A 69,946-nucleotide genomic window follows, 5' to 3' on the forward strand; every position below is an offset into this window, starting at 1 on the left:
TCTGTTTGAGTGTGTGTGTGTGTGTGTGTGTGTGTGTGTGTGTGTGTGTGTGTGTGTGTGTGTGTGTGTGTGTGTGTGTGTGTGTGTGTGTGTGTGTGTGTGTGTGTGTGTGTGTGTGTGTGTGTGTGTGTGTGTGTGTGTGTGTGTGTGTGTGTGTGTGTGTGTGTGTGTGTGTGTGTGTGTGTCCTTCTCTGAGAGAGCAGATTGGCTCTCTGAGAGGAGACTCCTCTTGACAAAAGCAGCGCTGGCTCAGACAGAATCAACAAACCACCTGCATCTGACCTGAACCAGTTCTGTTTGTATGTCCTAACTTTCCACAAATGTTCAACAGTCATGGAGATTAAGTTCAATAAGTCACAAAAACAGTTGTGGTGGATCAAAACTGTAAGAAAGAATGCCAACACGCACTGAGAGTGTTCACATTGGCAACGCTTTTCTTACATTTTGAACTATTTTCTATGTATGACCTTAAAGTAGTCACTTTATACTCTAAAAATCCAATAAATATTTATACTGATGGAATAAATGTTTAGGTACCAATTAGTTTGGTTAAAGTTTCTTTCTAGGGTCTTTGTCTTCTCTTGGGTTAGTCTGGTGTTTAGTTTGTAAATGTTAGTGTTTATTACTTGCAATTTTCCAAATATACACAATGTGTTTCTTATATTAAATATTCTAGCCCACTTTCTTTTCTCTTACTTCAAAAGTCTTACCGGTTCCCCATTTCACATATCTCCAATATTTATGATGACCTGTATTTTAAATATGTTTTAATTAACCAAAACTAAACCAATAAAACGATGTCATGTACAAAATTATGAAATAATTTAATTTGTCTTGAATACATTTTAAATGTGGAAGCTTGACACTTGGCTGGATAAAAACATATTTCATAACATCATTTTGTATTTTGTTTATGTGTCTCCCAGCCTGAACTAAAGGGCAGGGTTTGCTGTGAGGGGAGGCACACCGCCCCTTGGCCAACAGGTCAAATACCTGTTTGTTTTAAATATGTACCTAAAACTCCTGGTCAGGTTCATTCCCTCAGTCACTCGGGGTAGGCTCTCAGGAACCAGCAGCAGTCATGCAGCGGGCTTTGTTCAGCCGGAGCGCGCTGCTCGCTCAGCAGGCAGCAGCGGCCCTCGATGGTCCGTTGGCCGCCAGGAGCGCGCCTCTGCTGCTCAGACTAGATCGCTCCATGTCCTCCGTTTCCATCCCACCGCCGGCATGCATGCTCAGGCCGCTGGAGACTCCACTGCGTTACCTGTTCGGACCTGGACCATCAAACGTTCCTCCACGTATTTTAGCGGCACAGGGCAGGCCGATTATCGGTCACCTGCATCCAGAAATGTATGAGGTAAAGGCTTTGTTTGAACATCTCAATAGTATACAGAATTCATTTAGTATTGTTACATTTTAAAATTGTGCACACTTGCTCATTAATTAGGGTAAAGGACAACTTGTGAAATATTTTCTTAACCACGGAAATATTAGTTTTCTTAGAATACATTAAAGTTGAAGGTTTGTTGTGGTGCAACACATATGTTAATATACATTCTTCAGATTTTATTATAAAAGTTATCAAATAAATATTTGCATATTATCCCAAATCAATGGCAATTGCACTGAAATAACTTCAAGTGATTGGTAACAATAACTGACTAATGAAATGCTAAACGAGATTTCAAACTTTGTATTGTCTCCGCCAGATCATGAATGACATCAAGCGAGGGATCCAATACATCTTTCAGACAGAGAACAACATGACTATAGCTATGAGTGGCTCCGGGCACGCGGCCATGGAGTGTGCAGTGTTCAACACGGTGGAGCCGGGGGAGAGCGTGCTCGTTGGCGTCAACGGTATCTGGGGAGAGCGCGTCGCAGAAATTGCAGAAAGAATGGGTACGTCTTTACGCAAGGTTTTACGCACGCGTCAATTGGGTCTCCAAAGAAGACACACATACGTTTACACGGATTGTGCACTCTAGCATTATACCATGCATTCCTCTACCTATCTCTCTTTCTATTGGTGGAAAGTAACAAAGTAGATTTACTCAAGTACTGTGATTAAGTTAGGTTTTAAAGTACTTTAATCTAATAATATCCATGTTCTGATTATCTGATTACTTCTTTCACCTTTCTTTCATTCTATCCATTACAGATGATGACATTTGTTTTTACACTTTTAGGTGCCAATGTACATAGAATGGTAAAAGCACCTGGAGGATATTTCAGCAATAAGGAAATTGAACAGGTAGGCACTATCATTTACTAAAGCTAGAATAAACCACTACACAAATGTCTACCTCAACCAGAACTTGTATGTGACTTGTACAAGTAACAAGAACACATGCGATTAAACTCACTTCTACATCTTTCTGTAGGCTGTAGAAAAACACAAGCCCGTCCTGTTTTTCCTCACACATGGAGAGTCCTCCGCTGGCCTCTGTCACCCAGTAGACGGCATTGGAGACATTTGCAGAAAGTAAGCCTCCTAATGCATCTGCCTGAACGTACACTTTCATAAAATGACCACATCAAATATAATATTTCCCCTATACTGTCCTCTCTCCCCCAGACATAACTGCCTCTTCCTGGTTGACACAGTCGCATCTCTTGGTGCAGCACCAATTTTTATGGACAAGCAAAGTAAGACTATAAAATAAATAAAACAATGAATAACATCAGATCACATTCTGTCAGCTGCTACAATGTGCTTGTGCGTGATGTAATCTGCCTCTTGTGCTTCCAGATATTGACATCCTGTACACTGGTTCTCAGAAGGCTCTGAACGCGCCTCCTGGCACAGCACCCATCTCCTTTAATGACAGAGCATGGTGAGGGGGAGCTTTCTGTATGCATCTGTCCATTTGAGAGATACATTTCTGCCACTGCAAGGATTATTAGAGTTAGACCATTCATGTATCTATTTGTCTCCCTGTTACCCCTCAAAGCCACAAGATGTTTAACAGGAAAACAAAACCAGTATCCTACCTCTTCGACATGACATATCTGTCCAACTACTGGGGTTGTGATGGCCAACCAGCCAGACTGTAAGTCCACAACGATTTCATGTCACCTAAAACCATATTTTAACTTAAAGTATTATTATGAAACGTTTTTTGGTTGGCTCTGGGTTTTAGATACCACCACACCGGTCCAGTGTCTGGATTCTTTGCCCTGAGAGAGAGTCTGGCCATTGTTGCTGAGAAGGTAAAGGGAAATTAAATACATATTAGTATCTTTGTTTATGTGATCTAAAATGTATTTACGTAGGCCTACACTATATTTGTCTTAAGGCAGTTTGTTACAGATACAAATTCCGGGCTGTAATAGGGGCATACCATGCTCTTTATTTATTTTTTATTAAAAAAATAAAACTATAAGTGAGATAATACAACTATAATACCTAGCAAAAGCATAGAGCAAACTATCAATAAAAAAGGATATTCTTCATGTCTGAAAAAAGGAGTAGAATAAAAGGTAGTTTTTATCAAATCCTGCCTTTTTTAATGTATTGTAAAATGTGATATAGAAGTTGTGTTTTCATTTAGCTAGAAAAAGCACACAACCTCTATTACTGCAGCAGTAGTCTGGCCTTGTAATGGCAGTGTCTCTAACTTCTGGTCTGATTCTCACGTACCTCCATTGATCTTTGTCTCCCTCTAGGGGCTGGAGGAGTCCTGGAAGAAGCACAAGGAGGTGGCAGCCTACCTTTACAGGGGATTGGAGGACCTGGGCCTTAAACTCTTCATCCCTGATATGGTGATACAGACAACAACAAAACGAAACGCTAGATATAAAACGCTAAAGAATATACGAAAAAAGTATCAGTTTGGAGCTCTGTATATCACTGCACTACAACTGACAGTTATGTTGTATCCTGCAGGACCTGAGGCTTCCCTCTGTCACCACCATCGCCATCCCTGAAGGCTACAACTGGAGGGAGCTGCTGGCCTACATCATGAAACACCACCAGATGGAGATGACTGGGGGCCTGGGTCCTTCAATGGACATGGTGGGTGCTTGCTGTCAATATGATAACCCTGTACAGTTGACAGACACATGTATGCCTTTGACATTGTAGTCATTATCAGCTGACCTGTAGATTGTAGATGTGAACAATAATCTCAGCATCTTTGCATAAGGTTGCTCTAAAAAGATAACAATGTCTCCCCAAATAAACATAACCAGGGAAATAGTCTCATTAAGAATATTCTAATCAAGTAAACATTAAGATCAAACCACATCAGTTATAGCAAGAGCAATGTTGTCCGTTTGTAGCCTTTACAGCTTTCTGAGTCATGCTGCTGAGTCATTTTAATGCATTTTCCACCTCTCGTTTTATTAGGTGATGAGGATTGGATTGATGGGATACAACTGCGAGAAGACCAATGCTGACATGGCACTGCGTGCCCTGGCAGACGCTCTGAAGAACTGCAAAAAGAGCAAGGCTTAAGAGAACGTTCTCCACTCACCCTGTACTCATTCATTAAGGAATAAAACATTAAGTGTCCCGAAAACGCTAGAAACCTGGAACAGCGCATCGGTTCTGCATGTGTCTGTGCTTTGACGGTAGAGATTGTATGAAACCTAAGGCAATGGGCCTTGTGTAAGTACACTAGTTTAGAAATAAAGGAGCAGATGTTTCCATTTATGTTCCACTCTCAGTGCACTGAAAGCTGTCAATAAAGTGTGCTTTAATTTATCAAACACTCATTTTCCTGCCTTAATGTGTGATAACAGTACTGATGTCGAAAGTATGGTCAAAAGTCCATACATGTGCTTAACCTGAATCAGAACTACATTACCCAGGATTCCCTTCTGTGATAGCCGTATATAAAATTGATTCACAACACTGTCGCAGTGTATTACGTGACATAATAGAGCAGGTGTGTTAGTGCTTCTTCATGATTTATACTCGCTTTAGAGTCTATTGACTGCAATTTGGATTATAAAATGGCGTGTCCTGCAAATCAGACAGGTAGGACAATGGTTAACATTTATAATATTATATTATACACATATTAGAATCAATGTCAAATGTAGGTTCTCGCTGCAATGTCGCAGGGATTAAATGATACCTTGCAGTAAGGTTACTAAAAAATAATTCGGCAGCTTTTTAGAGCAATAATTTACAAAAAATTATCAAAGTGCAAACGTTACATTTGTCCTGAGGTTTGTGAGTTTTTACATCAAGCTTATCTTTGAAATTAGGATATCAGTGAGCTTTAACAACCGAAAGTAGCGTACTTCCGTGACAGTAAACCAACCAGGGACAGGTGGAGATGTTGTTTTAGTTCTCTGACTTTTAAATGGGTTATGTTGTGGTCTGCGAATCAAAACGTCGCCAAATGTTGCTGTGATAAATGCGTGTTATTTGCAAAGTGTTACTTATATTATTGATATGAGTTTTGAACAAAACATCCACCTTCCTCTGAATTTACTGAAGAGTCTTCTTCTGGTTTCTGGTTTCTGCCAAATGTCCTTCGCTCCATCGCCACCTACCGTTAGAATGGGAGAGCTGCAGCACAGTGTATACAGTGCATTTTTATTAGGACTCTTCCTTGCATCTAATTCACATTTTCTTCCCTCCCTGTTGCAGGAATATACGTTTAGGGGGCTCTTTTATTTCACATTCTCCAGTTACTTAAAAGCTCTGCCATGAAGGTTAACTTAACAATTTTACTGTTCAATACTATTCAGATTCTGGTGACATTGTCAGCAAAATGTGTAAATCAAAGACATTGGGATTAAACCATTTAAATAATATTAAAAACCTACCTGAATAGGATGCAGTCCAGGCAATATTGTTATAACTATAGCAAGAGTTCTCGTTTCTATTCTGCATTTCCAACATAAAATGCAACAGTTGTTTTATGCTTTACATAAAAGTGAATGACAAGGAGAGATAGCCTACACTTTGATCAGAAGACAATGAGATACATTTAAACAAAAGCAAAAAATAGAATTAATGGGAAAATAAACGCTTTAAGGAGAAATTATTAAGAGTATTTTGATTTGTTATCTTGGTGTTTTAAAGGTGTTACTCTGGTCGGTTTTTTTACTCCCAATTGTATAACATTGTGTTTGTTTGTTTGATTAAGAGATCATTCAAAATTAATGACATGCTGAGTTACAGTATATTAGTGTATTCTTATTTGTGGCATCACCCATCACCACCTGATATTGATTGAATTTGTTCTCTGTTTTCATGATAATGGAGCGTTTGATGATATTATTTCATGATTATTATGTTTTTTTACCATCAGTGGAGTTAAACCAAGCCCTCCTCGCCCTCGACTGGCTTCTGGGTACCTGGGAGTCGGATGAACCTGGTGAGGGCAATTTTCCCACCATAAAACCTTTCCACTACACAGAGACACTGAACTTCAGCCATGTGGGACAACCAGTCATCAACTTCACGTAGGTAACTCTGGGAGAATTTAGAAATGTAACACTAAGCTGAAAAATGTTGTGGTTTATTTTCTCAACTCTTTGTTTACTTAGGAAATGTGCATCCTGTAAACAGACTTTATGTTTTATTCATTTCTCGTTCTTATTTTGTTTGACAGGTTTAACGCCTTCCATGCAGAGACCAAAAGGCCCATGCACAGGGAGTGCGGTTTCATTCGAATGCAGCCGGGAACTAACAGAGTGGCGTTCATTATTGCACAGAACTCAGGTGGTTACATTCATGTTGCTGGATGTACCCTTGTTTTGTATGTACTTGTATTTCTGTTATATGTGGTAATCACTCAGATGTGCAAAGGCCTGATATGTAGTGTTATCTGAGGTAATTGTAAGGTTAAATTGAATATATAAATATAAGAGATGCATTAGTGAAGGGATATATTCCAGACATGACATAGAGAGATACATTTTTCTCATAAACTAAACTTAAAAATTGTGCATATAGTGAATTTCTAAGCGCTAACTTCCTGTGACTTCACACATGTTTTGAGACCAGTGTGTCTTTATGTGCAGGTCTGGTGGAGATTGAGGAGGGGGATCTGACCGGGCAGCAGCTGAACCTTCAGAGCCAGGCGGTGGCCCGGACCTCCTTCGCCAGAGAGCCGCATGTGCAGAAGGTAAAACCGGTTCTCTGATCCTGCATCATTAAAAATTCATATTAACTACTGCCCACACACAGTCCAAAAAGCATCAACAAAACATAACTTGTTTTATTCAATAAATTATTTACGCTTCCTTTTGTGCCGATGTCCTTGCCCGCACTCTTCAGATTTCTCGAGTGATTCAGCTCCGATCAGATGGGAGGCTGGAGCAGAGCGTTTCCATGGCAACAGACAACCAGCCTCTGATGCAGCACTTGCACATCACCTACCGTCGGTCATCATAACCCAACAGGCTGCTGGGCTTCTTATAATAGCAGTATTTTGGTCAGGAAAGACAAATGTTGCTGAAATGATGAAAAATAACTGTTAAGTCAATGAATCATTTAAAACAGCTTGGGGTAGGGGGTGTATTATTGCATTACAGTGAGAAACTTGTAGAGATATATTCAAAAATGTAAAAAGCCCTGTGGAGTTTTCTCATGAACAAACACACATTATGATTACATTCAGTTTCAAACACCGTGTGTGTGTGTTCATGAGGTTTAACACACATTTAACACATTTCCTTCCTCATAGAACAAGCTATTTCAAATACTCCATTATTTACAGCCATGGTAAAGAGCAACCTGTCTTCTTCTTCCCTGCATTTGCTGGCATTCTGCTGTATATCTCAGTACATTACCATCACCTGTAGATTACTGAAATAGAGTTAAACCAGAAACTACAGGTATATAACTCCACGGGGACAATTTATTAAAAAAGAAATGTATTATTATTTGCACTTAATGGCCTTGGCTAAGTACGGGTGCTTCCGGTATATTTATATATATTGTCTGGATATTTATTCTTGGAGCTGGTCAGCTTATGAAGCTCTGAACTAATGTTGTGCTGTGTTCTCATGTCTTGAACTTTCATTACACTAAGTTACAATTGAAAGGTAAAATAACTGCTATCCTGCTGGAGTGAATGAAAAGGGTTTTGTGTGTAAAAGGTCAGTTATTCTTATGAGTGTTATTGTGGTTATGGTAAAGAGTGTCATTTATGTGCTTGTTTGGTTTATGTCTGTCAGTGGACAGTTCATAAATATAGATGTTCTCACACAGGTTGCATTAAAAAGAAAAGTGATTTGACTTATTTCATTTGACTTCGTCTTCATTTATTTTAATAACTTAATGTTTTTATTCCTCTTGATCGCTTCTTGGACTTTTTTGGAACATTTTATAGCCTTCAGTAAACGAGGGGGGGAATGTTGTGCTATGACTGACATGCAACAAGAACCCACCTTTAAACCCCTGTGTCAAATCAGTGGGTAGTAGCATCAAAGAATAAGCAAAAGTGTTTAGATTTGTTAAGTTTATTATAGCTTTTTAGAAAAAACATTCAGACACACATTTATAAATTAACACTGAAAGTTACAATCATCAAGCATACCACACAATCGTCCTGGAGAGCCGTGGTCTTTATACTGCAGTGGCTTCAAGTCACATTCAATATAGAAAATAAAAATCATAGATACAACTTTATACAGATTTAAAAAAGGAATCAAGTTCACCAAAATATATGCATACAGTTCATACCATTCCTGTGTCCTTAAGTTCTTTGGCCAAAATGAGACCCAACATTTCTTGGTCAACGATGTGTGGAAGTGCAGCAGCAGGTTTGTAGTATTTGGGAAGAGACACTGTGTGCTTTGGTGAAGTACAATAGTGTAAATCAAAGAAGTGATTGCTGTTGAAACACCTTAGCTTCATGTGATAGCAGGCCTTTTCACACTCGGAAAACTCACGAGACCCAGCCAGCTGAGCACAGATTTTCGTTTCAAATGAGGCTTTCACCTCAAAATATTCATTCAGGTTAATTCTCTGAGACAAACACCAAATCAAAGCATTGAACGTTTTATCTCAGGAGTGCAAAATACCTCACATTAAACCTGAACACCATCACACTTTACAGTTACAACACTGGAGGTGTCTACCGCACCAGTGTAAGCAATGTGAAAGTATGCAGAAGACGTGGAGTGACACAAACTTAATTCAATGCCATTTATGCTCTTGAGTGACAACTCTTTGGATGAGGAGAAATCACTGAGATGACACAAACACGATGCTGATGAAACATTTGTCGATGGTCATTCAGCAGACTGACATCTGCACGCAGGCACGAACCATCGCCGACCCACCCATTATGATTGAGTCTGAGATTTTGAATGTCATTTAAAACAATGATGATTACTCCTGTGCTGATTCATGGTTCCTTCATGATGTACACGTACATTGTAGTGAGGAAATATTTCAGGGACTCGATGGCAGACGACAGCCAGTGGTGCTTAGGGGTGAGATCCTTCTTCACCACACATTTCGTCATCTCCGCCTGATGAAAGGAAATTCATACTTTTAAAAAATGGACTACAAATACCTACACATATTTACTGTGTTTAAAACATTTTTTAAATTCAAATATCATTTCCAGGAACCAGGTGAACTATCAGGGGAAAACCCTTCCCCAAATCACATGAACAAGGCAGCCCTCGTGAAGATAAAGGCAAGACTTGGCTAACATGTTTTTATTATAACTATTCTCACAAAGTAAAGCTGAGGCTGATGAAAACGGTGTAAGTTGTGCAGCTATTAGTAAATTATCTGGTGAATTCCATTTTTATTTTTGAGTGACAGGTACATCACAAATTGTTCAGAGGTGAACTGACTTATTTCCATATTTTTGTAATCATTGGGTTGCTGCCTTTTGTTTTAGTTTGCTTATAGAAAACAAATGATTTACAGTATATCTGATCTTATTTGAGCACATCTTTGTACTCCTTTTTACCAAAAGAGGGCAATAGAAACAAATTAACTGCAAGTATTAGTATCAGATCAGCCAACAGGAAGCAACAGTATGTATGAAAAAGCTACACATTCAAACCCATAACTGGGCCTTTCTGAGCGAGCTTCTCATTTTATGCAACTCCCCTCTGACTCAGAGCTTGTGAAAGCAAAGTGAGCTCTGATCCATGAACAAGATAACATTATCAGTCATCTAGCTTCAACAAACGTTTTTGCCAATTTAAACCCCAAAAACAAGATGTAAACAGTGCATTTCCCTCTTACTTTCTCAGATGTTAACTTGTTTGATTTAAATGAAATATTTCCACCAAAAGTCTCAGTAACATCCTAATACAGCAGCATTCATCATATAAAGGTGAGGGGGAAAGCTAGTGCACAAACAGGAACATTCCTGAAAATTGCACCTACCCATCCTCCCCGTCTCTTCAGCCAGGGAGCCAGGAACTTGCGGACGAACTGTCCCAGACTGTCCACTATGATTTGCACGGTGGTGGGGTAACCGTTTCGGACACAATCCACTGCCAGGGCTCCGGCTACTGCAAACATGGCCACCACCTTACCCCATGTTATACCTGCAGCAGAACAGAACACACATCACCCGGTTATGTTTTATGTCTTTTTTTTTTACATCTATGAATAGAGAAGCTTTTCTGATAGGCATCTTTTTTTGCTTCAGATATTCAAACAGTGATTTTGTCTTGCGGTCACACAGCAGTGGTTTGATAAGTAAGAAGCAAAAATATCTCACTACAGTATCGTGAAGCCCTGAGCGTCTATCCTCCAGTGTCCAGTGTTCCAGTGTTTCCTGACTGTTATCAATAAACTGCTTTATTTACACCAACATAAACACTTTGTTTTCCTGTTCTTTTGGGTGCAAATCCTAGTCAACACCCATCTACTCTAGCCTCATGTGAACAAAAAAATAGGTTTGATAATTTAGATATTTTATTCAATTTGCTTTTCTTATTTATTGGCTTAATTTCAGTTAACTGTAAACTTAAATTGCATGACATTATGTTTACTGTAATAAATAACCTAATCTCTTTCATTTTTTCTTCCATCATCTGTTTTATTGCTATTAAAACATATGTTTTTTAATTGCCCAAATGCAAGTAAAACACATTTGCAATTTTGACCATTTAACTCCTGCTAATTTGAAATGAAACAACGTGTAATGTTGGTCACACCCCCATGTTTGTTACATTACTAAAACGCCCAGGAAGTGTTTTTCACGGTACATTAGCACTGCAATAAACTGCCTGTAATGGTGGTTGAAATAATGGCCTCAGTGTCACGTCTCCAAAAGAGGACAAAAATGAATGGCCCGATCTTAGGAAGGTTACATATTCTGTGACCTGACATGAAGCATGGGAGGCAGTTGGTGTACTTTGTACTGAAACAGACTGTAAATACGAGGTTTAAGTCAACAAACCAGTGCATTTGCGTTAATGTAGCTGATAAGACGTCTTTCCAGCCAGTTATAAATTAAAAAGTGTGAGATTGTGTTGCCTTTGCATGGATGTGGTCGAACACTGACGCAGTTTCTGCTATGGGGAGGTGGACGGGTTCAGAAACGATTTCGCATTCACCACTGGGAAAAGTCATGAAGCTGAAAAATGAACATTCTTTGTCCCTCTTTCTACCTAAACAATCTGATAATTAATGGCATTGAGCCATTTCTGGGCTCAGTTTCCGTGGCAGCTGGGATGTTATAACGACTTCCAGTGATGCAGTGCAGGGCCTAATGGCATTAGTCTCCTGAGGCCAGCATGCATTGTCATGGCTGACCTACAGTGTCAGGGGTTAGAGCGAGCTCTGGCCAAGATTAAATGAGATAACTGTCCATGAAAGCTGTCAGAGGACGTCACATAACGCTCCCTACTGAGAAACAGGCCAAGAATAGAGACAAGATAGTCAGGGATAAACCTGGAGGAGGGCGGAAAGCGGAAGAACAGAAGTGGGAGGCAGGCGAAGATAGATGGATGAGAGACAAGCAGTGTTGATTTTACTGAGGGACACCACAGTGCAGATGGCCGCTTAACCACCTCTATAAAGAAACATGTGGTTTGATATGTAGATTCACTGGTTTATCCTTTATTGTGGTCATGTTAAGCACTTTCACAGTGAAGAATGACAGAGACACTTTATAGAGCAAATTCCGTACAGCGGGAGAAACAAGATGCATTTTTCTATTTATATTCAGGTTCCAACCCTTCCCAGAAGGCTGGAGCAGCCTGGGTTCACTAGTTTGTTATTCTTCAGGAGGAATCCCACGCTTTTTCCAAAAATGTCATCCTTGTGACGTCTAAACAAGGATAAGTTTAGCAATGCATGACAATTATAAAAAGAGGATCAATTTTGTATCTTTCCTGGAAACATGACTATTTACACAGCGGCCAGACCCTCTAATCTCTCCCAAAGGCCCATACTGAGGACAGAAGGTCACTCTTTATTTGAATACTTCAAAATGTCAGTGGTACTTTATTTAGTGAACAAAGCAGATCTGTTGTCAAGACAACTTGAAACAAGTCCAAGAGCCAACACACACAAGTCGAGACGTAACTAGACCAACCAAACCGAAGGCATCTCTCAAGACCAAGACTGAGGAAAGATCAGAACAATGGGACATGAAGAGGAAATAACAGGGTGTAGTTTAGTAAAGAAAAAATACATTATGGTTACTCTACCAAGTGACAGACGGTAGACTGCCGGATATCCGATCAACAACCAATTTCAGCGAGTTTAGATGCACTTTCCATCAACTTTTATAGGCTGTGGTATATTTGGATGATACTTCAACATGCTCACCTCCCATCTTTGTCAAAATACTCATATGTATCAAAATATAACTTGATCCCTAGGACTGTAAGAAATATATATATATATTGATAAAAGTAGGGTAAACTGACTGCCTAAAATATAACATGTAATTATTGTATTCATTTTAAAACCCTGCAAGCACATTTTATTGTACCGATTCAAGCAAATGTAAAAGCTTTTGCGCCGATTGCACCAAAAGTAAACCTATGATGTTGGATGTTAAGGACTGTGATAGAACGCAGATTCCACCCTTTCAATTGCATAAAAGTATACATATGGTGGTGTGTTCTTTATATTATGATGCATATCAGATAATTAGACCCGATTCAGGACCAAAAGTGAGCAGTTTTGTGTAAAGAACAATATCTTAATGTTCTCAAAATAAGGCAGAATACTTTAATTCATGAAACTCCATAACCACAAACAAATCAGTGTCTAAACTTAGAGATCCCAAAAATCAGTGGGAGCTATTATGTGCTTTTAAATGAAGTCTCACTCCACCTACTTATGATTCACAGCCACTCACTCCCACTAAAAGCACCTCGCAGCCAAAAGAGGCTGATGGAAACTGCAGAGTCACACCTGTTAAATCACAGTAACGGCCCTAATCAACAGTCACAGACTCTGTGGAAGTGTAAACCACTTCCTGTGCTGGCTGAAGACTACAGCTCTGTATCCAAATAACATACCGACATACTAGTTATGATGCTTAAGACGGAAAATTGAGTATGTAATACATTCCAACTGCGCTTGGTGTTTGGATTTTGTGTATGTGTGAAATGCTCCGATTTATACCACATAAGCTATAATGCGTGAGCAGGAGACGTGAGCTTAATTAAGATACTAAACAAACCCCAAAATGCATTGCATCTAATATGCAATGGCTGCGAGGCAGGCGGTTGAAAATCAATAGTAATCATTACGAATAATGGCAAGTATGTCCGGGTAAAGTTACATATAAAAATTAACTGGAGCCTACTAATTTAACACTAAGCCTGCATATATGCATTTGTGATAAAGGACAAAACTTGGATCACAATGTTGTGTCAGGATGGCCGAGCGGTCCAAGGTGCCACGCTCGAGGACAGACAAATGGAGGCATCGGTTCAAAACCTACTTCTGACGACGGCAGTAGCTCAGTCTGCAGGGACTTGGCTCTGGAAATTAGTTCAAGTCCTGATCGGACCAAAAGAATACAGTGTGAACTGATAGCTGGAGAGGGGCCAGTTCGCCATCTGGGTACTGCTTGAGCAAGGCATCAAACCCCTTAATGCTCCCGGATGCTCTGCCACACTAATGCATGTGGTCCTGTTTTTATATTTGTTCATTTGTATAAAACTATGCGTGTAATATAACACCCTGAATTGTATTAAACAAATGATGTCTTTCTTTCTTTCCTCATAAGGCGCATTGATTGATACTTCCGTGTGAACAGTCTGTTGGTAATGGCATACTTAATCTTTAGTTTAGTATGCAGTACATGCAGATTGAGGGTGTGCTATGCAGTAAGTTAGAATTTGATGTTGAGCACAGCCTCCATGTTTAGTTTGGATAACGTACAGTCTGCTACATCATCATCACCTTCAGCAACAGCCGTGTACCTGTTGAGAAGATCTCTGTCGCCACTCCGATGAAGGCATCTGAAACCATGTTCTCCATGGCAACAGAGATGTTGAGCTGCCGCGCTACGTTCCTGTACAAACTGGGCTGTATACACTCCAGCTCGTCGCCTAGGTAACAGAGAGGGAGCACATACACACAATAAGAGAGAGAAGCATTAAAAGGCTGTGTAAATCGATTGTTTAAATGTCTGGGTTAAACAAGCTTTTAAACAACCTTTAGACTGATTCAAAGCTATTTGACTTGTCTGATAGTGGAGTGACTCTGATGTTAGGATGTTCAAAGTAAGACTTTTATATCTCACCAAAATTGGACTCTGGGCACTTTAGCTGCTGTGTTAACTGATTCAAGTCCTCCACATGTAATCAATTTGTTCTAGATATCCATACACACAAAGACATCTCTTTCTCTCATCCTCTGAACCAAGCTTATCAGAGTTTGAAAATGATCAACAGTGCAGTGAAAACTAGGAGTGAATAATCTGGATAAACAAATCTATATATATATTGCAATTATTATGACCGATTGTGCATTTGTGATATGATTCACAATATTGGAGGTGAATGTGAATCATTATTCTAATTTTCATTGAAAAATATATACAAAAATAATCATGATGTGACTTATTGCTAGGATCTGTACAAACGAGAGATTATTTCTTTAGAATAATATGTGCACCATAGCATTTCATTTGGTAGAGCATTTTGACACATATGTTCCCTTAAACAGATTGTGATTCCTGGGATGTAGATACAATGAACTTGTCCGATTTGAGATTTCAATAACATTCAGAATAATTGTTCAGCACTAGTGGAAATCATTTAAAGTAATATCTAAAGAGTTATTTTCCTTCTACTTGTTCATATTTTATGTTGTGAATGGTGTATTCCAGCTCTGTTGAGTCATCGCAGCTCTCAGCCTACTTTAATCTAAAAGTAGATTAGCATCTCTGCTTTTCACCCAAGAGCAGTGATCATATCACCGTCACACTGGCTTCCGGCTGAGATCTCACTATATAAGGGTACAAAACATCAAAGTCTATCATTTTGAAGCCAACTTATAATGCTCTAAGAAAAAAATTGTAAAGCCCTGTTTTTTTTCCAAGAGCACACTCAAACTAACTTTTGCAAAGTCGTAAATCCAAAACGTTCATGTTTATTTTATTTCATGTTGCAACAGTTCGCTGCACAAAAAAGGGATCTCTCACTTTATCCTGTTGGTTAATGTTTTTAAAACCAGCAGGCATATTTCAATGCGGATCCATCGGATTAAAAGAATGTCGTAATATTATAAAAATAAATAAAAACACATTTTCAATCTTAATCGTTCTATTAAAAAAATATGTGGTCTGTGGTTAAGACATTGACAATAAACCAGAATTTCCTCTGACCGCTCTCCCTAATTTGTTGTGATCCTTCTACTTTCAACCCTAGGTATAAATACAAAAGTTTAAATAGCTTAAGACTATCTGTCATTTTTGACTCGCTGACAAACGCTTGGACTTTATTGTTAGGTGTTAGAAGGCTGTGCCGTTACAAGGGAGTGTCTAGGGAGTTTTCTGGTGAGTTTTAGTGTGCAGTGTTTGCTGTGCTGCGCTTTTCTAATCTAGTTAAAAGAATTATGACCAAACCACTTTGTCTTATTTTAACTATATCCTGGGTGTTGGAGGTTCAGAGTACACAAAGAAATAACAACCAAGGCCTTGAATGTGCACACATGTTGCTCTAAGATATCTTGGAATTCACTTTTTTCACATATCTTTAGGTTTCTCTTACCGAGGCAGAGAAGCACCAAAGAAACCTCAGCAAGCGTTGCGTTTGAGGGAGAGAGGTTGAGTTCAGTTTTGGACCATCCCAGTCCGTTCTGGTTGAGTCTGGACACTATGTAGTCTCTGCACAAGGCTTTGGACTGGGACACCAGCTCCTTCTCAGACAACGATCGGTCAAACACATCCAGGACTTCTGCAGCAAACACAGAGGACCGGCGCAGGACTTCCATATCCTCCTGCGGGGGGATTCTGGGTCAGAGAGTGTCTGACCTCTAGGGATCAGCTGTGTCTCAGCGTGATGTCTCTTAATCCCAGAGGAACAACGTTTAACGAGGTGGACAATATGGCAGCTGTGAGGAGAGAAAAACATGACTAAGAAAGAGACAACTGGTTGAATGCATGATTCACATATCTTAATCTTGAAATGTTTCTGTCAGAATGGGTGTGAGACAAAGACACTTTTATTCAACCCACTAGTGCAAAAATGATAGCATCTAGATTGATCCTGCTATACAGACTTTTTCTACATTAACAAGGGTGGATACAGACACTGATAATCTAAATCAGAAGAGAACCTTACATAAGAATATGATGGAGGCGTTATTGTTGTGAGTCACATTGTGGGATAGTCAAGATATTGCTAAATTTCTTGGGTTATGCAATACTGATACCACAAGATGACAAGGGAAATATGTTTGAGTATGACAGTAACAGCCCTCTAAAATGAGCTTAACAACACGTTTTTAAAAAATGCATATTGCAGGCGTTTTTCAGTGCAACATAATGAAAGGAAAACATCTAATATAAAAACACGGTAGATTTATCAATATTTAGAGCTGTTGAACGCAATATCATACTTACATTCAACGTTGTGTCCACATTGAGATGTCCCCGCTTATGATGTAATAAATGTGGTTTGCCAATTTGCCTAATTATTTAGAAAACATTTAACAGCTATCTGGTCAAGTGTATCCCAGCTAAAAGAACCAAACAGTCATGGGAAAACAGCTCGACAACTCTGAAAAGAAGCAGTTTCGGATATTTAGGAAGCAGCGGGATCAATTTAGCCTCAGGTCTTATTCCTCAAAGAGCTCATGTTGTGTTCGGTCCACTTGTTTCGCCGGAAAGCAACGACTGATCGCAGGGACGCAGTGAGAGGACGCCTACCTGTAGATCCACCTTCCTATTGGCGCTCAAAAGGAGCGTTTGATTCAAAGTCAGGAAGAGCCCGGAGGAGGAGTTTGACGCCTGCTTTCTTGCCTCCCAGCAAATAAACAGTCGAACCTGACTACGGCGGGCAGAGAGGGAGGTAAATCATCTGCATCTGTATTTTCATTCACAAATCTGTGAAAACTGCTCAGAAAGAACCTATTATGTGTCACTTTTGTATTGTTATTTTACTTACTGATTATCCTGTTTCTATTGTTATTGTAACATAGCATTCCTTGGTGCATGTGCAGTCTGCAGGTGTACGATATGATCTCCTTCCTGAGCAACGTGTTCTTTACCGCAGCCAACATTGTCTCACCTTAATCCCGTGCAGGGCAGATATATATAGATCTGCACATAAAGTAGCCTACGAAGACACACTTAATTGGGGTTTTACATGCTCTTTGTATAAAGCTGTTGTTTTGTAATTTTCTTATTAAATCAAAAATAAAATGAAGCTTTTGTTTTGAAAGGTGATGTCAAAATATTTGATCATGTATTCTACAACGTCATAAAAAGGAAAAATAAGGTCAGTCTAAAGAGAAAAACTGTTATAAACAATGTTTAAGGACTCATTCAGACGTTTGATTTCCCTCTATTTCAGGTGTGTTTTATTATCAATATGTCAATCCAAAACAATACTAATTCTGATATGTGATTATGCAAAAAATATCACAGTTATTATGCATATTATTGGAGGAAGTTATTTAACTAATTAATATCGATAGGTTTAAACTAGTTGTTAGTTCAGTGTTTGGCCGCTGAGTGTCGCTGTTGCTCCCTTCACTGTTCAGCTCAAAATTGTTTCCAATGGTCTCAGGGGTTCATTCATTCAGAAAACATAAAGCAATATTACATTCTCTAAACTAATTTGATGAATAAATCATAACTAGTTTGTGTCTTGGAACATAGTTAGCTTCTTATTGGTACATTAATATAACACCCTAACATTTGCACGTTTGACTTTTTGTATCAGACTGATCCTTGTGCTCAATATGGCAATGACATGTTTCATATAGATCATGGCAAACAGAGACAAATATAAACCTTTCCTTTTTGATATTTCTTTCTGCCGGTAGAAGAGTCTCCACAAGCTCAGCTGGACCAGAAATGCTCTGCATAAATACTTTAATTCATTCAGTTTAAAAATCACTAATAATATGTCTGACTACACTGACAGGTTATGTTCAGCCAGGTTGGTGATTGACACATTATTGTGGGACCGGTTTACCTTTGACACAGTGGTAATCGTACTTCTAGTGGAGCTTTAGCACTAGAAAAAGCAACATAAAGTAGAATTATTATTATAATTATAGTAAACCTCAATTGACTTGCCAAACTTGTGTGAACCATGGTCCCTTCTACTAAAAATAATACCATATCATTATCATGTTAAACTGCAATCTCAGTTTTTTTTTAATAGTCCATACATTAATACGTTGGTTCCTGTTGATATTTCTTTATAAAACAAAACCTGTGTCCGGAGAGATTGAGTTTTCAGTGTTCAGCATGTTGATGGGTGAGTTTCTAAGTGATCCTGTGAAAAGAAAAGAGTGACTTTATAAGAAAACCTCGCCCCAGTTTGAGTCAGTATTCACAATCATTTGTCCTGATGAGAAACCTACACTTTCAAATAGACTTACAACTCACCCATCCCTAGTTTGTATAACAGGTTGTACAGAGTATTATTGTATAGTAAGTTGAAGTCATTGTTTCAATGTATTTGGTCAATTTAAGTTATCCAGTTTATTATAGGTTGGTTTAGTTTAAGCTAGTTTAGTTTGGTTTAGTTTAGTTCAGTTAAGCTTAGTTTAGTTTAGACGTTTTGAACTTATTCAACTCAAAATCAAAAATCAAAATGTATTAAATCAGTGACACGTCTTTTATTTTGTAGTATTGACAAACCAAAACAAATGTATACTGACCTGAAAAGGTTTAGAAGCCTTAGCTTATTTCACCAACATAACTTTTTTGTGTAAAATGATCCTTAAATGTATCATATGTTTTTTTTAATTGAGTAATTAAAACAAAAATAAATAAAATATATATAATTTTTATTTTAAATACCTCAGAAGTCCCGAACCAAAATGAATTACACATTGTTCAGTTTTATAATTGTTATTTTGTATTTTATTATATATATTTTACTTTGAATTGATTTGAAATGTATTGCAATGAATGAAACACAGCTACAGTTGCAAACCATATTACCATATTGTGAAACAACAAATTCTCTACATAAGACACCTTGAATGGAATCTAGTTATGTCTCATTACACATAACCACACATTGCAGCTCTAGGAGAACATATCACCGACAGGTGGATTTACAAGCTTCTGTGACTCTTTTGTTTAACAATTTCCCCTGCTATTTAAAAAAATACTGCATTGCCTGTCCACATTCATGATCACTGACTTAGTTCATTCAAGTGAAGCAGCTGAGCTCAGCCTTTAACTTCCTGAGGAATCTTTTCTGTTACATTTTTCACAATTAGCTCATTGATTATGAGCTGGTATGTTTCAAGGCCGCTGTCTATCCTCTGGCTGTGCAATTAGACAGAGAACTATGTGCTACGGATGTTATGCTGTTTTGTTATTTGTTAGTTTCTGATGAATTCTATTTGGCCAAACCTTGTCTTACATATTAACTCAATGTGAAACAGTCATAAGACCTACAGGAACAGGGAGTGTGTTGTAGTGTGTAGTGTGATGCCGGCTTTGAAAAACAGCTGACCAAGTGGTAAGAGACAACAGCTCCTATTCTCCCATTCAATCTTGGTGAAAAACATACAAGAGTGCAAAACATGGAAATGTTTCTGCCGTGCTTTGCTTTCCGTTCATCTTTAACGTGGACAAAGGGGGCTATATACATTTTTCATTATTATATCTATAGAGTTCAGTTAAAAACATCGACAAAATGCAACAACCCTTATTTAAACCAACACATTTTGTTATTACCTGAGCTGCACACAAACAAAAGAAAATGACTTATCAAAAGTAAGAAACAAGTTATCTGCATGAATCCTTCACTTGATGTGACTGTATTAACTTGTTTAAAATGAAAAGTCTTTAGGTTGACTTACAGAATCTGTCTAGGGACTACAGATGAAAAATAGCCTCTTGGCCAACTCTGGCACATTTACAGAAATGATGATTAATGTGCACTGTCCCTGTTAAATAAAGACATTAGTTAATTAATTAACTTGAATACAACAATGCTTTATCATATTGACAAATAATTCCCAATCCTTGACTGCAGGCAGCTCTGCAAGAAATTATATAGTGCAGCTTCTCCTTTGCAGAAACCCTTGTTGTGTAAACAGTATACATCGCCCTCTTGAGAGATCAATGAGTGAAACTGAACAGGTGAACATGTTAAAAAAGCTCAGTTTCTCTTCCATTTGATATGTTGCTGACCTGAGGCAATTGAGACTGAGTGCCACACCTTCAAGTGGCCATTCAGTAGCCACTGATCAAGACTTCTCTGGAAAAAATAATACCAAGAAATGTTGTCTACCTGAAAAACGAACAAACATTGAACTTAACATCTTAAAACTGTAGTGACATTCTTGGAGCAAAGAACTAGAAGAGTATACTGGAGTGGAATGGATGTCAGATACTGAAGATTTATTGGAAGGAGAATTTACACTTTCTGAGAGTAGTGACACATCCTCCTTCCCAACTTTGAAGTCCTCCTCCCCTTGTGCCTGCCACTTCACCATTCCTAAGAGCAGAATTCACATTAAACTACAAGACGCTGCAAATCCTGTCCCTGTCAGGGTCAAACTGTCCTCAGGGAGGTTCGACCTGATAAGATGGACTCCCAGATGTCTCTCCGGCTCTTCTCCGTCAACTTTGTTCTGTTATTGTCTGAAGAAGAGATTGTTTTGTATTCATATCTAATACACAGCTACAGCTGAAGCCTTTATTTGATCAATCACACAGAGAGAATGCTGAAGCCCAAGGCCGTTTGCCTGCCTATGAAAGAGGAGTGAGAGAAGAAGTAAAAGCTAAGAACTAAGCGACCTCTGAACAATCAAATCAAAAACCACATCAGCATGTTATATTTGTGCATAATCGAAACACTTATCGATTTAATGTCTGTGGTTTTCATGCATGTATTTAATTGAAGAGCCACCATGTGTTAAACTGTCATTCAATATGTAAACAGTCAGTGATGACTCTTTCCCCGCCCTCCCTTCTGTCCCTCTTCCTCTCGTGTAGAGATTCTTTTCATTCCAGTCAGCCTTTTATCTATCGTACGACTTGGGGAGTACATTTCCAACTTTACGCAGGCCTCACGCCCATGCCTGATGAAACAGGTTAAACCAGAAGCTCTGGAGGACTCGTCATGGCGGCAAGGATTGGACGGGTACCCAACCTCTGCGACAGGGATGGGCAACTTTAAAAGTGACGTTAGGTTAGTTAACATAGGAAATCTCACCTTTAGCCTAAATCCTGTTTGAGGGACAGGAATGAAGTTGAAATATAAAAACCTTCCTTATTTCCTTTTAAACTATTCAGATAATTCACAAAAAAGAAACCCTGTGACCTCGTAGGTTAATTATTGTGCAACCTTTATCAAAATGTTGTTGTTTTAGCCTAGTTTGCTAATTAACTGAAGCATCTTCCTTTTGATACTGTTTATTTTTTAACCTGTAACTTTGTTTGTCAATAAGTGTCATATTTTGCCCCAGAGTGTGGATTTTTTTAACCAAGGCATGTAACTCCATGACCCCATCCCCTTTACCACCATTGATGAGGCAGGACCAATCGCAGAGAGGCTAAGTGAGGATATGAAGGTGGGGCTAAGCACTGAAACAGGGTGTGGTCCTGAAACTAGCAAGATTTGTAGTAGTGCCCCGGGGTTTAAATGGACTGCCTGCCTGACTGACATTCCCATAGTTATCTTAGTTTGCTCTGTCTCTTGCTTCTTTTCCATTTCTTACCTGTGAAGCCTGTGTTGGATTTCCAACATTTGAGGACATCTGGAGGCTTCCACCCACAGGATATCTCTGCATGTGTCTGGTTTCCACCTGATCACCTCTCACTGCTGCTGCTGATCTGTTTGATTCTCTGGATTGAGTGCTGCCTGCTGTGGCTTTGCAGCTGCTTTCCTCACACACAGGAGTAAGGACTCAGCCGGTGAGTCACAACTGCAAGTATTTTAGCTTTTTCAGAAATGTGAGATTTGTACCTGTGTTTCTCCTGTGGAAGTGTTGATTGAATGTTTGTTTTAAACTTTTCATGGTTTAAAATGGCAGACACATCTCCCATTTAACAGTTCATTATAGTTTATCTGGAATAGGACAGCAAAACGTTGATACTGTTGCTTTAAATAGAGTAAACTGTAGTTTCCCTCCCTGGAAATCCCTGATCAGCTTGTATCTTGGGAGTTTAGGAGGTTGGCTACGCTGGCTATAAGGGCCAAGTTCGTTGCCTCACCTGTTTGACTTGCTCTGTTAGTCAGCAAGAGAGTATTTCATTGTCTTCACATTGACTGAAGGGCTCAGATGTTTCACAATCCTTATTTTAACGGTCATAGTTTTTTTTTTTTAACGGTCTTAATTTTTTTTTTTTGAGTCATTGTTTTCTTTTTCAGTTGCTGAATTAAATAAATAAAGCTTTTCGTTTTTTAATCGAGGCACACATGGTGCTAAAACAGTAAGGATATGTAGTTTAAACGCTACATTTTTGATTAGGCAGTGAAATTAGCTCCTAGTACAGATTTGTCATTATTATTTTTTTAACACAAGGGCACTCAGGGGAGTTTGAGCTTGTGCAGCTGTCTCCTGTTTGTTCAGTCAGTGAGGAAGCAGGTGGACAGGTTGCTTTGTCACTTACCTGCCCAACCAAACTCACTCAGCTCGGCTTCATCTCCTGGTTCCTGACTGTTTGTCTTTTCTTTTCTTTCAGTTGTGATTATAGGACAAGAAACAAGGAGTCATCATGTCGCAAACAGCTGTATCGATCATTTCAAAATTCTACAGTTTTGTAGAATTGAGGACTGGTAAGTGTCTTTGTCACTTTAACAGTTTTTACCCCACTGCTTTGTTAAGATATGAATGAATGACTGCTGATCTCATTGAATAATGATACAATTTATGGTTTGTAAAGGGTAGTTTCCTAAACTACTTCATGAATCTGGCAAAACTGTGTATAAACTGCATTTAGTTTTAACCAGATATCTGTGTGTGTATCCATTACTGACATGCCTTTTTTTAAGATGAGAAATGTGTATTTTTGTGCTCCCCAGATGAACGAATCAAAAGTTATCCCCTCATGCAGAGACCTGTAGGGATGAACCTCATCCTGTTGACCTATGTAATCTTCTCAAAGTACATTGGACCTCGCCTGATGGCAAACAGGAAGCCCTTTCATCTCAACACAGCCATGATTGTCTACAACCTCAGCATGGTTTTACTAAATGCCTTCATTGTCTATGAGGTAAACTAGAAGATTAAGCAATTTTGTTGACTAAAATGTATTCCCAAACCTGAGATGTTAATAAGTTGTTTTATTTACATCTAGTTCCTGATGGCCGGATGGGCAACCACCTACACGTGGAAATGTGACCTTGTTGACACCTCAACCACCCCTCAGGCTTATCGGGTAAGCCAGTCCACTGTTTTTCATTTGCCTCAGAGCAAAGAAGCTCTTAGGCCTACTACTAAAATTATTCTGACTATTAAAAGTGTGTATGGAAGGCTATTACTGGCAGAAATGAGGGGAAACTAATTTTGTTTTGCATTTCAATAATACAGTTGAAATGTCGAATCCTATAGCTTTTGAGATTAACCAATATTTATTTGGAAAATTTGACTTTATTTTCAAAGTTCAAAATAAAGATTTTCCTTTTGGCCTGGCCATAATACTCTTTTGTGGTTTGTAACTTTTCTGAAGGCAGAGAAAACTAAGATTATTGTCTGGTTAAGATGGATATATGAATCTTTGACATTAATTAATTTTCTTATTTTTCTTTCCCCAGATGATTCGAGCGTGTTACATGTTTTATATGTCAAAATATTTCGAACTCCTTGACACGGTAAGGACATTCTCATCTCAAACATTTTCCTTATTTGATTATCTGACCTTCTAGAGACAAGGCTTTTGTGCGTGTAAACTTATGCTTATCCTACTTTCTTTTAATTTTTAGGTATTCTTTGTGCTGAGGAAGAAACAAAGCCAGATCACATTTCTGCACGTTTTCCATCACTCCTTCATGCCCTGGACGTGGTGGTGGGGCATCACCCTGACTCCTGGTAAGGTTTACTCTGCATCACATCAAAGTAATCCATTTCACACACATAATATGCATAAACAAACTATTTTAGCTCTAGAAATGGCTTAAAATGTCCTTAAATTATATATTTCGAGTGTGCTACTATGAATCCAAAAGAATGAAAGTTCAACGCCCAAACAATATTTGAAGAGATCCCTGTACAGTTTTAAAAAAAATGTTTAATCAAATAATTTCCTGTTTTCCCCCTTTCAAGCTGGAGGAATGGGCTGCTTCCATGCCATGGTGAATGCAGTTGTCCACGTTATCATGTACTTCTACTACCTACTCTCTGCTTCAGGACCTCGCTTCCAGAAATACCTTTGGTGGAAAAAATACATGACCGCCATCCAGCTTGTATGTCCTAAAATATTACTGGCATATATTTTGATTTTTACATTGGATCGAGCGTAGAATAAGATTTTCAATAACAATTTCTCCTTTCTCTGTTTTTTCACAGATACAGTTTGTCATCGTCTCAGCTCACATCAGCCAGTACTACTTCCTGGAAAAGTGTGACTACCAGATTCCCATGTATATCCACTTGATTTGGATGTATGGCACCTTCTTCTTCCTCCTCTTCTCTAATTTCTGGATTCAGGCCTACATTAAGGGAAAGCGGCTTCCTTCTGTGGAGGAAATGCCAAAACAGAACGGCTCAGCTAGTAAACCTATCGCTGTGTTGGCCAACGGGAAACACATGGAGAATGGAAATGGGCACCACCACACCAACGGCCATTTCGTCATGAGCAACCTCGTCATTGGCAAAGTAAAGGATATCTAACTTTGTGACTTTGGAAATCAGGAGGGGACATACAAGAAGTCGATATAGAGCTACCTTGAAAGTCTCATCCAGCATTCAGACCTTGTAGCATATTGGATTGGCACAATTTCAATATGTTACTTCTAAACTTTACATGTTCTATATACATTTAGTCTTATGCACACTTGTTTTTGATGGGTGTTTTGGTGAAGATCTCTTCTTACCACATTGTGTTTGTTAGTTGTTGTGAAAACGATTAACTGTGATGAACACTGTATGAAGATTGGTGCTCACTTTGTCACTGATGGTATCTTCAACTCAGGCTTGGTCCGCACCAGCCTGACTTACTGTCTAGCGGCAGGACTATTGTTCCCTGGGTTTATCACACAGTTTCCACTAAAGACCAGTAAATTGAAACACCTGCTACAAAACAAAGCTGTTGTTGTAAATGTCAAATATTCAGTTTTGTTGTTTTTATTTATCTTTTTGAAATAAATCTTTTTAGATAAAGGTCTGTGTCATTTGGAAAGCAGTTAGGGTGTGCACTTTTCAAAAAGACATACCACACCTCAATTTTATTTTTGGAATTGTGGAAAATAAATGTTATACTGTATATTACAGTATTAATGCATTTAGCATACTTAGGTAGTGACATATAAACTGTTTTCCATTTTGAGATTTGGAACCCGGCATGGTCTGTTTCTCAGCACACTGCAGGGGCTCGCAGGAAGTTAATAGACTTCCCATCAGAAAAAAGAGCACTGTTTCTGAATATCCCTGCAGAATGAATGTTTTGTAAACCTACCAGTGTTTTTACTGTTTTATATTACACATGTGCACTGATGACAGATGAAGTAGTTTTGAAGTACTGCCAGCCTTTTCAAATTTCATTTGATATTTGGCATAAATACTTCAGATTGGATGTCAAAGTGTATCCTCGAGCTGTTTGTTACAATGAACCTTCAATGTTTAGCAGATTAACCTGTTTCTGACTTAAGCAGAAATAAAGATGTTTTGTAATTCTGTTACTTGTTAGACGCTTTTATCCAAAGCAACTTACATACTCAATACTGTTGACAATCCCTGCAGTTTGGGGTGAAGTGTCTTGCCCAGGGACACAACGATATGCTGACTGCAGTGGGGTTCGAACCTGTGCTCCCCCTGATACCACCAATGCCACATGTCTCCCAGAGAATTCTTGTTCTCAACTATTTCACATAACTAAATCATTTATACTTTAATAATTGTTTACACGAGGTGAATCCTTAGATTCTAAGAGTGAAAGAGGACAAAGCATCAATACAAGGAAATGGGTTAATGTATATAAAAACCAAAAAAAGAACTCAAAACATGAATGTAATGCAGTTGCGCAGGTTGGTTCGAGATGAACTGCAGATAATCTGATAGTCGCATAGTGATCGTTATCATGGTATCTGTGCCCTTGGAATCAGAAATGCTTCACATTCCCACATTGTTGCATATTAGCAAGTCATGCTATTCAAACCATTACTGGGGTTGATGAGAAAAGGTCACAGCATTAGTTATCAATTCCTATAAATCCTAAATATTGACATCTAGATTACACAGCTACAAGGTAAAAGTTAACAAATCCAGTAAGAAAATACATTAGTTTTGTGTGAGACTTACATTAAACTATTTATCAGAAGCTGGGCTTGAGAGTTATCAACTCATTAATCAGTTACCATGAATCATTGAAATAGGGACACTGAAACTGCAGCAGGTGTTGGTTAAATATCAGATATGGTGACCTCAACAGGACGTTTAGTGAATTCTATAGAAAACACATCAAGCGGGTTTGGAAATATGCACGGTGATGTGTATAACAGTTCCTGAGGACACAGATTTAAGTGATCAGAAGTTGAACCCAAACCAGAGGCAAGCTGCATTTTGGGCAAGAACAAAACAGATAAAATGTGGGTTGGTAGATGTTCGGATATGGCACACATTTAAAAAAGGCTATCACCATTATGTGAATTATTAGCGCATGCCAGTTAAATGACAAACAAAACATTGGGTAATCAAAGAATTTATTTAAAACCAAGGCATATATACACTTTCTGCTTCAAAAACATTGATTATTCCTGTATAAACACTTGGGACCAATTACAACACTGCAGGGACTTGTCAGTTATAGCTAAAACACTGGGTAGATATCTTTATTATGGATGAAATAAAACATTTGCGCATGGACAGAAAATCCTTTCATAAGACAAAGCACATCATCTGATAGACTGGTGAATGACACCACTATTTGATTTGGCCAGCCTCTCTTTGGCCTTCTTCTTAATAGGATCCAGTTCAAAGCTCTTCCACATACGGATGGTCTCGTCTCCAGCAACAGTCGCAACGGTGGAGAAGTCTGGGCTCAGAATCAAACTGAGAACTCTTTCCTCGTGGCCTGTAATTAAAAAAAACACATTCAGACCAACAGGAAGCAAACAATGTGGATAGTTTCTTCCATTTTTATTTTTGTTCCTTTACTTCCCCATGTCTTGTCTTTTTACCGACTTACCATTGAGTTCTGCAACCCTTGTTAGAGAGGGGTACTTCCAGATAACTACATTGTTGTGGGCATATCCATGGGCCGAGACCAGCTCCTTGTAGTTTGGTGCGAACACCAGGGATGAAACCTGAAATGCAAAGTTATCGTTTATGATGAGAAAAGGGACAACCCCCATGTTGTTATGTTGAAGTTAAATACATTTTCAAATGTAATCCTTTGACTGAAATAAGCATTGAGGTTCTAGCTGTGGTATGTACCTGGGACTGAGTGTCAAGCGAACTGATGCAGGAGCCACTGTTTACATTCCAGATGCGAATGTGACGGTCACTGGTTCCACCTCCAGATGCCAGGATGTTTGGCTGCCACGGACACCAGGCCAAAGCCTAGAATGTCAACACATCCAAAAGTTAGTTTTTCAAGCTTTTACAGTCTATGGAATAAATTGTGGCTGGTATTACTGCAGTTCTGGAGAACTGCGGTAGCCTTTGTGTCAAATGCTAAAGGCTGCATGTAGAGCTAAAGTTTGTCTGTTTTGAGCTAACATATAAACATGGTGGTGCAACATAGCAGAATCTGACATGTTAACCGCTGCCTCTCTGGACAAGTTAATTCTGTGGTAACAAAAACATGTTTTGGTTGATCTACTGATTAAGATAATTCTGAATATTGTATTCCATTTGTGTCAAAAGATTCCACTAAAACTATACGCTGCCCATTTGATAAAATTAGGTTACTTGACAGGATCAACATGATGGGGGGGAAAAAAGACAAAAACAAAAAAGTTGGATCTCATTGTTTGAGCATTAGCTAAAGTGCAGGGCAGTCTATTGTGTAGGGTTCTTGTGTGGAAAGGAAAGAGTGTTTTCTTTAAAAAAAAAAGGTGAAATAAAAGTGAGTGTAGAAAATGGCTAAGCAAATCACTTGGGCCATTTTGATGCTCACCTTAACAGCTCCTTGATGTTCACTCCAGCAGTAGACGGCCTGGTTGGCGGGGCCATCCTGCACACGGGGCCAAACGTACACCATGTTGTCATTGCCCCCACTGGCCAGGTATCGCCCATCAGGGGACCACTGCAGCCCACACACTTCCTGTGAGTGGCCAGTGAGAGTCGCAATGTGGTGGTTTGCCACCCTCACATCATGATGGTGGATGTGTCCTGATCTTGAGCCACTAGGATAGAGAGAAACATATTTGAGTCTAACAAACACGCACAACTAGAAGTTTGTCTTTTGTATCAGAAATTTGGAAAAAAAATGTACCTGGAAAGAACATGGTCATTCCAGCTCAGGCTCGCAACTCTGGACGTGTGGCTGGCCATGCTGCGGAGATGCTTCTGGTTGTAAACATCCCATAACTAAGAAAATAAAATGTCATAATTAAAAGCAAATAAGAAAGCAGTTATTTTATTGCCACATGTCCTTATTTTAAATACAATGTGCATGCCTTTTATACAATTACATTTTCATCATCTCTATCTTTACTTTGTTGTAACTTCCCATTTGTGGGACGAATAAAAAAGACATTTTATTGTGTACTCAAGTCATGTGTTCCTCAGCGCACAAACCTGAGTTTGGCAGTCACTGGTTCCAATAGCGAGGTAGCTTCCCTCTTTGGTCCAGGACAGTGAGCAGATGTAGTCCTCCTCACGTTCCAACTTCATGAGAAGAGTGATCTCTCCTTGACTGGCATCCAACAGGTAAACACAGTTATGAAGCGCCACAGCCAAAACATTGCTACTGCTCCAGTCAAGCAAATTCAAATCTGTGGAGAAAAAAAAAGAAAATTAATGCTGGCTAATTGTACAGTAGCACCTTCTTGCATAAAGCTCAAATTATGTACAACATCTTTAGATTTAGTATAGAAATATAATAGAGTGACCGATTTCCGACATGAATCAAATTTGTGATAAATTATGTTTAATCACTTATATGCGGCAGTGTTAAAGGAACAACCTCGAAGTGCCAAACTTACAGAAATCATTACGAAACTCAGGAGCATCCAAGATTCTGTCAGGAGTTGAAGAAATGTGCCGTGTCTTTTTGACAGAGGCAGGTGTTGCACCCTGACTGTAAAGCACTTTCAAGTTGTTTTGATACCCTGTAAATAGGACAAAAATAAATGGTTAATTCCCAGACACCCCCTTTATATGTATGCAATATTCTGGATGCAGCATGTTGACAAACACATATCTTACCTTCTGGAGCATTCAGCGGCTTCCCTCCAAGATGCAGGATCTTTGCCTCTTCAATGTTGTATCCGTTTAGTGACATCGACATGGCCTTTTGGTTTTCCTTTAGAGACACACATGATCTTAATAAATACAATCTTTATTTAACTATAGGATCACTAAAAGATAAATCAATATGTTTTAAACATACCGATGTTGCATTTTGTTCGTTTGTGTCCACAGTTTCATTCTCCTTAGTGAGCAGAAAGCTTGCAACATCCATTTGTTTGCTGTTTCTGGTAGGTATGAAGCGGTCGCATCCCATCTTAGAGGGTGTTTGTTTTTTATGTTTGCCTACAATACAAAAAAAAGTGGTTAAAATGTCCACAAACAAAACACAGAGCGTTTTTACGTTGCATGGATAGAGTTGCACAAACTACCTGGTGTTTTGTTGGGCGTTTTTGTTGTACTAAGAGACACATTGGCAGACTTGCCAGGCGACAGGCCGTTCAGCGCAGAGGCGTTAGAAGAGCTGGCCTTCCTCTGCCACCTTGCCATGGGAGCGTTTGTGATGGGCATATCCAGCTTCAGGATGCTGTGGATGTCGTTCTCAAACCCGAACTGCGCCATTTTATCTAGGTTTTCACACAGCCTGTCAGGGAAAATAGTAATAAGTTAACACAGTAATAATATTAACACGGTCCGTTAGAGTAATGGGCGACCAATGCTAACGCTCGGATCCAACTTCAGATTCTGCAGCGGCTGATGTGAGCCAGAAAACGTTTTTAATTGAATTCGGCAAAATAATCAAACAAGAAGTCGTTTCCCAGCAGCTTAACCCGTGTAGCGTTCAAGTGTTATAATTATATTTCGTTTATCATAGCTAGTTGACCATGAAGTGAATGATAACAGGTTAGCATTCAATTCAGCATTGGAAACAGCTTAAATATTATATTCAAAAGTAGGCTTTTACAATGAAAAGATTATGACCTCACCTCTTGAATGAAACGTTGACTTTCCTGCAGCAAACCCTGTTGTTCCTCTCTCGTTTCTTTCTAAAGTTTGAATTTCGGGTCGATGACGACACACGCTTTAAATCCCTGTAAACGCTCCTGTGATTGGTTTGTTCAAGAAGTTGCCGTTGCCGTTACCAGCAGCATTCGAATGCGTTGATGTGATTGGTGGAAGAAACTCCCTCCCCAGAAATATACCGCCACCTATCGGACAAATTATGATAAAGTTTTGATTGTGTCAAACAAGAACAGAGTTAAAATTGTAAGAATCAAAATGTTCTGAATAAGGATTAAGAGAGTAAAAGTGATCCAACTATGTTTTATTTTTATATATCTTTTTCTTTTGCTATTTTATTATTATGCTGCAGAAACAATAGATAGATAGATAGATAGATAGATAGATAGATAGATAGATAGATAGATAGATAGATAGATAGATAGATAGATAGATAGATAGATAGATAGATAGATAGATAGATAGATAGATAGATAGATAGATAGGTACTTAATTGATCCCAATTTGGGAAATGTTTGCGTTGCAGCAGCATATAAAAAAACAAGGCAATGTATATAGGAGAAATTAAGACACAAGAAATAAACAATCCAAAATATTTCTGAAATATAAATAATAAATGTACATTGTTCCAGTGTTGGGTCAATATGGCTCTTATTTGACATTTTTCTTAAGCATCCGACCTTTCAAAATAGGGAGACGGAAAGCCGAACGTTATTCAAATGTTTCATACAATTCTATTAAGCATATTGGGAAATGGAATATATCTTTAAATGCATGTCTGTAATATACATAGTTGTTGGTGCACATACATTTGACATTTTTGTCATGTTCTGGTCATGTCTGTCCAGTGAAACAAGTGTGCTTATGGATATTAATTAGATTAAGCTATTGATCAATTAGTGGAAATGTCCACCTCATGCATAATGGATGGTGCACCAACAAATCAGTAAAGCCCCTAACGATGCAACTAGAGTAATGTTTTAGAGTTGTTGTTTTTGTATCGATTCATTTAGAATACTTATAATGCAAACTTTATTTCAGACACAGACAACGGTATATAATCTGATGTCTGTGTGAATAAAAAACTCTTTGCTAAATCCAGGAAGCATGTTTTCTTGAAATTAAAATAAATAAGATATACAGTATTAGTTCTCAGTGGGCTCCCAATGAAATGTTGTTATCATGGAAAATCTGGTGTTCGAAATCAAGTATAAAAAAATAAATCACTGTCTTTCAAACATTCAAGTCAATCACAGAAACTAACCTTGACATCAAGATAAACATTATGTCTCTGACTAAAACTTTATCAAAAATGATCAAATCTGGTCCTTATAAGATTATATGTGCCAGAAGAGCAGAAGGATAACGGCAGGCAGCTGATACTGCTCTTTTTGATTGTTTTGCTAGTATCAAGCAAGATAACTTTGATATAAAACAATTGTTTCCCAGAGAATTGAAACAATAATTATGGAAATGAATGTCAATTTGGAAACTTCTCCACTCTCTTGAAATCATCACACAAACACATTTATAACAGTGTATGACTGACTAATGATGAGGTGCAAATGTCCAACTCTTTTCCTGCTACATTAGCCATCTGTAAGAGCCATTTCAGCCCTGTCTGTTTTGCTCAAATGTTTAGGTTATTGACACATGTTTAACAAGTTCTAAAACTATTTTATAGGTTGTTTGTCATTTTTTTAACAGTGTATTATGCAGGTGTAGTTTTGTTGTTTTTCAAATGGATTTTAGTCTGGGAGACAAAATAAAACTTGGATTTTCGTTAAGTGAACTTTTGAAAGAACATCCATAACAGTCATAGGTTTGCAACTTATATATATCCATATTCCAATTACTTGTATATAGGCTATTCTCCACTATTTCTATTATATTCTATTTTATTTACTTGCACTATTATCTGTTTCATTGTGTTGCACTGTTGGAAGAGCCTGTGACCTAAGATTTTCATTGTCAAAACTACACTGTAGCTATGTACAAAGGACAATACAGGCCTTGAATCTTGAAGTGGCCACTACACTATCTTATACAGAGTGACGCACAAAAAGCATAAACATTTGTATTTAAATATAAATGTATATCTTCATTTGTATATATTTCTGTGAAGCCTAAACCAGTTATAATATAAAATGGGGCGAAATGAATTCTTGTTTAGAATAGGCTAGAATACATAATCAATAGGGCAATCTGACTCTGAGTGAGAAAATAAATCTGACAAATATTCCATAAAAGTTATTTTAATAGAATATTTTTCTCAAATGTCACACAAACATATAATAGGGGAACATATAGACAGTCACAAAAATGTATCACAAAGAAATTTGAAAATCACAAGTATGCAGCACAGTCTTTGGATAACAGGACACCTCAACAGTTCATCCAGTGTTTGGCAGAGTTCCGTGTGACATACACATACTGTACACAACCGGATTAGCTCAGTCCAGAAATAATTAAAACATCTGCCCATATGGCTATTCATTTTGCAAAAAGAAGCTTGTACATCGCTTTAGGCAGTGATTATGTTTTCATTTCTTTGGCTGTGTGCGTTTATAAGAATATGTATATATATTAAATGCATAATGCAATGTGTTCATTCAGTGTGGTACAAACATAAAAGTGCATTAAATAACCTGGAATCCAGACCATAGGGGTTTCAAACATTGGGGCAGTTGTTACAGTTGGAAAATGTTGGTTCCATTAATGAAGCAACACTGTCCAATGGTGAATCAGCAGGGGGACATTCAACAGTAGAAATGCAGGAAAAGCTCAAACATGGTTCTGTTCATCGGCTGGAGCTTTCAACTACAAGGTACGGTAACCATTGCCTTTTATTTCTGGAGTGGTCTCACCGATGTCTTTAGGGTAATGTATAATCGAGCCAACAACACCTGCAAGAAAAACAAAAAGCACAGAAAAAAGACATAAACATAATAAGCTTAGCACTCTCACTCGCTGTTTTAAATTATTAGACGTCATTCCTAGAACAATTCTTATCAGCATTCACTATGTTTTATTTCTGACGCTAGGATGGTCCCTATCTGACCTGACAACTTCAGTCATATTATGTATGAAATTCAGTAATAAAATGTATTCAGTAATAAAAGTGAAGTCATGGTGAATCAGGAGAACAAAAAAAATGTTTTTCCATACAAATGGTATCTGGCTTTAAGTTGATTTAATATGTAACCCCTCCCTTCATCCCAAGACTGTTATCATAAAAGTCTTCAGGAACTTAAGAGAAAATGGGAATGTTGTTTTCTTACCTCCAGGGTGCCTCAGACCTAAGCAGAGAGTGTGAGAAAGACAAAGCACATGACTATGCTTTATATTCCCCTGTGAGCATGAGACTCCATATCCAAATCATGTGACAACAATACAGCCATGATATGGAGAATTTTATGATGGTGAATAAAAAAAAAAATGAAATAGCTGCCACTGTCTGCTAACGAAATGCAGCACAACACTTCAAACTAGCTTATTGCTGATTTGGAAGGCTGCTTTTGAGCAAACATCTGTGATGAATGACACGGTAACTTTTGTAATAATTATTGAAATGTAAAACTCTTATTTACTCACCTTGTTTTTTAGAGAGGAGGATAGTGATCATGATTAGACCTGAAAACACTAAGACTGCCAAGATTGGAATGAGGAACTGAGTCAAAGGTCTCCCTGGAACTGGAAAAATAAAATAAAATAGATCTGTAAAAATGGTCACGGTAAACATGTATGGGAAATTGTATGTAGAGATGGACTGTTGCAATCATAGGGACAAACTAATGTTTTGCTTTCGATTAACAACCTTTCTTTTTTTCCATCGTGTCATATGACTTACAGTTAAACACGATCAGCTGCCTCCACCAGTTAGGCATTAAGGCTTTTTCTCTCCTGATTTTCAACTGTCAAATATATTAATATTCAAAGCTACTAGACATAGTACATGTTAGTCTCACTACAGGTAGAATGGGTGCTGCATTACATTACAAAAAAGGTTGTCCTGATTATTCATGATACAGGCCTCTTATTGTCACAACTATTTATATTAATGCTACCATTTTCATACATACCTTTATAGTTAAAATTACTGCAGTAATACTTTAATACATCTAATAATTTGGGTTCTCAAATTCGTTTTAAAAATGTTTAACAGTGCAGCCCAAGAGCCTGTTTCCAGATATATCTAAAGACCAGATGGTAACAAAGAAACTAGGAGCATGTGGTGAATGGCAACTTTAAAATACCAGGTAGATCTCAACTTTAACAACCAGCTTTCTTCATAAAGGACCTTCAACTCTGGAACGCATTTCCAACAGAAATACAAGTAATTCCACAAATAAAATCCTTAAAAATAATTGTCTAAAAGCATTTTCAATTTATAATTTTCCTGTAAATTGCCACGGTGTAATAGTGTATGTGCATATTTATTGTATTTAAATATTTGGAATGTATTGGGTTTTTTTTATACTGAATGCTGTTTATCTTGCTCTTAACTAATCTTGACATAAGAAAGCAAAAATTGGGACAAGAGTTGACAATTAGTCACAGCTAAAACTCTCTCTGTAGCATATCAGTGTCATGCTCTGTATTGTTAAATTGCATTGATCCTAACTTTTCAATTAAATTCTTAATCAAATACAAACATCGGTTAATTTTAAAAGCATACTCCGTGTGTAAAATTGCATTAATGGGTTGATGTTAGTTTCACATTTTTCCAAAAGCTAAAAAGAATATATACCAGACTGCTCCTGAGAAAGCATCAGTTCTTTCATCAGCTTGATGCATTCCTCCTGCAGGCGGGGACTCTCAATTTTTGTGCGCTGCTCTTCCTTCTCCCACAACACTTTGAAGGCCAGTGCTTCCGGTACGTGTGCTGTCCACGTGTCAGTGTGGTCCAGAGTCAGATACACCTTCCCATCGTAGAAGACACTGTCAGCCCAGAGCAGCTGAGACCCCTCCAGTATGCATTCTCGAGAACGGAGAACAGTGTGGTTACCTAAAGAGGAAGAAGAAGGCTATTGACAAATGTTTGACTGACCATCCCTGTCCAAAATTGTACATGATGATTTTCTTACTCAGGATAGAAGTCTTGTTCACATTGATAAGAATTGGAAGGAGTGCATCAACTGACATGGTTTGAATAATGCTGTCAACTTCCTGGCTTTTGTCTTTCAAAGAGATTCCATTGAGAAGGACTTGCTCTGCGACCTGCTGAGCCCCCACCACTCCCCACTGCTGGACCTGCACGATGACTGTGTCTAATGAGGGGAATATAAAATACATACATTAACACTCAAACATTGAAAATAAGGATAATCCAAATGTTATAGTAAGCTCTGGTAAGTCCCGGTAGGAAAGCTTTCATGTTCATTTAGAAGAAGTGCTGCGTAAATATTTAAGTTTGCATAGCATAAATAGAATATACCCGTGATACTTAAAGTAAAAGGGCTCATTCTAATAAAGACTCCTTTTCAAATTGTTAAAATGATCAATGTTTTTACAACAGGTCTTTACTTTGTAATTATGGTCTAAAGGGCACTACATCCAACCACATTTAATGTTTAAAGTTTTACAATGCATCGTGCAAGGTTAATCTGTACTGTATGATTGCATTGTAAAAGTATAACAAGTAGTTTCCAATGTGACCAATTTTGTTAGGTATAGCCTACCTGGTCAATCTCACATTGCAGACCTACAATAAGTCTTACATTAAAATACATTTTAATTGGAATTATCATTATATTACTGAAATGTCATGTTTTTGTTAACAGTCAGATAGTTACATTTAGCTGTGTCATTGCATGATGTTGTGAGGTGTTTTTAATGATCTGTTCCTCTAGGTTTGTAAATAGATCTGGGTGATACATCTAACTTTCTATTTGAAATAGTCCAATACGAAACCACAACTAATGTGACCTCATAAATAACCATAAGGGGGAACTAACACTGTGTCAACAAAAACTGAGCTCAAGACAGGATTTATTGCAGGGCTCGTATTGACATTGTGTAGATGAATATGAGAGTCCAAGTCAGCTGTACAATAACCTTGTGTCCGGTGACAAGTGGAGGAGTAAGTGTTCTCACTTTACTGATTCATCTTTCCAAATATAATGCATGAGTAGCAACAAATAGTGACGTTAGCTGCTTGCAAAGGCTAATTAAATGCATAAACAAGTTTTAACAATCGTGTGAATTCTTAACCAGGAGTAAAGCAATGCAAAGGTACAAGCTTCTTACCTACTGGAACAGGAAAACACAGTGATAACTCGCATGTAGTTAGCACAAGAAGACCAAGGAAATGGCCAAGAAGCTGCATTTCTAACGCGAATTGTTGTCCCGTTATTGTTCAACCGTAAAGGAAGGATAATAGAGGGAATAGAAAACAGCAAAAACTAAATACTTCAGACGGTCACGGACATCAACCCTAATATGCTCTACTGTTTCGTTTTGAAAAGAATTTTCTTTAAATGGACCACCTTCTCTCCTCTGGTTGGTTAATGCAGCTACTGCGTAACTGGGAGGTGCTCTCTCGCAGATTCAGTTTAACAGGTTTTCCGTTTGTGCCTTAGAAAGTGAATTTAAGATAACAAATAAACAACCTCCTAAAGGTAACGTTAAAGGTGACCATCCAAGCCAACACAAACACTGAGAAGCAGTAGAAGTTAGTTAAACGATGGATTTATAAAGAGAGAATTTCACCCACTGGTCCATGCGTCAACATGCGTCAACAGCTCTACGCTAAATGTGTGCTAACAGTCCAGCCGTGAAGACATCTACGGGACAGTTTTGAGATTTCTTCAAATGCCGTTGCCATGGCAATACAATGCTCACCATAAAACACGGTTTTCTCACAACTTCAGTTCAAATGCTCCAAACGGCCCAAAACTTCACAGGTTTGGTAACGATGCAGCCATCAACGCATCTAAGCGTATTATGGGATGTCATCAAATGCTGTTGGTATGGCGACAGATCATTCACCATCAAGTTAGTTCAAAAGTTTGCAGTTCAAATACTCTGCTGCTTTTTCAAACATTTTTACTTTCTTTTTTCTCTCATCACATATTCAAGCTCCCAGTGTTCATGTATCATTTCAATCTAAATTCTTCACTTTCTTCTTACACATTACATTTCAGCATAGCAGTTTAGCGTCAGATTTTCAGCATAAAGCATTCCCACTAGCAATTTCTTCAGGAATTGCATTCTCTAGTTTCAATTGATGTTGACACCATCTCACAACACTCCTAAAATAACATTACTTTCTGAAGCACAATTTAAAATGTATGCTGTTTAAAATCTCAAATTAGATCTATTGTCCATCTATATTTTGATTATTATTTAATGGAAACCGTCCATAATCAAAGAGTCATTCGAAGTCAATCAAATACTGAAGGGTGACAGCAGGAGACCCCATCTAGTCATTCAGAGAAAATCAGGACAATCTGATGTAGAATTTCAAAATAAAATACTTTTGAAATCTCATATATGGGCAATTGTCCTTCTGTTTTTATACAAGAATAAATAAAAAACTGTCAAATTATCAAAGACTTATTTCACTCCAGGGTGATAGCAGGACACCCCATCTAGTCACTCAGAGAGAATCTGGACAATCTGATGTACAGTTTCAAAATAAAAGACCTTTGAAGTCTCATATATGAGCTATCTTCCTTCTGTTTGTATCCAACAGTTCAATTGTTCAAATTACATTAAACCATAATTGTCCCCCTTTTTTCTTAAATAGTGAAGAAAATTGGATATGTTAATGATATATAGACCGCAAAACTCAAAATGTCCCCGGTTTTCATTTTGAAAATCTGGTCACCTTAATATAATGGCAACAAGAAACCCTTCGCCACAGGTAAGGACATAGTCCTTGATTCAACATCTTATTTAAAGTATAAAACATGATCGTTTTTAAATACTTTTACTCTATAGTTATACATCTACAATGTGCATTGTAGCCTACTGATGCCAAGTGATAAGACCATTTTTACCCTTTTTCTTGAGTTCGATAGAGCAAGATTTTTGCGGCCAACATCTGATTCAATTTTATTGTTGTACTAATAAAGAACTTGATCAAATACACTTATGAAGGCAAACTGACAGTAATACAGTTTTGGTATACTTGAGTATTTTTTACTTATTGAATAACTCATTGATTGCTTGATTTTTCTCTATACAATGTGTCTTAAAGCTATAGTTAATTTGTAGTTATTGCCTGCACTTTATTCATAAAATGCTTACACATTAAAGCTTCAGGGAATAATTAAATATTATAACACATACTAAATGACCACAGCAATTTTCATTAAGATAACAATATTTCTTTTTTTGAATGCAGGACCATTGGTAGAGCTGATCAATGTGGCCATGCTTGAGGATTTCCTTTGCTCGATGTTGGCAATAGTGAAGAACTCAAACATCTCTGGACACGGAAAACTCAGGGTTAAAAAACTAAGAGTCTCTGGTAAACATACTTTGAAAGGCCCCTCCACTCTTTATCACGATAGACTGCGGTGATTAGGCAGTATGGCATCTATGATATTCAGTTGTTAGTTTACTGACTTTACCTGTTTGTACATCATCATTATACATGCAGACTTCTGCTTTGTCAATGATTCTGTGACATTTAGCTTCCAAAAACACTTAGACTGTTTTCTAATAAAGCGTGATCCTGCATGTTGTCAGTTATTGTCCATTTTACAAAGTAAATCATTAAAACATATTATTTTTCTGCTTTTACACTTTGTTTAATGTTTTCTTCATCTCAGTCTCCCAGTTTAATATTGCATTTGGATTGTTTTTTAATTCTGGGTTCCTTTTCAATCGTATCTGTAGCCTCGGATAAAAAGGTTTGTTATCAGAAACAAATGACGTAGGAGCAATACTAATGATTAGATGTGTAGAGCTACAGCGTCTTCTGTACATTATCTTATGGTATGTAATGTATACAGGATAATTAGGTGTAATGCCTCAATATCTTGCAGGCAGATTCCTAAAATGGAAGGTCTGCAAGGGATATGGAAGTGATTGTATAAACAGTCTGCTGTGAAAGTGCAGGGGAATTCACAGAGAGAGGATTTATGAGTCTATGCTTTGTGTAACCCAATATGGCCGGCCTTGCAGTGATGTATTATCATACAAGCTTGTGATCCTGCTCACTTTAACTAATGTTTTTCTTAAATTAAAATATGAAAATAAGTGTAGGCCTACACTACAAACCAATCTGTGTATCTCCATCCAATTGTTTTTCTTTATTAAACACGTAAACGGAAGAGCGTCTGAGAGGCGTTTTTGCTTTTTACCTTACTAAATAGAGGCAAAGTCCTTCCCCTTCCGGGGGGACTCATGGGCCGAAATATTATCTTTTGATCCCGTTTGAATTGTGCCACGAATTACGCATATGATGTTTGTCAATCTTAAATAATAATTTCCATGTCAAAAAAGTCACAGTTTGTCGTAAAACTGTTGAAATATAAATGTATAACTTTTCCGAAATAAGGTCCCATGGAGCTCAACCGGAAGGGGAGGGACTTCGCCTCTCTATAGAGTGGCGAAATCACGCCCATCTACTCCATGGGACCTTATTTCGGAAAAATTATGTATTGAAGTCAATGAAGAGAGAAAACTTATCTTTCGATCCCGTTTGAATTGTGCCATGAATTACACATATGATGTTTTTCAATCTTAAAAAATCATTTCCATGTCAAAAAAGTCACAGTTTGTCGTAAAAATGTTGGAATATAAGACTATGAAAAATACTCAACTAGAAAGACTACAAATCCCAGAGTCGCGTAAGTGATGTCATAACTGATGTCACAATTGTTTTCCTCCACCAAATAAGAGATAGCTAAAATAAGATAACTTTAACAAGATGCCTGAGTGCTTAGTACCAGGTTATTATCATACCAGCAATGGGTCTTGCTCGTTCTTTCGCTTCCCGTCTGATGAAAGGACCAGGAGTGGCTGGATCAAGTTAGCTACCTAGCTAGTAGCAAGCACGTTAGCATTACAGTCTTAGCCTTGTCATTTGTATCAGCCTTAACATGAAGTAAAATGAAGTAACCCAAAATGTTAAATAGTAAGAGTAGTCATATTTCGTGAACCCTTTGAAGAGTACTGTCACACCGATGTGATCATTCTATAATACACCATTTAAGCCCGGGGGAGAAATGCTAACGCTAACGCCACATTAGCATCGGCGATCTTTTCTACTTCATGCTATCTGCACAAATGGTTGACATTAAACATTAAAAAGATCAGGCAGTTCAGAGAGAATCAAAGGAAGGCAGGCAGGCAGGCAACTTTGCATGACATTCTTCTGTTGCATATTTTTCACAGTCTTATATTTCAACAGTTTTACGAGAAACTGTGACTTTTTTGACATGGAAATTATTTGTTAAAATTGACAAACATCATATGTGTAATTCGTGGCACAATTCAAACGGGATTGAAAGATACGTTTTCTCTCTCCATAGAGTGGCGAAGTCCCTCCCCTTCCGGGGGAGCTCCATGGGACCTTTTTTTTTTGAGAAAAATTATGTATTGAAGTTAATGGAGAGAGAAAGATTATCTTTCGATCCCGTTTGAATTGTGCCACGAATTACACATATGATGTTTGTCAATTTAAAAGATAAGTTTTCAAGTCAAAAAAAAAAAATGGTTTCGTAAAACTGTGAAGTAACACATTTGTGTATTGAACTCTATTGACTTCAATACATAATTTTTCCCAAATAAGGTCCCATGGACCGGAAGTAGATGGGCGTGACTTCGCCACTCTATTAATATATATATATATATTGTTAAGGGAAATGTTTACATACTGTATGTCCTCAGTTATTGTATGTATAGAGAGATTGTGTCCATTCTGTACTATAGGGATGTAATACTGTTATTGTACCACTGTGAGGCACTGTAGTATTACGTGCTAAGTAATCACCTGATGCACCTGTTCACTGTCTATCTTTGTTCTCTTCTAAGTTAGCTCGGCCGAGTGAAGGAATCACCTGTGAAGCAGAGGAATAAAACATGCTCAAGGGCTAAACAGTTCATCGTCTCCGTCTCCACTATTTCTCTCCGACTGCAGCATAAGAAGAAGCTGCCATCCTAAACTTCAACATATATACACATATATATATACATATATATCATTTATACATATATATATATATTTTAACTGCATCACACATTATAGTAACATAATAATAATAATAATAATAATAACAATCTGGTTCAACCAAGCCCCCAGGAAGTGCGCCGGACTCAGATGAAAATATTCGTGGTGGCCGAACGGCGGTACTACACTTCCGTTTGGTCGTGGCACAATTCAAACGGGTTCGAAAGATAATCTTTCTCTCTCCATTGACTTCAATACATAATTTTTCCGAAATAAGGTCCCATGGAGGTTGACAATAGAGGTTTCTCAATACTCAAATTTCCCCTCCTCGACTCCTATCCTCGACTCCTCTCCTCGAGACTTGGTGCCGCCCACAGGAGATGCGAGCGGAGGACTGAGGAGGGGAACCGAGGAGAGAGGAGTGGAAGCAGCAGGCGGTTAGAGAAATGAGAACTCCTCTAATCTGAGCGGTCATTTTAAAGCAGGGGTGGGGAACCTCCGGCCCCCGGGCCGTATACGGCCCGCGAGACCATTTACTACGGCCCTCGAGGTAATTTATAAACACACGCAAAAAAGAAAAAAATTAAAGAAATCTAGACCGCAAAATAATTAAGTGGCCAAGGTCAGGGTCCTTGAACACAACACGAGCCTAACGTGTCATCACGTGGTAGGCCTATATGTCTCGTCTGACAGGGGAGCATGGCAGGGGAGCACCAGAACGTCACTTCGGCACTTCCAAAAATTGCAGTACCCATAAGGAGCCGTACACATGCCGCAGTTTCTGCGTGGCTGTGTCTTTAGTTGTAAACCCAGTGGCGATCTGTTCATCTGTCATACTGATCATACAGTCAATAACTTTGTTGTTATTAGCATCTGGTTAGCTAGCTATGCTAACGAATATAAGAAGCTTTTTCTCCAACCAGTGAGGTAAAGGCACATCTTTATATGATCATTATAGTTCTAAAAAACAAAAGAATAAAGTAAACAGGTATAAAATACTATATGACAGTAAATAAAAGTTGTTATTAATAAACAAGAATACAGTTTGAAAGGGGAGTGATTTGTAAAATATCCATAAAGAAAAATACATCTGCTTCCAGTTCTGTTTCATATGGATGTTGAGAGATGTATCCATAGATCTCCTAATGTTGCTCTCAAAGTGCACCAGATTGATGCTTTTAACTTCAACATTTAAAAAAAAAATCTTCCCGGGGAGGTGAGGACCCCCCAAGAGGAGGTTAGGTCCCCCCCCCCCCCACTATTAAATCACGTCAACATGGATAGGAAACGAAATACATTTGCACATATCTTGTGTCCAATATACTTTCTGTTTTGGTGGTCATGCCACAACCGTGCACGTGAATTCATGCACGAGTCATGGTAAAATATCTGGATTAAGAGTTTGCTTTTTCTTTGCACGGCATGAAAGAAAGGCGAAATGAATGGGCTGTGATTTTAGTATTTTTAAGCAGAGGTCAATAATTTGTACGGCCCTCGGAGGATGTTTAAAAAATTGAAATGGCCCTTGAGAGGAAAAAGGTTCCCCAACCCTGTTTTAAAGAGACGTCCATTAATGATGACAGGAGGCACAGAAGCACTCTGATGGACAGATGTGTTCATGACGACTTATATATATTTACTTTTAATTCATTGACAGTGCGGTATAATGAGACAATAACAGGCTACAGATGCGGACATATACACACACACACATATATTCATATAAATATATACAATTTCAGAATCAAACAAGTATGAGAGCACTCTCATAATAACGTAACAGTAACACAATCAGAGACTGATTGTTGCTCTCTGGTTGCTGAAATGGGGAATTGAAATTACGGGCCAAAAGTTGCACAAGTATTAAAAGTAAGCATAGGACACCAAACCAACTGAGACCTGTCTGTCCGCCGCATCTACGCACTGTACAACACACACACACTGTACCACACACACACCTACACACTGTACCACACACACCCGCTCCTAAAGCATAATCAGGCTACAGCCAGTGGCGTAGCGGAGGCCCCCGCACCCCCCGCAGTGCGTGGGAGCCCCGGACCTTAGGGGGCCCCGCCCCCACTGTAGGCTATCCTCTTAGATTTCGTAACGCGGGAACAGGGCGCAGAGGGCGGGGCCCCCCCCTCCCTGCTATGTTGCTAGGCACCCCGTCCCCGTCATGTGTACGCTGCCTGTAGTAGTACAACAGTGTATCATTATAATTATTTTCTGACCTGCGATAGGGCTAGCCGGCTGATAACTAATGTTCATTGGCAGGCTGGGCAGCGTTCAAAACAAAGCGGGAAGCATTGCTCATATAAATAACGTTCATGAGTTGCGTTGCCGGTAAACATGAAAAATGAAGCGCCACTACCCAAGCGGTGCTCAGAAAAGCAAAATGAGAGCGAAAGCCGAACAGGAGAGGGCTAAACTACCTAAAATAACGTCATTGTTCCGGCAGGCAGCAAAGGTAGACGTAGACTAACGTTACTGCAGATAGACCTTTTAGCAACCCCCGCGGCTATCGAAAGCCTAAAGTGCCACTATTCGCCCGTTTAAAACGCGCATTTTTTCTAATAAAACGCGTGTTTTTTCTAAAAAAACGCAGGTTTTACGCACGTTCTTGACGCGTAAAAAACGCGCGTTTTTTAATATGATAATGAGCCCCACCTTCTGTTTTGCATAGCCAGTACATTTAAAGTGTGTGCAACCAATCATTGAAGAGTTAAACCAGACTAAAGCAATCTGTTGATGAAAAGTTCCTGTAACCTACCCCATTGTGAGAGATAGATAGATAGAAAGAATAAAGAATAATCACAATAATTCAATCTAAATTAAACATGTACAGTAAATAATATAAAGTATAAACATATCTACAGTCACAATTTCATTATTGTTATTCATACTTTCTGTTATGTAGTTTATTAATGTTCCCGTGCTTTCCGTTTCCATCCAGTAATATAATCACAATGCTATTTTGAGGGTGTGTTCAAAACAATCTATGTAATGCAACTTGCTGTACGTACTGCTACACCTACTATTGGGGAATCTGATGTATGTTGTAATGTTTGTGCCGGAGCCACTTCATCCAAAACAGTACTCCGGTTAGAAAGATGACACCTGACGGGAAATACAGTCAATTAGTACACACTGTGAATAGGAGTGGGAAATATGAGTGTAATAAATGCTTTTTAGACAATAAGAAATATAAAGTTAACTCAACTAAAGTTGCTCAGTATTTTTGTATTGTCAATACTATTACTGCATGACTAATAGCTCACATCTGAAGGTTTAAAGAAAAGGCACCTTAAAATAAAGATTGGTCTTTCAATACATTAGCTGGTTGATTTTGTCTTTTCAATTGTTTATCTAAAATCAAGTAGCTATAACTGGTACTTATCGTTTGAAGATACAGTCTGGTTATAATGCTGTTTGAAGGAGGCACACAGGTAAGAGCACTAACTAGCTAATGTATCTTAGCTTGAATTAAATGTATTTAACGTAAAATAAAGTGACTGCAAATATATGTATCACAAACTCTATAAAAACTTATATTTCAGTCCACAAATACACAGAATAAAGAATACATTCAGGTCAATGTAGAAAAATAAGAAATACTTTAGTCCCCTCTCTCTTCCTCTCATCAGTAGAGGAAAAGTGTGTGTACAAGATAGATATTAATTTTACTCCACAATTTCCTACGGTATTATTAAATAAGTCTGCACAGCTGAGGGGACACCTGTAACTCATTTCATGTGATTTATTCATTAAAAACTGTATTTTCAGAGTTAATCAAATGACAGCCACATTGTTACCTAAAGTGTCTCAAACACATTTAAGGAGTGCAATGCAACTGAAAGGTACACTAATAAAAGTAAAACAGTCAATTTCTTCAGATCAATCTGTATATTTTAACTCCAGAGCATATTTATTTGAATGAAAAACAAGTTGTTCACACAACCAGCTCTGGCCTCTGAGGCAGCCATTACCTGATCTTAGACATGTTAATAAGTACCAGTTATTATTTGCAGTAATATGTGCCGCTTCCAAACATCAAACTCTTAGAAAGAACACGTGTCCTTATTATCTACTGCACACTTTTTTTAAAGCAACACTGACAATTTGCGCCTGTGAGACATGTAATCTCTGAAAATGATTAGACATGCATAACTTCTACGGTGAAAATCGGTCATACTGTAAGTGCAACTTCTGAAAGCAACACTTTTTCGCAAATGTTTTACAATGCATAATTATTATAAAACCTTGGTTTTAGAAACCTTACCATGTAACAATGGTAACTGTGAGTGAGTGCAACAAATTGTCTACTCTGCAATGAACAGCCGGGTTCTCAGTCTATTCACTTTTGGGCTCATCTTTTTCCCCTTAAGTTCCATCAGGACTTTTTCCACAACTTCAAAAGTGGATTGCAGTTATTTCGGATATCTTAAGTTCAGTGCGTATATGAACCCGAAGAGCATGGCAAAAGCTGTCGCAACCAAGGACAAGCCGCTGAGGACCTCTGTTCCTTCGATGAGAACCTTGACGTCTTTGGGTCGATGAAACTGATCCTCTTTCCCAATGACAAGATTGCCATTGTTGCCTGCTCCAGTTCTCCAGCCTCAGCGTCCTGCATATCATGCAAACAAAAGGGAAATGGATGAGGACCACATAGTGTAGTTCAACAGGCCTGAGGCGCAAAGGTTTCCCCAAGTTTGCAGCTACCTTTTAAAAATACAAGATTATAGTGGATAGATGAAAAAAGGAAAGTTCTCATTTCAGTCGACCCAAGAGGAAAGCTCAGGAGGTCATCACAAATGACTAGCTTTCTAACCAAGCAGTTATTTGCATGCAGTACAAATGTTATCTTTCTTTTATGAACAAACTTCTTGTGAGTGAGTGGGAGGTCTTACCTGGAATTCTTTGATGAGATGGTCAACAGGTTCACCCAGGTAGATCATTAGAGATTTGAGGATGCATTCTCTTCTGATGGCGATGTCCACAGTCTGAGTAAGAACAGTTTTATTTATTTATTTTTATATATATATATATATATTATAAATCAAATGCAAAAAAAAGGACGATTCAGCCACTGATCCCACAGATAAACTCATTCATAGATACCTCATCCAAAACCTGCAAGATCCCGGTGGTCTTCTGTTTCACAACTCCTCCCCTGCTCCTGATGACCTGCAGCAGTTTGGTGGAGTGTTTGTCCAACTGCGCCAATAACTTTGTCTCCAATGGAGTTGTTGTTATGAACTCAGCATTTACCTAGAAAATATAAGCAGCTTAGGAAACAAAAAACACTGAGAATTTATAATACACATATTTTTTATAAAGAGCCAACGGTTTGATTAAAAGTACTCCAAGTCAGCTTGTATGACAATGTAACATTTAAATTAATCCACATATTTATTGAAAACCACAACCAAATAAAGACACTAAGAGTAATAGATGTAAAGCTTATATTGTGATATTGATATTGTAAAAATAAAACGTCAACATATTTGCCTTGGCTGTCTATAGTTGTTAGTTAGTTGGGCCCTCATTTCTTCCCCACTACAGGCTTACATCCAAATAATGACCTCTTCCATGTGAAAAAGTGCAGGCCACCGCTCCAAGAGGCCTTCAATGCTTGGCCTCTGATGCACTATTTCTTGTCTTCGGTATCCAAACGCCTTCGCCATCTTTTCTTTTATTGATTGCCGGTTGTTTCTTTTCTGTTGCTCTGCCAAAAGGGAAATTGTCTCTTGCTCCATGCTTTCTGGAGTCTCACCAATCGGCAAGGATGGAAAATGGTTGGCCTCAGCTCGCCTGGCTCTCTTTAAATTCTTCGCAGGGTAGGACTCTTCTTGAGACTTGGTCTTCAACGAGTTCACAGCGAGCTCTGCAGATGATTTGAGCTTGGTGTCAGTCTAGATTGGTTCTTTGTGTACTCTGCATTTCCTCTCTGTAATTGACATTCTGTCTCATAGGAGAAGACCGGGATTGGAAACACTTTAGGCCACCGCTGTGTTCTTAATGATTCCGAGGAAGAGCCGCTAAGTAGTACTGTGTCATCTGTATTCACAGATCCAGAGGAGGAGTCTTCACTGTACAGTCCACTTGTAGGGAGCCTATTTAATGATATCTCAACTGGACCACAGTTGTAGAATCCGGTTCTAATTCGACAACTTTGATCACTGTTAAATCTTTAATCGCATGTGTAGATGTAAGATTAACAAATGTGTTCCCAAAATCAGTGTCTTTGTACTGTAGCCTTATGTAACCTTCTAATCCACATGAATTCTTGACCTCCTCAATGAGCTCTTCCATTGAGTTGGGAATCCCATTTCGAAGCTCCAGTCTGACGCTGTTGTGGTTGTTCAAGATGAGCAGCAATCCTCCGCAATGAAACATTTTCTCAATTTAATTCCATTTCCTGCCTTTCTACAAATATATTAGGGATTATAGTGTTAACAAATCCAAGAAAAATGTGTAGTTTGTATCCGGCCTGGAATTTCGTCATTTTAGGGGCAAGGCCACTTGGCCTTTTGAGTTGTCCATTTTTTAAGGGCACAAAGGCCAAAAGCCAGGGCACCAAGGCCATAAATTAAAACAATGATTTAACATACAATATGAAGTGACTACGATTGTATATGCATTTACAATACTTTTATATATATTTATTAAGCATTCAATGGACACCAAATTGCAATTAAACAAATTCTTTATTAAAACTACCAAGGATTCTTATAGCACAGACATGTTTGGCTCACTGTGAGACTGTGGTAGTGGGCCTACGTCAAGGTGCGTCCTTATTCTGAGTCACTTGAAGATGGAGATGATGAGTCAGGGAGATTTGGACTTTTGGGGTTCCTTTGACCATAGGGATGAATATTGGGACTGCTTTTGTTGATGCCAACTGCCCACCATCTTGCCACAGCTTCATCACTTTGATATTCAGCAGGAGCACAACCCTGGGATTTGATGAGGAGTAGATCTTCAATTGTTGAAGTGTGCAGGCTTAAACGCCAATCGCCCTGCATTCTCTTCATTACTGAGAACTGCCGTTCAACTTGAGAGGTAGAGACAGGAAAAACTAGGACTATTTTTATTAGGTGCAGCAGATTGGGGTACATTCTTCCCTTCGCCAACAAGAATCTGGACCATAATGGGAGGAAAGTTTCCCTACTATGGTGACGCACAATGTCGTATGTAGACAGTTCAGGCATGCCACAAGACATGTGAATGGGTATTTTGATCGCGTTTTGAAAATTGGGCGATATAAACGAGCAGCAAACTTTGAACTTCCGTCTGCGATCGCCGGTAGTCAAATAAGTCTGCACAGAGGTCTTTGACAGCTAACAACACAGCGCTAACTGCTTAGCACTAGATAATAATAAAAAAAGAACACAACTGCAACATAACTCAGGGTTCTTACACCTTTTCCAAAGTCAAATTCAAGCACTTTTCAAGCATTTTCAAGGTGCATTTTCAAGCTTTTCAAGCAGCGTACAGCTGTTGTAAATTACATATTTATATGCACATATTTATACTCAAATTATTATTTCCCTACCTCACATTAAATCCGATGTTCTTTATGCTATAAACAACCAAATGTGTGTTTCGTAATAGCATTCTACATAAGGATGACAAATTAAAGATAAGAAAACAAAGTTTAATATTGTAAAATGAGTGACCCATATCATATATAGTAGACTGGGCATCCCATATAACCTGGCTGAGCCAATACAAAACAATCAGCCAACTAACTTTTCAATAAATTCTTCATTAACATTTTTAACATTTTTGAGGTCCTTTTTGGGTGGCAGTAAACATACGGCTCTCCAAGGTTAGGACAAAACCATTGAAACACAAAGCTGATATAAAAAAAAGCGTGTGCAGAGATCCTCTTTCTGTGTAAGAGTTTTGGAGGTTTCCAGGGAATTTTTTGCAGAATATGAAACTTTTATTGCCAAAATCTCCCGATAAATACATGTTTGAAGCTTGTGAAGGGAAGATGACAGCTCTCCCTCACACTAATGCTTTTACGTAGCGATGCTCCCCCCTCCCTCCCGCTGACATTATGAATGTATGGCGTATAGCAGGGGTCGGCAACCTTTTTGATATGAAGTGCCATTTAAAAAATGTTATCAGCGTGCCAACGATCGATAATTATCAACGGGGGGGGGGGGGGGGGTTGAGGAGCTTGACGCTCGTCAACTATCAGCTGGAGGGCGGGGGAGCCTCGCTGCGGGGAAGCAGTGTGTGGACCTGTCAGCGCAACTTACATGATGCCGAATTTAACAAACACATTTAAATAGTTGGTTTAAACGGCATAATAATAAGGACGATCGTCCGTTCTGTGATTCTCCAGAACATACAAGTTATGATATTAGGGTCATGCAGAGTGAGATGAGATCGCTGTCCCTTTAAGAGAGAGAGAGAGGGGTGCGGCTTGTGCATGTGTGTTTGTGAATGGTAGAGCGACAGTGAGGGAACGTGTATATGTTTCTGGAAGTGAAACGCGAAAGCAGAAAAACAGAGGTCTGTGATGTATTTTGTGAAACAGAAGAACAGCTAAATAAATGCAACGTCCTCCCAAGAAGAGCTCGCCTCTCTCCAGTCATTGAAGCTAAAGTGGGTTATTGAACCTGAAGCTTGTTGCTTCTGCCCTCCTCGACTACGGTCTGGGAGCCGACAGGAAAGTTCAACACACAGATGGCCAGTCCGCCCCTTTGTAGCATATTATTTCGATGAGAGATGAGCAGATCGCCACTGGGCTTTCAACTAAATACACAGCCACGCAAAAACTGCGGCATTTGTACAGCTCCTTATGGTTACTGCAATTAGTGAAGTGCTTTCCTCCTTGGTGAAACGATCAGCACTGCACCACGGAGGAAAGCGGCAGAAAGTCAACTGGAGATAAAGAGAGCGGGGCTGCGTTGCGTGCATGGCTTCCTTCTGCAGGTAATGGGGAGACGCGCTCTGGCGGCGGTCTCGCGTTCAGGATCCGAAAATTAATTTAAATATTTTGCACACTTATTCCACTTATTCCTAGTGTGCCACTGGTTATGCCAATGCTGGCACGCGTGCCAGGGGTTGCCGACCCCTGGCGTATAGTAATCATAGATAACACGGCAGGGTCCGTTACAGTTTGTTTTCATCTGATTTCAAATAAACAAAGTCTTGACTTTCAGAATATTAAACTTGTTTCGGCAAATTCAGATGATAAATACAACTTTGAAGCTTGTAACGGCATAATTACAAGCGGAGAACGGAGTAACTTTACGTCAAAGCAGGCATAACAACAGCCGGTGTTTCTCGTGAGTGTTTTCCCCGGGAAACTAACACAATACACACAAACGCAAAAATACACAAACACACACTCGCGAGCTTCCCCCAGACCATTAATACAAACTAAAATATGTTTTCTCCGTTAGAAAGCTAGGAATATCCTCTTTCCAACAGTGTATAACTCAAAATGTGTGTTCGGGTCAATGTGACTGATTTCGATGGAGCAAGTTTAGACACGAAAAATACTACCAGTAGAAATACATTGCTTTTATGTGCTTCATCCTCTGAAAACCACAGGATGGCGACTGTCGCACATACTGACATAGGTACGCTCCTTTTTATTATTGTCACCTGCATAAGCAATAATCCACATCGAGTTCGCTAACGTTACTAGCTTAAACAAACGTAACATGCAACGTTAGCCTAATCCAAAATGCTCTACTACGGCTTACCTTTCATATTGCTCGTCAGCGCAGACTCTCCCATCGCGAATAATTGAAATTCTTTGTGGCAAACTGTGCAGAAGGTGAATCGTTGGGTTGATCCTCGTTTTAGCCACAGCTTGTATTTCTTTTCGGATAGCCAACGCTCGTTAAAACAGCAACCTCCTGGCATACTGTCATTCTCTCATTAGAATGCCCAGGTCACACAAATAAAACACTTGCAGGTCGCGCGCATAGCGCGGGAAGGCCGGAGCGGAGCTGTTTTATGTAGAAGCGAAGCAACTAAGCGCGCTCCGACTTCTTTATTTTCTTTTAATCTAAAAAGCGAACTATTCAGTCAGACAGCAATTTATTGTAAAAGTAAAGCATTTACAATTTCAAGCACTTTATCTCAAATCCAAGCACCATTCCCAAAATTCAAGCACTTTTCAAGTCATGAAAACACCTCGTAAAAATTCAAGCATTTTCAAGGATTTCAAGCACCCGTACGAGCCCTGATAACTTATCCAAGTAGTAACAAAAACACTTCAAAATATTATAATTATGCATTACCATACGAGCAAGAAATAGTAATGTTATCCATAAAATTACACTTAAAGCTGGACAAATGAAAAACTTAACGGCAAACAGGATCATCACAAAACCTTACCTCACCTCAGCCTTTTCTTGAGCGGAGAATCAGCTAGCTTGGTCCTAGACCGTCCTACGCACACGGACGCGTGAGGGGGTGGGCGGAGATAGGTCATAGACTGATGTCAACTGTCATCATAGACCGTTCGAGCGGTGCATTCCAGGCTCAAATCAAGCGCACCGCTGATTTTTTGATTTCTGATCAAAATATGCTGGTGTTGAAGCCGTGTCAGAAAAGAGGCAGACTGCTAAACCACAAAACTTAGTCAGAGAGGGCATCAAGGCCACTGTGGCCTTATGGCAGATATCATTTTTAAGGGCACAAGGCCAAAGTGGGAGGGCATGGCCCTCGTGGCCCTCGTGAAATTCCTGCCCTGACTGTGTATATAATGAGTGTGCACACTTATCTAGTATCCTATCCATGTATACCTGTTTTATTTGTGATGACCTCACATCCTCTAGGGGGGCTACTAGTATATATTTCAATCATCAAAAATCCATTAGAATATGCTCACAAGCAATAACACATATTTGATCAACTCCTCTCTCCTATCTTTATCTTACCTAGTCTGCCTTCTTTCTTTTTATTGATGCATATTTTACTAATCACTCCCCTTTCAAACTGTGTTTTTTATTTTGTACTGACCTATTGCACACAGTGGAATGATTTATTAACTCATTTTATATACAACTAATATTACATATATGGAAATAGTTGTTTACCAAGATGACCAAACCGTTTGAGACCCACTGAGATAACGTAGACTAAAGATTCCAATCTAATAGTCCTTTACCTCCCTGAGCTGACCTTATCTCTCTCTCAGTCCCACAGGAGAGAGCTCTCCCTCTCCTTATTGTTGAAACAGCTTCTAATCTCCGTTAGCTCCGAGCTAGCACCAAATACTAACAACGTCTCTCTTTCTATCTCTCACACGCTCCTCCTCCTCCTCCTCCTCCAGAGGGAGAGAGAATTTTATTTTGAGTTCGGCATTGTTATTTGTGCTTGAGAAACATTCAAAGTTCAAGTTCAACACTTGAACTTTATTTTAACAAACTTAGTAGTAATTATTGTCCTATATTTTTTTTCAGATTTCACAGCTGCCTGGGCCTAGCAGCAACAAGAACCTCCATTTGTCCCTGCCCCCAGGTCAAGATCTACTGTGGCTCAAGGGCCTTCACCAGAGCCATCACCACCAAGGACCAGAGGACCATCATCACTACAGTGGCCTCCATCTCCATCTGCCACAAGATTAAGATACACCTCGGTACAAAGGCCTCCATCACAGCCATCACGATCAACTCATCCAGCAAAGAAGTCTCGCCTAGCAGACATACCTCCCACACGGGCACCAGCATCAACCTGGGACAATCACACCTACCTCCCTCCGACACAGCCACCAGCAGCCCATGCACCATCACCTACACAGACCCCCTGTCCTGGAAGACAGACAAAGACCATGACACTGCTCCCCCTGTCTTTACATTTATAATGAATAGTTGGTTGAAAAAGTTCTGATATTGTAAATATTGAGATTTTACAGTTTCTTATGTTAGCATAAATTGTTGGTTGAAAAAAAAAGTTCTAATGCTCAATTATTATTTATAGTATTTGTACACATCACATGAACCTTGGTATGGAATATGAAGTCATGAATCAGTCCTGATGTAACTTTTCTGTGGTGAAAGCAGAGGGATGGAACTATTTTACACATGAATAACATTTAATTTCATCTATATAGGCCTATAGTGTAATTCATATAATTATTTCACTACTTTTGTAAAACCAAATCTAAAACGCCCAAAAAAATAGACGAGATGAGTAAATGTGTTTTCACAAGAGTTTTTAGGTTTTCCAAAAATCGGATTTCTCATTTTCAGCTAAGTATCTCATAAAACAGTGCTCTAAGGTGAGTGACTTGCATCTCTAGCAAGACCAGAGTGTCCTGAATATTTCGATAAGTAACATATGGGGTGCCATGTTATAAGAAGTACATTTAAAAGGTGAGTTAACGAGACGTCTACATATTGAGAAAATATCCTTATACTCCAGAGGATTAAGGAAAAGCATAAGGCAATTGTATTTTTTATACATATATTATATATATTAATATATATTCAAAGGAAAATTAATACTTGGTCCCCTGAATCTGGAATAATATACAATTTACAGCAAAGTCTACAAATTTCAGGAACTTTTCATCTACAGATTGCTTTGGTCTGGCTTTACTCTTCACTGATTGGTTACAGACACTTTAAACGTAGTGGCTATGGAAATCAGAAGGAGGGGCTCATTATCATATTAAAAAACGCGCGTTTTACGCGCTAAAAACGCGCGAATGGTGGCACTTTAGGCTTTCCATAAGCGGGGGAGAGAGAGCGCGTGCAGCGGTCTGCTTGCGCACGGAGCAGGAGTTTTATGAGAGAAAATATATTTCTGTGCGCTCAATCGCATTTTCTATGCTCAACATGTTTCATTGCGTGCTCAGGATAGAGGCACAAATATAACGCCATAGAGGAGGGGAGTCGAGGAGGGGAAATTTGAGTATTGAGAAACCTCTAGTGTCTCCTCGGTTAGAGCTCCTCCAGAGAGCCTCCTCGATGCTCGATGTTCAGTCCTCGAAGTGCATTTAGAGAAATGAGATGTCCTTCAAAATGGCGCGCTGAAATTCATTTCCGGGTCACTACCGGAGGACCGAGGGGTCGAGGGTGTTAGCAGATTTAGACTTATACCTTTTGTCTCCTGCAGCAGTAAGGTGAATAATCTCAGCAGTTCAAGTTTAGCCATTCATCACGGCGTTATTTATTATAAGAACACATCTCAAGAGACTTGAGGACAGAGAGAGAAGAGGCGTGACTTCCAATGGTCTTATACCCCTGGTAGTGACATCACAATCATGTGGTACAGCACTAACCAATGAACACAGTAGTCGCAGCTACTTACATAAACAATATATGGTACACAGTAATACATGGAGTCATACACTATACACGTTATATATCTCAACACTCCAACTTATGACTTATGTGCTTACTGTTTACCTTTTCATATCTAATTAACAAAACAAAAACATGGTACAAATGATTTTAAATGTGGTATTTTTCTACACATTTTACACACCAAACATGTTCCCTTAAAATTTCTTCAGCTTCAGTTTGGATATAGGCTTGGTCATCACATCTGCAACCATTTCGTCTGTAGGACAATAAACCAGTGTCATGTTTTCCTGCCTTATGGTGGACCTTATGAAGCGGTACTTAATATCTACGTGTTTACACCTTTGTCTACACACAGGATTTTTAGCAAGGGCTATTGTCCCCTGATTGTCCTCGTTTATAACTGTTTTCTTATACACGTATGCATCTATCCCTTCCAGTAGCTGCTCCTAGTTAATACACTCCTGTATTGTTAGAGCTAGAGCCATATACTAAGCTTCACATGTGGAAAGCGCTACTGTAGGCTGTTTCTTGGATTTCCAAGAGACTAGTGAGCTGTCCTTACCCATGCTCACAAAATACCCTTGTCATACTGCGTCTATCTGTTTTATCTGCAGCCCAATCAGCGTCACTATAAGCCTGTAGGCCTAGTTTCTCGCTGCTTTTTACATCCATCTGGTGCAAAATCAAATCTTCTTGGGCTGCCTTCTGCATTAATACGCGTACACTTGTCAGGTTGGCTGTAGGTGAGAACGTCTCCCCGTAATCTATCCCCGCCCTCTGACTGTATCCTTTCGCTACGAACCTAGCTTTGTACTTGTCGTGTCCGTCAACGTCTCCCTTAACTGAATAGACCCATTTACCTCCCACTGTTTTCCTGCCCTCTGGCAATTTTGTTAGGGTAAAAGTCTGATTGTCTTCTAGAGACTTAATTTCTTCATCCATCGCTTTTCCCCAGTTTTCTGACTCAGTCGATGTCATGGCCTCTTTAAAGGTCAGAGGCACACCGCAAACTGCTCTGTAACAATAATCTATACTAGTGAGTGTTTTATCCTCTTCATCACTATCTTCCTGAGTATAATCTCCCAAGTACTCTGGGGGTTTGCGCTCCCTACTGGGATATCTCCCACTGTCTGAGGCATGTGACACCACCCTAGGGTGCTGTTCGCCATCATCCTCTGGTGCTGACTGTGGAGCGTTAGTTTGTACATCTTTGCTCAGTACACTAGGCTGTGGGGCCTTTACTCCCTCTTCACAGTCTTCCTCTGAATCCTGTTCTAACCACTGTGTCTGAGTCTCGCTATCACAAATTGTGCTGGTGATAAACTTTCCTAGTCTGTGCTTCTGCACCTTCTCTTTGTCGGGGTAGTAAACTAGATAGGCGGGGCTTCCCTTGTCATGCCCTACAAAACGTCCTTTCTCATACCTAGTATCTAATTTTCCCCTGTCCTGCTGGTACGCATAACACACTGCTCCAAACTTATGCATCCTAGCTAAGTTACACTTTTTCCCTGTCAATGCTGAATATGGCGTAGTGCCAGTGTGCTTATTAAAACACCGGTTTCTGGTATGTGCTGCTTCCTGAATGGCATAGTGCCACAGGTTTTTAGGCAGATCACTGTCAATAAGCATACATCTGGCCATTTCAAAAAGAGTGCGCCCTTCTCTTTCAGCTGTCCCGTTTTGATGTGGGGAATAAGGACAAGACGTCTCATGTCTGATCTTGTTCTTTCTCAATGGTGTCTGAAACTCCTTACTAGTGAACTCAGTCCCGTTATCTGATCTAATGCATTTCACAGTCCCATAGGGAGCTACATCTGCCTGATACTTCTCAGTGGCTTGAACTGCGTCACTCTTTGCTTTCAGTAAATAAACAAACATTGCCCCTGTACACACATCTGTAAATGAGTGCAGGGCCGGCCCAACCCATTAAGCGACATAAGCGGTCGCTTAGGGCCCCGCAGCCACTGAGGGGCCCCCTAGCAAAAAAAAAATTTTTTTTTTCATTTAATTTTTTTTTTAATCTCAGTACACCGTTGCTCTACTCTAAAGTCGCATCTAAAACGCGATCTGATCTAGCTGTGTATATTTTGTTATTTTTGATTGTTATATTCAATGCAGTGTTCGAAATGGGGGGGAGCCAAGGGGGAGCTTGGCTCCCCCGAAGAGGGAGGGAGCTCCCCTGAAGGCCGACTTTGAGATAAATAGGGGGAGCTGCATATTTGTGTCACACAGATTAGAAATGTTGAGTTTCTGTAAATAAAAGTTCTTGAAATAAATAATAGTCATTGTTCATTACAGTTTCTGAATATTTGTTTTATATTTGTGAATATTTCTGGGTGTTGCCATCTGTAAGTGGCGGCGCTGCATTCTTTACGCTACTTACGTTGCTATGGTTACGGCGGCGATGCTGGCGGCGTATTTGAAATGTTCATAAAAAATATGGCGAAACGAAATCAGCCAAGCCTCGCAGCTTTTGGATTCACAAGCAAAGAAGCGAAGGATTCTAAAAATGACAACGTGAACGGAACAACTTTTAGCTAGCCGGCTGTAAGCGGCGTTAGGGTCGCGTTTGACAGCTCCACACCGAGGGAGAGGCTTGCCGATGCGGAGCCTGAAGAGGCTTCAACAACGGCCACAGCCGCCGGCGCCACCTGCACTAGCAAACCTGACGAGGCCCATGACCTGCCTTTTAACTGGACACAGAAAAGATGGAGTGAGTGGAATGAAAGCTATCCATGGCTTTTCATTCCACTCACTCCATCTTTTCTGATGAATGTGGATATGAGATTTGCAAAGAGGCAAAAAGTATATTGATCTCTCTGCCGCTCGCAGAAAAATCCACCGGAGTGCACCTTTCACAAGAAAGGATTCAGGGAAAAGTCAGCAGTGATTAAAAGAATAACCTGCGGAAAAAGATTTATAATCACCATAAGGGCCAGGCAAACGAAAAAGCGATCGAGATTTCGGAGAGGAGAAAAAAAGATGTCCTACCAAACAAGCTATTGGCGATCAATGTTGACCTAATGCAGGAAACATATAGATCTTTCAGGTCTGCCTATATGATTAGCAATAAAATAAATAAATAGGGCTCCCCCGAAAGCAAATGGGTAATTCGAACACTGATTCAATCTCATTAGCTACAGGCATTTGAAGCTTGTAAAGGGAGGATGACGGCTCTCACTCGCCACTCTGCTGTTCCGCAGCGCCGCTTCCCCTCCCTCCGCTGAAATGATGAATGTAAGGTGTATAGTAATCATAGATAACACGGCAGGGTCCGTTACAGTTTGTTTTCATCGGATTTCACATAAACAAAGTATTGGCTTTCAGAATATTAAACTTGTTTCGGCAAATTCAGATGATAAATACAACTTTGAAGCTTGTAACGGCATAATTAAAAGCGGAGAACGGAGTAACTTGACGTCACAGCAGGCATAACAACAGCCGGTGTTTCTCGAGTGTTTTCCCACAATACACACACACACACACACACACACACACACACACACACACACACACACACACACACACACACACACACACACACACACACACACACACACACACACACACACACACACACACACACACACACACACACACACACACACACACACACACACACACACACACACACACACACACACACACACACACACACACACACTCGCGGGCTTCCCCCAGACGAGTAATCCAAACGAAAATATCTTCCCTCCATACTATTTTGATAATTTGCTCCGCTAATAATCAATCAGATCGATCCAGAGAAGAGGAAACTTTGAAGGCCTTTTTCTCAAAATGATGACTCTGTAACAGTCATTATATAATGTGACATATTTTGCTTAATATTTGGAGTACAAAAACAATCGTCGTGGCGTAGGTGTTACTCTCATCTATCTCAGATAGAAGATATGATTGGAGACGACCAGCCAATCAGAATTGACCTTCTCGAGTTCTCCGATTGGTTGGTTTTGTGGCACATTTGTAACGCTGTGACAACTTGAGCGAGCAGGCAGGCAAAGCTGAGCGCTCAACTGTGGTGCCTTTAGTTTGCATGATGTCTGGCAAAAAAAGGACATACGCCTCTGGTGATCAAAAACGAAAAAATAGAAAACTTAATGAAGAAAAAAGGCAAGACAATAAAGGTATGTAACTTCATATTATGGCTCTGTCTCCTGTCCTGTGTCCCACTAACAATAGTTGGATAACTTGGATTTGGGAGTATTCTAACTTACTTACTACTACTACTTACTTTCTAGCTAACGTTACAGCTAGCTAACTAGCCAAGTTATCATTATTATCTCAGCCTTTCTGTAGAATAATGCGATGCTATTAACGTTACTGATTAATTTACTTTAGAAAAGTTTAGCTCAGGCAGCAAGTCACACTCGTAGCTAATGTTAGCTAGGTATATGTGCTTGTTTCATATTTTGACCAAGTAAACCAATTTCCCCTGGGATTAATAAAGTACTATCTATCTATCTATCTATCTATCTATCTATCTATCTATCTATCGAACTATCCAAACATCATTGTGTGGGTTCTAAGTTCATGTAAATGCAAGTATTCATTGGCTTTTCATTGGAGTTTGATGATACCTGTTTTTAAGGACTGATTCTGGATCAGCACTTTGGAGCTATCTCAAAAGCAGCGCCATAGTGGTGAAAAGACAGCTGATCTAGAGACAGTCCTATAGTCATATATTAAACAATGATATACTTCTTTATTCCATAGCAGTTCCATCAACTTCCATCACTGAAGAAACCACCTCTGACAATGCTGGTAAGTTTAGGCCTACATCAAAGAGACCTTAACTTTGTTTGTCAAGAAAAGCAAAGCACTATATGTCCAATCAATCATGGTATTGTTATTATTATTATTATTATTATTATGAATATTATTATTACTATTGTGTTCAATCATTCAACTGTGTTGTTCATTGCCAGGAACATCAACTTGTAAACATGTCAAGTAACAAAAACTTATTTTTTAAAATTAATTTCCCTATAGGTATTTCTGTACCCATTGAAGTTGAGAGCAGTACCATTACGCCTACTACACCTACCTCTGTAACTTCTACTCCTTTTCTCTCTGGTTCACCAATGGATCCAACTGGGTGGACATCAGTACTTAACGATCACGTACGTACAGATCTGGTGATTAGGGGGCCAGTACAGGTGGACAGAGATTTTGTATTCCCGAAAACACCAAACAACAGAAGCTTTCATTATCATTACATGTTTAGAACACTTGTAAATGGTGAGAAAGTTAAGCGAAGCTGGTTAATATACTCCAAGAACAATGATTCAGTCTACTGCTTTTGCTGCAAGTTGTTTTCCAAGAAATCATTAAAGCTCATAACAGAGGGACAACAGGACTGGGTGAATATTGGCGCATTACTGAAGCTACACGACAACAGCCCAGATCATGTGAAAAGTGTGTTGACTTGGAAGGAACTAGAGCTCCGTCTTAGAAAAGGGAAGACAATAGACAAAACAGAGTTGTACCTCCTGGAAGCAGAGAAGAAGAGGTGGCGGATTCAGCCAAAGGATCAATAGATGCTACTTGCTTCTTTGGTAATGTTCAGAAGCTGTACACCTTGTTTTCAGGTTCTCCCCAGAGGTGGACCATCCTGAAAAAACATGTGGACATCACTCTCAAGTCCTGGAGTGAGACGCGGTGGGAGAGCAGAGTGAATAGCATCGAGCAATTGCGCTACCAAACGGATAAGGTCAGGGAGGCTTTGCTAGAGGTGAGGGAAAACGCAATGATCTCATGGTCAGAATTGAGGCCCAATCCCTGGCAGAAGAAATTGGATCATTTAGATTCCAAATCTGCACTGTTGTCTGGTATGATATTCTGTCAAAGATCAATACAGTTAGCAAGCTCCTTCAGTCTGTCAACATGCAGCTGGATGTTGCGGTCAGTCTCTTAGACAAAACCAAAGCATCGCTGGTAACCTACAGGGCCACTGGGTTCACAGATGCTCAGGCCACAGCAAAAGAGCTCTGTGGAAATATGAATGTTGAGGCAGTGCTGAAAGAAAAGAGGCTGCGGAGCAAAAAGAGGCATTTTGCCTACGAGGCAGCTGACGAGGCAGTGGCTGATGCCATGACGAGACTGGAAACAGGATTCTTTAATGTTGTGGTGGACTGTGGCATCCAGTCTTTGGAGGACAGATTCAAGTCTCTGGGGGAAGTAAGAGACAAGTTTGGAGTGCTTCACAACTTCCATAATCTGGATGATGAGTCACTTACAGACCAATGTGCCCTGCTGGGAAAAACATTGACCTGTGGCGAAGAGGCAGACGTTGACTGGAGAGAGCTAGCCATGGAGATGCAAAGCCTTCCAGAGCTTCCCAAAGAAGATATGACCACATTGGAGATGCTCACCTTCTTAAATGAAAACGAGCTGTGTGAGATCTATCCAAATCTTGGACACACACACACACACACACACACACACACACACACACACACACACACACACACACACACACACACACACACACACACACACACACACACACACACACACACACACACACACACACACACACACACACACACACACACACACACACACACACACACACACACACACACACACACACACACACAGTACGTAGCTACAGCTGTGCCGCTGGCTGTCAGCCAGTGCCCGCGAATTCCTGGCCCGCAAATGTGCGTGTCTAGCTATGTACTGAGTGTGTGCAGCGCCATTTATCTATTATATGGCTCTGAGTGTGTGTATTTCACGGGTTGAGTGATGTACAATGACAATGGCATCCCGTGGAGGAATTCTGAAATGTTTTACCGTTACATCACAAAAACGCACAGAGGAACCAGACCCTGGAGCCCCGGCCTCTTTATTTACTTACTCCCCTTCATCCCCTATGGCAGGGGTTCCCAACCTTTTTCACCCAGGGCCCCCCCAAATCACTCCTGTTGGAATTTGCGACCCCCCAAAACTTTGAAACTTTAATTATCGCTGTTGCCGATCTGTCCCCCTGCCCGATCTGTACTGTGCATGTGCGAGACTGTCTGCCATACTGGACAACTCCGTACGGCAACCCAACTAGGACACTTGACACCGTGGCGTTTGGCAAAGCACAAAAAGAAAATGGATTTAACTTCTGTTTGGCAGTTATCATACTGAATAAATATTTACTGTGAATGTATGCAAAAATGTATGGCATATAGCTGTCTAACAGAAGTTAAATCTATGTCTCACTTATTCTGACAATGTACTTAACCCCAAATAAAAGAACCCAATAAAAAGAGTTGTTAAATAATAGTGAAGTCACGTTGTCATAACAATAACTCATCTCTCTCGTTTTTTTTGTGTTCTTTTTCTGCTTTGCCAAACGCCACTGCGTGAAGTGTCCTATTACAGTTGCCGTATATGTAGTTGTCCAGTATGGCGGACCATCTCGCACATGCGCAGTACAGATCGGGCAGGGGGGCAATCGGGTAGTGACAGCCGTGCCGGGTAACAGCGGTTACCCCCCCCCCCCCCACACACACACACACGGACACACACGGACACACACACACACACACACACACACACACGGCAACAGCGGTAATTAAAGTTTAAAAGTCTCAAAAATGCTACAACTACTGTCACAAACTGGATGAATGTGAAGTATTTCATTAAAGGAGGATGAAAGCGTAATTAAGGAGCACTATTGGAGTGACTTTGTTGGTTATTGGACTCAGGATTAATGAATTTGGATGCCCGCTGTATCAAGAAATTAAAGGACGGCGCAAGTGGAAACAATTCACAAAGGGATTCAACTGTTTAAAACACATGCTCAAAGTAAGCCGGATTTTGGCGATGTGTTTATGTGGATTAAAAAATCGTAAATAATCTACAAAATGGAGGAGACCGATCTGATCGGAGCAAATGTGACAAATAATCCAACTGAAACCGACACTTTACGCGCAGAAAAAACATTTATATTAAAGAAAAAATGATACATTTCTGTCTTTGTATGCTTTTATTAGCTACTAACTTGCAAATGTATGCATCATATTTATTTCAAATGTCGAAGAACAGGACACTTCAAAAGAATATACTATGTCTAATAAATAAATGGTAATATAGTTGCATAGGCCTGTATAAAACAAAAATGAAAAACTGGCATATTAAGCAGGTAAATCAAATGCTTGTCTGCCATGGAACAGGTAGCAGAGAGAAGACGAGGTTCAAGTAGGTTCATTAATGTGAACCTTGGGTTTGCACGCCCGCAGCCAGGGATGGAATGTCCGGTGTAATGTGAGTGACAGCCAGTCTAAAGTCGTTGTGAACGTCCAGTGTGTTACGTGCTTTTGTTTTGATGGCAACAAGTGCGCTGAAGGCTGTTTCTGATAGATATGTCGTACTGAATGGGAGTATAATCCTGGTCGTGGCATGCAGTGTGATCTTTGGAGCAAGGCTTGGTCCTTTGAGAATCCAAAACTTTTTTAATCCTTTTTCCTGGAAGTATTTCTTTGACAGCGAGTCAGCTTGGATGTCGGTGAGCTCATCTTCGCAATCCAGGTATTCCACATCCTCAACTTTGGCAATAAAGGGATCTAAAACCCACAATTCCTTGGAGACATACTCGTCTATGTCAGCGAACCGTGATTGCATTTCCGTTTGCAGTGCGTTCATATGGCGGATGAACTCGCGACGTACAGACACAGGCACCGTTTCAGGATTGTTTTGGGATTGTTTCAGCAGTAGTGGAAACTGTTGCAGCTCCCCCCTCTCCATTTTCCCGACCCTGTACTCCAGTTTGCGCACAAATGCATCATTGGAGAATGTTGGACTCCACGCCTTGCAGACGCTTGTTTGTTTCATTGTAGAGACTGAAGATGTCGGCCAGGTATGCTGTTTTAATCCAGAATGACTCAGTCACTTGCTCTGACAGTGCGCGGTTACGAGTTTGTAGAAACTCTTCAATTTTTTCCTTCAGTTCTACAAAGCGTGCCAGCACTCGGCCGTGTGAGAGCCAGTGCACCTCGGTGTGCAGGAGGAGGGTTTGGTGCGCTTCGTCCTTGCACAAGTCTGCGAATAGACGCTTGTTGGTGGGGCGACCTTTGATGAAATTGACTATTTTAATAACAGTTGAGAGTGTTTCGCTGAGGTCTTCTGACAGTTTCTTGCTGGCCAGGGCCTGGCGATGTATCACACAGTGAAATATTGTGCAGTGTGGGGCCTTTTCTTTCAAGCGACTGTTAAATCCCTTGTTTTTCCCCATCATTGAGGCAGCTCCGTCTGTGCAACAGGCAACTAAATTCTCATAGGAAAGCTTGTGGGATGAGAGGTAAGAATCCACTGCAGTAAAAATGTCCTCACCCCGGGTGGTATTGGTAAGGTTGACTGACATAAGAATGTCCTGCTTCAAATCTTCCCCATCGATATATTGCACATAAACGATCAGCACAGCCTCGTCTGCTACAGTTGTGGTTTCATCAAGTTGTATGGCAAATGGCCCCTTTCCAAGCTTTTCGAGCAGCTGCAGCTCGCAGTTACTTGCCATCTTCTCAATTCTTTCTTTCACCGTATTGTTTGACAGTGGTACAGTTTTTAGCTTCTCCGCGACCTGCGGGCCGCACAGTTTCTCAGCCATCTTAATGCAAGCTGGCTTAATGAGCTGCTCGCCAATGTTGTGCGGTTTCTTTGCCTTTGCTATTAAAAGTGCACATTCAAAAGAGGCCTCGCTGCCAGCCCTAACAAACGCTGTTCTAATATCCATTGGCTTCTTTGCCTTTGCAAGGTGTTGTTTCTTTATGAAAAAGTCCCGATCACGCCCGACTGTTTCTGGGTGCATGGTCTGTTGGTGTCTCTTCATTTTGCTGGGTTTCATGCTTTCGTTGGCTAGCTTCTCTCTGCATATCACACACTCTGGGCGGGTTTTGTCCGTTCCCTCCATGAAACCGAAGTTAAGATAGCTCTCTAGGTAGGTCCTCATTTTCTTTTTGATTGCAGATGAGCTGTCATCTCCTTTACGTTTTTCAGACATTTTTAGACAAAAATATTCACCTTATGAAGTCGGTCGCTAGCTAGCAAGCGCAGCAAACTGTTATTATTATGAAAGCTGACACAGTAACGTCAATGTTGGCGCCAATCGGAGGAGTATCAGATGAATTTTTTGAATTTTTATTTTAGTTAATCAATTAATTTCTATATTTTATTGTAATGTAGACAAGGCTTTTAGCACCAATCATGTATTGCGTTACAATATGTAAAAAAAATGATATGTAAAAAAAAAATGATATGTACTTTTTAAAAAATGTTTTATTCTAAATATGATATTAGGCCTCAAATCATCTGAGGTCTGGCGCCCCCCTTGCGATCTTTGGCGACCCCCCGAGGGGGTCGCGACCCCCAAGTTGGGAACCACTGCCCTATGGGATGTAATAACAAGACTGAGATGAGAACCCTCCATCGTATTTAGTCCTTAGCAATATGCTGCGCCTCTCCCCATGTAGGGGTGGGTACCGAGCCCCGGTATTAAACGGTCCCCGGGCCGGAATTATTAAAGACAGTGCTAACGTTAAGCTCCGAAGTTATCTGACTTTTTATCGGTACTGGAGACATTTAAAAAATATATATCCAGTGTTTCCCCTATGTTTTCAGCAGCGGCGCTGCGCCGCTGCTGAAATATGCGCGCCGCTGCTAGGGGGCAGCAGATAAAAAAAAATTTTTTTTAAATGTTGTTACATTTAGATTAAGTAAATTAATACTTTGATAAAAGCCTACAGTTAAGAATGAATTACATCTAGCTAACTTAGCTAGTTTGTAAGGGATAATGTGCAGCGACGCGGTCATTATGGGGAAAAGAACACCCGACAGGCTGATCAGGAGCCCGACGCGAAGCGGAGGGATCTAGATCTGCATGAAGGGTGTTCTTTTCCCCATAATGACCAAGTCGCTGCACATTATCCCGCTTATTACATGGCCACATTCTCAACAAAGTAACGATATGACTCCCAATATTAATTGAAATGCTTTTATAGATTTAGAAAATGTTTTTATTGATTTAAAAAATAGTACGCTATTATTTATTTAAAATGACATGCATCCGCTAAGAAAAATAGTCCTTTGTTACTGTTTGAACTAACGTAGCAACGGCAGGAACTGCTTCGATAGCGTTTTTGAGGAGCTTTCTGATTACAGATTTGAAAACATCGCTGCTTGCTTTAAAAGTAGCACAATTCATTATGTCAAAGCTTGGAAAGTATCTAGATATCCCTGCCCTAATGCCAAAGTAACTGGCAACTGAATATGTGTCGCCGTTTGATGTCTATGTCTGGACCGTTGCGTAAAAAGGAGGGTTTCTGCCCCGTTAATTCTCCGCTGTTTTTCTTGTCCCAGTTTGAAAAGCAAACTGCATGCAGTTTGCTTTTCGGCCATACTGTATACAGTTAAATCGACCGAAGTTCTTTGTAAGCGTCCTTAACAACGGTCAATAAGTCCTTGACAGCGGTCTGTCTGTTCTGGATTAACAACGTGTCACGTGTTCTGAATTGACCAATCAGAATAGAGTATTCAACTAAGCCATGTAATAAAGCTAGTTAACACCCAGTGTAATAGATTGTTCATCACATCTTATGTTATTTTCAGATGAGTTTAAAAGGCTGGCTTGTCAGCAAACGAAAGAGAAGTGATGATCGTGGTGATGAGGAGGAGGTTAGTTGGGTGAAGTTAGGGAGGTGGGTCTCTGTTGTCTGGCAGCAATGTTTTGAAAGGGGAGCAAATGGATACACACTTTTTGGGAAATCGTTTTTAAGTAGTTGTTTAAATTTACAATTGTATTGACTGATATCTCGTACTAGACAGGACATGCGATGAGAGTAGGCCAGAGCAGAGGAGGTGAAGGAGCAGGTCAGGATAGAAGAGAGGAGCAAGGTGCAGCTGCTGCTGCTGTCAGAGGGTCAGAGGTAGGAGGATCAGAAAGAGCAAGGCACCGGCAATCAGGATTTGATCCAGGGTGGATGGAGGACCCGAGGTTCAAACCTTGGCTGTACAACATAGCTAACCATGGTGAGAATCTAATATATGGAGCAGTTAGGGGCTTGATCTCTCAGATGTTTTAACGATCATACAGTAGCCAAAACCTCTTAAAGAAAATAAATATATATCAAAGATCTTGTCCCGACAGGAATGTTCTGCCGCTTGTGCCGCCAACACAAGCAAGCACCGAAGCGGGGGGTGTCTACACGGCCATTTATTGAGGTTGGGTGCATGCTTTTCCGAAGCGACTACCTTGATAAGCATGCTGCCACTCGGCACCATCAAGAGAGTGTGAAGGCACACGCCGCACTGATTCAAGGTAAAATTCACTAATACTGTAGGCCTACTGTATCTTATTTTTAGCTTATTATTCACAAAACTCTCTGGTTTAGTTTATTTTTTTCAGTTTATTTATTTTAAAGAAAAGAATGCACATTAATCAACATATCAGGTTTTACATCAATGTAAATGTGACAGATTTAGCTAGTAGACCTAAGCTAGTTTTCATCTGCAGTCCCTCAGCAGGTCAACATAGTACAAACAACACAGTAGGCTATAATACATTACAATTTTTATTTTTGTTTACCTTTCAACAGGGTCCTCAGTGCTGGTCGCCTTTGACCCAGTTATCACCCTTGAACACGAAGCGGTGATTGGTGGTTTTAAGTGCCTCTACCACCTCACGAAAAAAGAACATGCTCACCATACGAACTATGCTGACCTTTTGGAGCTCGCAGAACTACTTGGCTGCCAGTATTTTGAGAAGTTAAAGGTAAGTTAATGCTTTCTTTAATCAACTTCATCACAAAAAAAGTGTGCAATATTTAATCTTAAGTGCATTTGTTTTCTTTAAGATCGGGAGGACCAACTACACATCTCACCGAATCATCGATGAGATGTTAGAAATCCTGGGCACTGTCGTTGAAGAGCCTATCTTGGCAAACATCAGTGCTTCTGTGGCAATTGGGCTTGAGGTGGACGAGACCACAGATGTGTCTGTGAAGAAGCAGCTCGATGTTCACGTTAGGTATAATTTTATTCCAAGAATGACAACAATTAAGACTTAAAATAATTTTGATTGACGTGTCTTTATTATGTTTGATATAGTCTTGCATAGCCAGACCTATCTCCACACTTCGTTTACACTGTGCCAGCGCTGAAGAAAAGTCTGGCTGGACTCATTACCACTCGGGGACAGGGGGGCTCCGGGGGAAACGCTCTATTTCTTTAAACCAATCACAGTTGGTTGGCGGTTGCTAGCTTGTTGTTCTTTCACGTAGTCTGGATTGAATCTGATCGGGGCAACAACATATTCCACCGCCACCTATTGGGTAGTAATAATAAACAAATAAGGCTTATCCCAAAGACCTACATCTGTTGAGTCAGTCTGACTGTTTAATATGTTCATCAGATACATGGACAAAAATGGGCTGCTTTACAGCCAATTTCTGGACCTGGTGACAGTCAGCGATGGCAGAGCTGACACCATAGTCAAGGCAATAAGAACGATCCTTACAAAAAAGAACATTCCCACCCAGAGGATTTATGGCCTGGGGACAGATGGAGCAGCTGTTATGACTGGTATGAACTACCAACAAAAACAAGGTTGATATTCACTGCAGCTTAAAAACTAAAACATGACATAAAACATGTTTGTCCTGAAACAGGGAGAGTGAATGGAGTGGCCAAGCAGCTACAGGACACCTTCCCATGGATGGTGTCGGTTGCATGTGCCGCACACCGCCTCGCCCTGTGCTGCAAGGACGCCTCATCAGGAGTGGCTTACATGAACTCTTTCAGGGACCTTCTACAGCAGCTACAACTGTACTTCAGGAACAGTGCGGATCGCACAGCTGTACTCCAGGCTGCAGCAGAGTGCTTGGGCCTGGATAACTTGAAAGTGAAGGTAATTTAAAAGGGAAAAAACATCTTCCATATTTGGAGGCACCTGATATGACTTAATATGCTTTCATCTTGTGGCTCTAAATATTTTTAGGAAGTGAAGGACACACGCTGGCTTTCGCAAGCCATGGCTGTTTCCAACCTACAGCGGAACCTGACCGCTGTCCTGGCAGCCTTGGCTGAGGAGACGGAGCATAAGAAATGCCCAACAGCCAAGGGGTTGTATGGCTTTCTGGCCACCTACCGCTTTGTGGCATCGGTCTACCTGCAAGCAGATGTGCTGCCACATATCAGCAGGCTGTCAAGGCTGTTCCAGAAGGAAAATGTCAACTTCCTTGCTCTGAAAGTGCAGGTATACTTTCCAATGTTTTATTTTTGACACCACTGTCCATACACTGCTCATACTAACCAGATATCTGCTGCTGCTGCATTTACACCTACTCTGTCTTTGTTATTAGGTCCCTGTGACAATGGCCTGCCTCCGAGCAATTAAAGATGCTGGAGACCATCAGCCACCAGGGTCTTTCCTTTCAA

The 69,946-nt window shown here is 39.6% G+C and overlaps 8 protein-coding genes across 11 annotated transcripts in view; 4 read left to right on the top strand and 4 right to left on the bottom strand.

Moving 5' to 3' along the window:
* The first annotated feature begins 1,017 nt into the window (after positions 1–1,017).
* agxtb (alanine--glyoxylate and serine--pyruvate aminotransferase b) lies at positions 1,018–4,712 on the top strand. Its single transcript, XM_079648091.1, has 11 exons — positions 1,018–1,354; positions 1,707–1,899; positions 2,187–2,251; positions 2,382–2,482; positions 2,576–2,646; positions 2,750–2,834; positions 2,952–3,050; positions 3,141–3,210; positions 3,667–3,762; positions 3,887–4,015; positions 4,349–4,712. Exons 1-11 carry the CDS (start codon positions 1,082–1,084, stop codon positions 4,454–4,456), a joined length of 1,290 nt encoding a protein of 429 aa, XP_079504217.1. The 5' UTR covers positions 1,018–1,081; the 3' UTR covers positions 4,457–4,712.
* Positions 4,713–4,817: 105 nt separating this feature from the next.
* thap4 (THAP domain containing 4) lies at positions 4,818–8,212 on the top strand. The gene is made up of 5 exons (XM_079648093.1): positions 4,818–4,981; positions 6,270–6,423; positions 6,573–6,682; positions 6,985–7,088; positions 7,241–8,212. Exons 1-5 carry the CDS (start codon positions 4,957–4,959, stop codon positions 7,355–7,357), a joined length of 510 nt encoding a protein of 169 aa, XP_079504219.1. The 5' UTR covers positions 4,818–4,956; the 3' UTR covers positions 7,358–8,212.
* Positions 8,213–8,411: 199 nt separating this feature from the next.
* On the bottom strand, positions 8,412–17,282 carry bokb (BCL2 family apoptosis regulator BOK b). The gene is made up of 5 exons (XM_079648525.1): positions 16,983–17,282; positions 16,129–16,471; positions 14,335–14,463; positions 10,322–10,485; positions 8,412–9,443 (listed from the first exon to the last, which is right to left on the bottom strand). The coding sequence occupies exons 2-5, from the start codon at positions 16,349–16,351 to the stop codon at positions 9,318–9,320; spliced, it is 642 nt and encodes a 213-aa protein (XP_079504651.1). The 5' UTR covers positions 16,352–16,471; positions 16,983–17,282; the 3' UTR covers positions 8,412–9,317.
* Positions 17,283–22,146: 4,864 nt separating this feature from the next.
* elovl1a (ELOVL fatty acid elongase 1a) lies at positions 22,147–26,397 on the top strand. Its single transcript, XM_079652264.1, has 8 exons — positions 22,147–22,475; positions 23,247–23,340; positions 23,587–23,777; positions 23,862–23,942; positions 24,319–24,375; positions 24,487–24,592; positions 24,827–24,966; positions 25,070–26,397. The coding sequence occupies exons 2-8, from the start codon at positions 23,280–23,282 to the stop codon at positions 25,391–25,393; spliced, it is 960 nt and encodes a 319-aa protein (XP_079508390.1). The 5' UTR covers positions 22,147–22,475; positions 23,247–23,279; the 3' UTR covers positions 25,394–26,397.
* Positions 26,398–27,403: 1,006 nt separating this feature from the next.
* cdc20 (cell division cycle 20 homolog) lies at positions 27,404–31,191 on the bottom strand. The gene is made up of 11 exons (XM_079647150.1): positions 31,060–31,191; positions 30,505–30,716; positions 30,276–30,418; positions 30,092–30,188; positions 29,869–29,994; positions 29,462–29,658; positions 29,157–29,251; positions 28,839–29,067; positions 28,154–28,279; positions 27,906–28,023; positions 27,404–27,791 (listed from the first exon to the last, which is right to left on the bottom strand). Exons 2-11 carry the CDS (start codon positions 30,692–30,694, stop codon positions 27,613–27,615), a joined length of 1,500 nt encoding a protein of 499 aa, XP_079503276.1. The 5' UTR covers positions 30,695–30,716; positions 31,060–31,191; the 3' UTR covers positions 27,404–27,612.
* A 2,141-nt stretch (positions 31,192–33,332) lies between these two features.
* On the bottom strand, positions 33,333–37,822 carry LOC307018230 (uncharacterized protein). The gene is made up of 6 exons (XM_079648369.1): positions 37,343–37,822; positions 36,181–36,363; positions 35,844–36,101; positions 34,688–34,786; positions 34,375–34,392; positions 33,333–33,999 (listed from the first exon to the last, which is right to left on the bottom strand). Exons 1-6 carry the CDS (start codon positions 37,419–37,421, stop codon positions 33,914–33,916), a joined length of 723 nt encoding a protein of 240 aa, XP_079504495.1. The 5' UTR covers positions 37,422–37,822; the 3' UTR covers positions 33,333–33,913.
* Positions 37,823–46,123: 8,301 nt separating this feature from the next.
* LOC307018598 (uncharacterized protein) overlaps positions 46,124–69,946 on the bottom strand; it is a 32,118-nt gene continuing 8,295 nt past the window's right edge. For 2 of the 3 annotated variants that reach the window (XR_013802459.1, XM_079648912.1), the window contains exons 2-4: positions 47,340–47,489; positions 47,129–47,221; positions 46,124–46,845 (exon numbers count right to left, since the gene is read on the bottom strand). Coding sequence is in view for 2 of the 3 variants with exons in the window: in XM_079648912.1 (XP_079505038.1) it covers positions 46,669–46,845; positions 47,129–47,221; positions 47,340–47,489 (420 nt within the window). In the remaining variant the exon portion in view is untranslated. Of the gene's footprint in view, positions 46,846–47,128; positions 47,222–47,339; positions 47,490–47,803; positions 50,360–69,946 lie in introns of those variants that run through there. The other variant, XM_079648911.1, reaches the window with a different exon arrangement.
* Positions 66,411–69,946, top strand: part of LOC307018596 (uncharacterized protein C17orf113-like) — a 4,642-nt gene continuing 1,106 nt past the window's right edge. Inside the window, exons 1-9 of one of the 2 annotated variants that reach the window (XM_079648908.1) lie at positions 66,411–67,186; positions 67,333–67,540; positions 67,644–67,829; positions 68,107–68,282; positions 68,365–68,537; positions 68,922–69,091; positions 69,178–69,416; positions 69,507–69,764; positions 69,871–69,946. The exon at positions 69,871–69,946 is cut by the window's right edge and continues 131 nt beyond it. In XM_079648908.1, coding sequence (XP_079505034.1) covers positions 67,121–67,186; positions 67,333–67,540; positions 67,644–67,829; positions 68,107–68,282; positions 68,365–68,537; positions 68,922–69,091; positions 69,178–69,416; positions 69,507–69,764; positions 69,871–69,946 — 1,552 coding nt within the window. In that variant the 5' untranslated portion in view covers positions 66,411–67,120. The remainder of the gene's footprint in view (positions 67,187–67,332; positions 67,541–67,643; positions 67,830–68,106; positions 68,283–68,364; positions 68,538–68,921; positions 69,092–69,177; positions 69,417–69,506; positions 69,765–69,870) is intronic. The other variant, XM_079648909.1, reaches the window with a different exon arrangement.

Source organism: Notothenia rossii (genome assembly GCF_949606895.1).
Source record: "Notothenia rossii genome assembly, chromosome: 9".
NCBI classification, from domain to species: domain Eukaryota; kingdom Metazoa; phylum Chordata; class Actinopteri; order Perciformes; family Nototheniidae; genus Notothenia; species Notothenia rossii.

Coding starts and splice junctions, on each gene's coding strand:
- agxtb (XM_079648091.1), top strand. CDS start 1,082: ATGCAGCGGGCTTTGTTCAGCCGGAGCGCGCTGCTCGCTCAGCAGGCA. Junction 2,647..2,749: donor AATTTTTATGGACAAGCAAA/GTAAGACTATAA, acceptor TTGTGCTTCCAG/ATATTGACATCCTGTACACT. Junction 3,211..3,666: donor TGGCCATTGTTGCTGAGAAG/GTAAAGGGAAAT, acceptor GTCTCCCTCTAG/GGGCTGGAGGAGTCCTGGAA.
- LOC307018230 (XM_079648369.1), bottom strand. CDS start 37,421: ATGCAGCTTCTTGGCCATTTCCTTGGTCTTCTTGTGCTAACTACATGC. Junction 36,102..36,180: donor GAACAAGACTTCTATCCTGA/GTAAGAAAATCA, acceptor CTTCCTCTTTAG/GTAACCACACTGTTCTCCGT. Junction 34,787..35,843: donor GCTTTCTCAGGAGCAGTCTG/GTATATATTCTT, acceptor TTATTTTTCCAG/TTCCAGGGAGACCTTTGACT.
- elovl1a (XM_079652264.1), top strand. CDS start 23,280: ATGTCGCAAACAGCTGTATCGATCATTTCAAAATTCTACAGTTTTGTA. Junction 23,943..24,318: donor CCACCCCTCAGGCTTATCGG/GTAAGCCAGTCC, acceptor TTCTTTCCCCAG/ATGATTCGAGCGTGTTACAT. Junction 24,593..24,826: donor GGGCATCACCCTGACTCCTG/GTAAGGTTTACT, acceptor CCCCCTTTCAAG/CTGGAGGAATGGGCTGCTTC.
- thap4 (XM_079648093.1), top strand. CDS start 4,957: ATGGCGTGTCCTGCAAATCAGACAG. Junction 4,982..6,269: donor GTGTCCTGCAAATCAGACAG/GTAGGACAATGG, acceptor TTTTACCATCAG/TGGAGTTAAACCAAGCCCTC. Junction 6,424..6,572: donor CAACCAGTCATCAACTTCAC/GTAGGTAACTCT, acceptor TTTGTTTGACAG/GTTTAACGCCTTCCATGCAG.
- bokb (XM_079648525.1), bottom strand. CDS start 16,351: ATGGAAGTCCTGCGCCGGTCCTCTGTGTTTGCTGCAGAAGTCCTGGAT. Junction 10,486..14,334: donor GACAGAGATCTTCTCAACAG/GTACACGGCTGT, acceptor GTTCTGCTGCAG/GTATAACATGGGGTAAGGTG. Junction 9,444..10,321: donor TGAAGAGACGGGGAGGATGG/GTAGGTGCAATT, acceptor TCCTTTCATCAG/GCGGAGATGACGAAATGTGT.
- cdc20 (XM_079647150.1), bottom strand. CDS start 30,694: ATGGCGCAGTTCGGGTTTGAGAACGACATCCACAGCATCCTGAAGCTG. Junction 29,659..29,868: donor TGAGTTTCGTAATGATTTCT/GTAAGTTTGGCA, acceptor TTTTCTCCACAG/ATTTGAATTTGCTTGACTGG. Junction 27,792..27,905: donor AAGGGTTGCAGAACTCAATG/GTAAGTCGGTAA, acceptor TTTTAATTACAG/GCCACGAGGAAAGAGTTCTC.